The sequence below is a fragment of the Pistacia vera genome, unplaced genomic scaffold (assembly GCF_008641045.1).
Source record: "Pistacia vera cultivar Batoury unplaced genomic scaffold, PisVer_v2 Contig539, whole genome shotgun sequence".
In the NCBI taxonomy this organism is placed as follows: domain Eukaryota; kingdom Viridiplantae; phylum Streptophyta; class Magnoliopsida; order Sapindales; family Anacardiaceae; genus Pistacia; species Pistacia vera.
In genome coordinates, this window is record NW_022196378.1 from 329197 (window position 1) to 401285 (window position 72089).

Below are 72089 nucleotides of genomic sequence, written 5' to 3' on the forward strand. Positions count from 1 at the left end.
TTTCAACAGAGACCATGAAGCTATTGACAAAGACTACATGTGAGTTTCATTCTAGAGGGAGCGTCTCCCATCAGAAAGTTGAAAAGAATTGATTTGATCCACCCATTAATTAACTTGTCAGCTTCTGTTGACAAAACTCACATCTATAGTCGCTAGCACTTATCACGGAGCAAATTATTAACTCTACAGTTATCTAAATTAGTTAATCTTTGAAGTAGAAGTGCATACAGAGCTCATAATTCTGGTTAGCCATGTCTGTAAAGCAAGGTATTCAGCCATAATAATTCTTCCATTGAAGAATAATAGAGTTCCTGTAATTACTCCTATAATTGAGGTGTACGTAAAGGGTAAATATATTAAAAAAGTTATAGGTATATCATTGACTTCACAACAATGTGGGTCTCCACTGAAATAAACTTTATCCATAGTAATTATTCTGGAGATAACATTTGGGAAAACAACGGAACGAAAGAGTATTTGAATTCCTGGTTTCTTTCGCTGATAGTGGCTTTTGCGGATTTGCAATAAGTATAAAGTCGTTTTCTTGGTCCCAGTTCTGCCATCTGGTATTGGCTCATAGTGCGCTTTTAAAATATCACTGGATTATGTCGTTTGATACTGAGTCAAGGCTGCCATCTTTCCTATTAATTACTTTTTATTGTTTTCTTTTGAAGACATGAATAAAATCTTGAATATGGAAAAGGATGAATACTAACTTCAGTCGTTTTCTTGGTCCCAGTTTCTCCCAAGTTGCAGTCCTGTTGGTGTTGGTCATCAAAAGGATTACAGGTACTGGTTGTATGAAGAAGCAGAAAATTGCAATGGGCTAGGATGACTGAGCCTGGACCAATTTCTTATCAATTTTGGACTTGACACGTCTACCCCAAATATCGGCCCAATTGGGCTTCCGCCAGTCCAATATCTTTAATTGCCGATGGGAGGTTTTTTTAACCCCTAATCAAATTGATTATTTCCCACTTTTAGATATACTTTTATTTTGATGAGTTTAACCTTGATGATATGATAATTTTTAAATACAATCATTTTCTATTTTGGATATATATTTTTTTAATTTTAACCTTTAATTCTTATGTAAACCCTAAATCTAAATTTTCTAAATCATTGAAGCATTTTTTTATTTAAATAATTCTTTGTTTGATGAATATATATTACTACAGTTATGAAGAAAGTAACCACACAACATGATGAATTAGGTATCTGAAGAAGAAAAAAATAAATTTGAAATTGGGAAAAAGTGGTATAAATAAGAAAAACCTAATTAAGAAATTGGGAAAAGTATTGTAAACAAGAACCTTTAATTAAATTTGAAATTGGGGAAACATGATATAATAAAAACCCTAATTAAGTTTGAAATGATGGGAAATGGGTGCAAATAAAAACCTTGATTAAACCTAATTAAACATGGGTATTTTCGGTATTAAAGAGAAAATTTTGAGATATAACACATAGGGATGGGCACGAGCTAGGGGGGGTCGGGGACCCCTCTCTTTGGCCCCAACCCGAAAGCCCAAGGGGATTCCCCGGTTCTGGCTCTAGCCCGAACGGGGAATCCCCGAATTAGGCCTGACCCCCAAATGGGGAATCCCCGTTTGGGGTTTTGTATTATAATTTTTTCTAAATTTTTATTGATTAAAAAAAATTATAATGAATCAAAATATCATAATTATAACATTATACATAAATGTAAATATATTATATATTAATGGTATAATATTATGTATTATTGTATTAAGTAACAAGTATTAATATGTAAATATATGATATTATTATTATGGATAATAGCATATTATGTATAACGTATAATATATAATATATTATAATAAATCTTGTACTGGCAATTGTTATTTCAGATGAGAATCTTCATAGCATAACTTTGTCATTAGTTCCAATATTTTGCTTTATAACAGTCTCCTTCTTTGGATTGCATCCACTCATTACTTGGATGTTACAGCATACCAAAAACAAACAAGGCAAATTCAGCAATAAATTAAGCGATACCCTTATATATATCATTCTCATGGGCGTGGCTGTTAGTGGATTCATCACGGACGCGTGTGGCTCACATTCATTGGTGGGTGGTTTTGTATTTGGACTTATCATACCAAAAGGAGAGTTTGCCATTGAAGTTATGGAGAATTCTAAATAAATTATACCATATATATTACAATGTCTCATTAATATTCAAAATAATACATAATATTACACATTACATATGATACATTATACATAAATATTATAATAAATTCTAAATAAATAACTACCATAATATAACAAAGACAATTAGGTAATTATAGATGCAAAAAATCTACCGTCATGAAAATAGGGTCTGATCATATGAGGTTGAGGCTACTGACAATCCGCTTGACCTGCACACATGAAAGGGCAAGCGTGAAGCTTCTGAAAAACACCGAGGTAGTGTTTGCCGTAGGCACTTCGACGCTCAAGTCAGCGAAGGCTGAAAGAGATTATTTTATAAGAATTAAGGAGATGAAGAATTACCAAGAGTTTTGTCAGAGGCTAAGACTACATTGGAGGCTAGGACTACAGCGGAGGCGTCGGGTTCTTGGGAGCAAGAACTTAGGAGCAAATAGATGGTTTTGAGTAGTGTAAATTGACTATAGGAGATTGCATCCTTAATGAGAGGGCAAGCCTCTGTTTTTATAGTGAACCCAAAGGGTTGGAATCCTAGTAGGACATTGAGTCCTCTTTTTTGGGAGATAATCCCTATCAAGAAAGAAATATGATTTCTTGACCTTATCAGATTAAGTTTAATAGTTTAAATAAGATTTGGAATCTTAGTAGGACACTAAGTCCTATTTTGGGAGATAATCTCTATTATGAAAGAGATATAATTTCTTAACCTTATTAGATTAGGTTTAATAGTTTAAATAAGATTTGGAATCTTAGTAGGACACTAAGAACTATTTTGGGAAGAGATATGATTTCTTGACCTTATCAGATCAAGTTTGATAGTTTGAGTAAGATTTGGAATCTTAGTATAAGAGGAAATAGAATGGGATTTTGATTTCCTATTTATAGACTGTTGCAAGCTAATGGGTTGAAACCTAGTTTAGCTTAACTTATAAGATAACCCAACTCATAGAGTGGGTAGTTCACAAGGTGATTTTAAGCGTAGGCCCAATCAGGATTGGGTTGAAGCCTTGGGCCGTGACATGTTTATTTCGTTATTGGGCCTCGTCAAGCCCAAGAGGATTTTTGGCCCTAATAGTTAGCCCTCCACTCTCTAAGTTAAAGAGTATTTAGCTTATAGAGTAGATTTAATCGAATGAGTGTATACTGAGCGGATTAGTGATAGCAGCTCGTTAAGTCGGATGGATCGTTGTGTGGATTAGGTTAATGACTTGTCGATTTGAGATGCAAGTCCTTCAATCGGTTTGGGCCGATTGAATGTGTAAATCTATAAATCGGTATGGGCCGATCGAAAGTGTATGCTTGTGAATCGGACTAGGCCAATAGAAGGTGTTAACTTGTGAATCGGTCTGGGTCGATCGAAGATGTAAACTCATGAATCGTTCTGAGCCGATCGAAGGTGTAAACTCGTGATGTGAACTCATGAATCGGGCTGGGCCGATCGAAGGTGTGAACTCATGAATCGGGCTAGGCCGATTGAAGGTGTAAACTCATGAATCAGTTTAAGCCGATCGAAGGTGTAAACTCATGAATCAGTCTGAGCCGATCGAAGGTATAAACTCATGAATCGGTCTGAGCCGATCGAAGGTGTAAACTCATGAATCGGTTTGGGCCGATCGAACGTGTATGCCAAGTGGAAATTGTATAGAGCTTGCGGTTAAGTCAGCGTGACCGACTTGTAATTGAAACTTTTGAGGGCTATGTGACCCAGTCGACATGACCGACTTTATAGTTTAAAACATTTGATTGAAGCTGAAGCAGTGACATGCATGGCATGCATTTTTTAAGCAAAGAGCCGAATGGAGAGTCAATATGCATGATGTGCATGTGTTATAGACTAAATGAAGAGTGAGCTAAATGGAAAAATGGGCTCTATGTATTTAAGTAATAGGCCGAATAGAGAAAGATTTAACCAAATAGAGTGGTAGTTAAAAGGAGATAATGACACATACCTTTCCCCTTCAAGTGTTGCCACCCATGCTTGCTGGACCGAGTGGAGAGAGAGGTGTTACTTTCTATGTTGGAGCTGAACCAGTTGAAGTTGAGTGGGCACGTGATTCACTTTTGGGCTGAACTGAATGGGCACGTTGATATTGTATGCGTAGACCCAAATATCATTGAGTGGACTACTCATGTTGTTTAGTGGTGCTGAGTTGCAGTGGGGAGTGGAAAGTTTGCAAACAGCGGGGAGCGTGAAGGCTTTTGTGACAAGTGTACTGGAGATTGTGATGTGAAGGTGGTTTGAGCTGATATATATTAGTTGGGAAGGGGCGATGGTTCGAGTTTGGAGTTTTGGGGTAAGGAGATTAGGCGAGAGTGGGGTGGCGTCACTTAAGTAGGTTTTGTTTGGGGGCTTTCTCTTCGTGTTTAGTAGATGACTTTGGGTGTTTTGAGAGGATTACTGCTGTGTTTTTAAGATTTAACTGTGTGATTGGAAAAGCTATTAAGGCGATTTTAGGAGAACATGTAGACGAGTTTTGGGTTTCAAAGTGGTGGCAAATCTCCGTGAAGTTGATCATTGGGATTGGATCAAGGTTGGTTGAGTTTGAGTTACCTTCTAATGGAGCGGAGGTCCTAGAGATGCTGGCATATTGCGGCATCTTCTTGAATGAACAAATTGATTGGTTTTATGGCAGGCAATGCATTGCAAAACTCTGATGATGGTGGCGGACCACCTGGTGGTTTGATGATTGAAGTGAAAAGGCGTATGTAGAGAGGTTAGAGACAGAAGCTATTGCCTTATCTGAACAGAGGATTAGAGAAGAGAGATTGTTGAAACAAAGTCAATGAATCAAGTGGTTTAGGAACACCACTTTAAACTCTGACACATTATTATTCTATTATTAATTTAGAACAATAATATGAAGTTGTTATTATATTAGAACAATAATATGAGCTTCAAGGTCTTATACTACCTGCTGATGGATATAATATAAAATAAATTATGATATGCCGAATAGATATAATATGGCATGTAAATAGATAAAACAAACGAATAAAAATAAAGAAAAAAATTCTTATCGTGATGGGATTTTCTGATTAACATTGTCAGTCAAAAAGAGTTCCGTGTCGCCTCCCATGTTGTAAGTCATCGTTGGCAGATGATTGTCAAGGCCCCACGGTGGACGTCAAACTATAGAAGCAAAAAATCTACCGTCATGAAAATAGGATCTGATCCTGTGAGGTTAAGGTCACTGACAATCCGCTAGACCTGCAAACATAAAAAGGCAAGCGTGAAGTTTTCGGAAAACACCGGGGTGGTGTTTGGCATAGGCACTCCGACGCTCAAGTCAACGAGGCTGAAAGAGATTATTTGATAAGAATTAAGGAGATGAAGAATTACCAGGAGTCTTGTCGGAGGTTAGAACTACGACGGAGGCGTCGGGTTTTTGGGAGCAAGAACTTAGGAGCAAATATATGGTTTTGAGTAGTGTAAATTGACTATGGGAGATTGCATTCTTAATGAGAGGGCAAGCCTCTGTTTTTATAGTGAACCTAAGGGGTTGGAATCCTAGTAGGACATTGAGTCCTCTTTTGGGAGATAATCCCTATCATAAAAGAGATATGATTTCTTAACCTTATCAGATTAAGTTTAATAGTTTAAATAAGAGTTGGAATCTTAGTAGGACACTAAGTCCTATTTTGGGAGATAATCTCTATCATGAAAGAGATATGATTTCTTGACCTTATCAGATTAAGTTTAATAGTTTAAATAAGATTTGAAATCTTAGTAGGACACTAAGAACTATTTTGGGAGATAATCCCTATCGTGAAAGAAATATGATTTCTTAACCTTATCAGATTAAGTTTGATAGTTTGAGTAAGATTTGGAATCTTAGTAGAAAAGGAAACAGAATGAGATTCTGATTTCCTATTTATAGACTGTTGCAGGCTAATGGGCCGAAACTCGGTTTAGCTTAACTTATAGGATAGCCCAACTCATAGAGTGGGTAGTTCACAAGGTGATTTTAAGCATAGGCCCAATCAGGATTGGGTTGAGGCCTTGGGCCGTGACATATTTATTTAGTTATTAGGCCTCGTCAAGCCCAAGATAATTTTTTGCCCTAACAGTTAACCCCCCACTCTCTAAGTTAAAGAGTGCTTAGCTTAGAGAGTAGATTTAATTGAATGAGTGCAGACTGAACGGATTAGTGATAGCAGCTCGTTAGGTCGGATGGATCGTTGTGTGGATTGGGTCAATGAGTGCAAATCGAATGGATATATACGGATAATCAAAGAAGACATTAATATCCATTCAATTAGTGTAGTGAAGTTGTCGAATCTGATCATTCAATTCTATAGTGACTATTTTATTCTCTCCATCCACTTCATTTGTAACTTATAATTCATTGACATTACTAGTCCTAATTTTGTAGCGTTTAAAACCATTAACAATTGTTTGTGGTTTCACATCAATTGACCATGCATCAACTGCATTTACAGTTCCATCAATGACACTTATTTTTGTTAGTTCTAAGAAATGATCTTTTATCCGTTTCAAAAGCAAGCAATTGAAGCGCTGAATTGAAATCCTAATATTATTAAAATATGAATTGAAATCCTAATACTGTACTACTAAAACATGAATTATAAAATCAAAAATCAAAACTATAATTTTTGTAACTACACCTTCATTAAGTTATAACCTCTTTATAGTAATAAAATCAGTTAGTCCACCATTATGACTATAGAGAGGTTTTATTATTATTATTATATATATATATATATATATTGTACGGGCTGGGCCAGGCCGAGGCAAGACCAATCTCGTCCTTGGTCCATCCCCGAATTTGGTGATCGATTTTCAACCTAGGCCTGATCCAAATCCTGAAAAATTAGGAGAAACTCCGCCCCATTTGGGCAGGTCGGGACAAGTCCCTACGAGGACGGGTATTATGCCCATCCCTAATAACACATGCCTATTTGGTAATGCTAAAAATCAATTCTCTTTTCCCTTTATTAATGGATGACTGAGCCTCCCATCAATTCTTAATTTGATCGTGGAATGTTCACATTACAGATTCCAAAATTTTACCTCGTAGTTAACTTTCTGATCATCTAATGGAGTTTCCTTCTACTTAACCTACCCATATATTGATCCCAAAGAACTAATCGTGCGCATCCCATCCAAGAATCCAGCCATGCTTCTATACTTACGGACTACATAGTTTATATCGATGGCCGAAGTTTGGGCTAATTGATCTTCGGGATTTTTCTGCATTGTGAAAGATTTTATGATAGTACGATTTGTGTTATCATGGCTGTGTTCAAAATCTGAATTTTCTTTTGTTCTTCTTCTTTACTCAAATACAGAAATATGTCTCTTTATCCGCCTAAGTGAAAGCTATAAATGATCACCATACATATAATATTTGACTGTGAAGCATGCCTTTTGTCAAAACATTACACACAGCTAAAGAAGAAAAGAATGGTTAGGCACCTTGTTAACGTTCTTTCCACTTAGTGAATTTACATTCAATGGATCCCAACGATATTCACAGGCGGATTAGTATAAAGTTAAGAGGGTTTCATCAATATGAAAATATCTCTGAAACCAGAGAACGAGAGAGATATATGCATGTATAACAGTATCAAGTTCAGAAAATACCCAAAAAATACAGTAGACTAAAAACGCATGTTTCTTTTCGTTTTAAACTCATGCTCTGCGAGGATGCATGGATGGAGGTCATATGTATGCCAGAAAGAGATTGAATGCTATATCATTAAATACAAACAGGGTGTTCAAATATATTGTTGCATTATTCTAATATTAACTGATGAATAGGATATTCGCTTCCCTCCCCAACAAAAGAGGAGGAGCATATATATGAATGAAACACAAACCAATAGATATATAGAGAAGTGAAGCTATCAAAAGGTATGGAGCTCCTGATATATGACGAAACTGAACCTGCATATAAAAGGAAGAAAAGAGCACACAAAGACAATAAATAGCTTGTTTCTAACAAAGTCTGCTATTTGACAGTTCTCAGGAGGGAAGAATCAACTGATCATCAGAACTTGCTGTTATAGTTCCCTGGTGAGACAAGTATGGTGTCTATAGCACTTACGGAATTAACAACAGAAGCTAGCTATTACTCAAATTAATGGCACTGCATATTGGCAAAACCATGCATCATACCATTACTAACAGTTAATAATACTCTATCTATTGGAGTGAAGTATTGCTGCAATCTTCAGGTCTACTAATTATATGCAAAAAAANTTTTTTTTTTAAGGGGTGGTTTTGTGTCTGTTTGGTGGGTTTTTGTGTGACGAAGGCTAAACATGTTCTGTGGGTTCTTCCCTTTTCTCTGGTAAGGTTTATTTTCATGTTTCGCGGATGACTTTGGATGTTTTGAGAAGATTACTACTGTATTTTAGGATTAAAACTGTGTGATTGGAGAAGCTATTGGGGTGATTTTAGGAGAAGAGGTAGACGAGTTTTGGGTTTCAAAGTGGTGGCAAATCTCTTGAAGTTGAATTGGGATTGGGATTAAGACTGGTTGAGTTTTAGTTACCTCCTAAAAAGAAATTAAACATATACAAAAGTAAGCAGTATTCCAACTAATGCATAAACAAATTATGAACACAGGAGATGTGTTTTGATGCTTCAAGTTATCACATTTCATGTTTAATAGACATAATATGATATGTGAATGACTCATAAACACTTTCAATGGATTTAAAATGAAGAAAAGTAACGAAAAATTTTCTTATCGTGATGAGATTTTCGGGTTAACGATGCCAGTCGGGGAGAGTTTCGTGTCTCCTCTCAAGTTGCAAGTCGTCGTTGGCAGATGATTGTCAGGGCCCCACGGTGGGTGCCAAACTGTAGATGTAAAAAATCTACCATCTTGAAAATAAGGTCTGATCCTGTGAGGTTAAGGCTACTAACAATCCGCTAGACCTGCATCATGAAAGGGCAAGCGTGAAGCTTCCGAAAAACACCGGGGTGGTGTTTGCCGTAGGCACTCCGATGCTCAAGTCAGTAAGGCTGAAAGAGATTATTTGATAAGAATTAAGGAGACGAAGAATTACCAGGAGTCTTGTCGGAAGCTAGGACTACGGCTGAAGGTGTTGGGTTCTTGGGAGCAAGAACTTTAGGAGCAAAGAGATGGTTTTGAGTAGTGTAGATTGACTATAGGCGATTGCCTCCTTAATGAGAGGGCAAACCTCTGTTTTTATAGTGAACCCAAGGGGTTGGAATCCTAGTAGGACATTGAGTCCTCTTTTTTGGGAGATAATCCCTATCAAGAAAGAAATATGATTTCTTGACCTTATCAGATTAAATTTAATAGTTTAAATAAGATTTAGAATCTTAGTAGGACACTAAGTCCTATTTTTGGAGATAATCCTTATCATGATAAAGATATGATTTTTTGACCTTTTCAGATCAAGTTTAATAGTTTGAGTAAGATTTGAAATCTTAGTAGAAGAGGAAATAGAATGGGATTCTAATTTCTTATTTATGGACTGTTGCAGGCTAATGGACTGAAACCCAGCTTAGCTTAACTTATAGGATAGCCCAAGTCATAGAGTGGGTAGGTCGCAAGGTGATTTTAAGCATAGGTCTAATCGAGATTGGGTTGAGGCCCTAGGCCGTGACATGTTTATTTTATTATTGGGCCTCGTTAAGCCCAAGACGATTTTTGGCCCTAACACTGGTAGTGGCTTGTGATGTTAGAATATGTGTGCATTTTAAATTGATGAGAAATTGAGTTGATTGTGCGTTGAATTGTTGAATTTGGAAGAGTTAATTGTGGGGATGTGACTGTAACAAATGAAAAGTACAGAAATTGTGGGAGTGTAATTGTAAAAAATGAAAACTGATATAAACAGTAATGGATACCCGTGGATCCACTCATACTCACAAAGGATAGTGTACAGGTCTAATATTTTAAGCCTGTTTAGAATCAGTCTTTTTGGGCTCGTATCCATTGGATCTATAACCACACACGGTAGTGTATAGGTCTAATATTTTAGGCCATTTAGAATCAATCATTTCGGTCCATACCCGTTTAGCCAAGTCTAATTCTAAGTAGGATCTATTTCGTTACGAAGACGATGATGAAAAAATATATGTTCCTAAAGTACCGTATCTTAATATTAGTGGTGGATCAATTTCTTTTTTTAATATTAATATGTAAATTTATATATTTTGACCCACTCTAACAAAAATATTAATGGACAAAAATAGTAATGTATAATAAATTTTTATTTTGGTCTACCCTAAAAGAAATTTCTGGATCCGCTACTGCTTAATATAATGGACACTTTGTTATTATTCTTAGCACAGTAGACTAGATAGTAGAAAAACATGCTTTTGCAGTCAATGTGTTGATGCAATAAATCCAAAGGGCAGTAGTATACACGTGGGAGTTTGTTGGCTTTCCACCTTGCTTATAAGTTTAACATCTTTTGTCAAAAACTTCATAATTACTTCATTAATTACTCCAGACACTGGGGACTTGTAATATAGGTAGGTTGTAAAGTGAAAGACAAGTGTCTCTTCGGAGACATCCGATAGAATTGGTATGATACACAGAAGATTAGCATGACCTTGTGCAAGGATGATATGTATAAGTCAAGAAATTGTTCAAATTTTTTAATCACCTTTGAACAGTCGAGTAGTTAAACCAGAATTCTTGATTATAATATTTAAGAAAATTTAAGTTTAAATCACCTCGATTTTTAATAAGAATTACTAGTGAAGTTAAAAAAAAAAAAAAAAAAAAAGTCCTTTGAATTTTGTTAATCTCTTCACTTGTATTGCGGTTTGATAAAAGCCTTGAAGAAGTCATGGAGAAATCGGTACATTTTCTCAAATTGGTTAAGCTTGTACCAAAGTACTATTAATTGAGTCCCATATCCCCCAATTCTCTTACTTTGGCCCTTGTTTCTTTTCTTGATTAATTTATTCTCCTACCCTAAATTAATCATTATATAACATCTTCGTATATAGGACTTACTTAATAATTTAATATAATTTTAGTAACACCACTTATATTTATTGCACGACTTACACAACATTTTTAGACTTTTTAGATGATTAAAACTTGTTTGAGGTGTGCAATATAAAAAATTATCTTTTCATTTATAAATTTTTTTTTTTTTTTTTTTTGGGTGAATCTTGCAATTGCCTCTCCCGCAACTCGAAGACAAGATTTCTTAGGTATAATTAATCCCAATGGCTAAAGGACTTACACATCTGACTAGAGCTAAGGTGGGCCATGTCATGCTTAAAAATTCAAGGTTTATCATGTCGTGAGCCATGCCATGCTAAGACCTACAGAAATTCGTGCCTTGTTGTGTCGTACCGGCCCACAACACAGCCCACTATATAGCGTGTTGTGCTGCGGGCCATGTCGTGGGCCTAGCATGGGGGTCGGCCCCTACAATTTTTTTTAATATTTAATATTTATAAATTATATTAATTTTGATTTATTATTAATAATTATTATAAATATTTTTATGTTATATTAAGTGATATTTTGTATTTGTATTAATTAAGAATATATATAATGACTAGCTATGAAATGCAATAAAGTAACGAGACATTGAGATATTAATTGAATTTCAACACTTTTTATTACTTATAATTATAAATTACAAATACAAACTTACAAATTAGGTTTAAGAATTAATGTTAACAATTATATCTCTATTAGAAATATATGTACAACTATCTCAACTTTGATTCTAATTTATAAATATTTAAAGTGAATGATTGATCAAAAAAATATCATACATCTTCATTTTCATTAAAACGGGCTTGTGGCGCAAGACTTCATCTTCATTTTCCTAAATAAAATATATATAAACTTAAAAATTATGATTAAGAACGACCCATCTATAACTCTATATCGGACGATAAGGGGAGAGGTTAATTTTTTATATCATGAAATAGGTGTCAACAGAAAATTCACTTATAAAAGCATTAGTGCTTTACTTCGATGACCCTTTTTAACAACCCTGGCAGCCTTATTTAATTAGAATAAAATATCAAAGGGAATTACATAAAGGTAGATAATCTTTGGAATAACAACATTGACCTACGTCATCATTGTTGACATTGAGGGCAGTCCACCCTAGTCCAGTGATGGCAAATATGCGGGTATGGTATGGGTTGGCTAAAAACCCAACCCATAGCCACATGAAGTTTAATAGGATGGGTTGGGATGGGTATTGAGTAGGGTTGGGTTGGGTTTTGGGGGTTCTGGGTTCCCATCCCATAAATTTTAATTTGCGTATTTTTAACTTAATTTTTGTATTTTTAATCTAATTTTTGTATTTTCCGTCAGGATGTGTATTTCAAGTTTTGACTATTTCATATTTTGATTTCAAACCTAATTTATTAAAAATAATTAAAATATGAAATTTAAATATCTTTTTTTTTTTTTTTTGTTTTTTTGTTTTTTGGTTTTAACTTTTACCAGCCACTCAATAAATACAATTACCAATGGTAATAGTATTTCACTATAATATAAATTTCATACTAATTAATTGGACTTCTATAGGTAGCGGATCACCATACCCAAAAATTTTAATATGTGTTTGCTGTTCAAGTTTTGTAATTTTAATTCTTTTTTTTTTTTCCCCTATTTTAAAGCCCAATTTATTAATATTTTGAGATATTATTTCGTGATGAAAAGTTTCGTCTAATCATTCATACTTCCTACTATTAATATTATTTTAATACCATAAGTAACTAATAACAAAATATATAAATCAATCTATCAATTTGGCAATATTTCATTTTATTTTCTGAATACAAGATTCGAAATTTATGATATTCTTTTATCAATTTGTTGTATAATTATAGAGTAATACTACAGTCACCGGGAGTAGTACACCAAATTTGTGTACTGAATGACATAGCAAAATCATAACCGTTGATTAATATTAAATTATAATTAATCAACGGTCAGGATTTTGCTACGTCATTCGGTGCACAGATTCAGTGAATTACTCCCGGTGTCTCTATTATTTTCCATAATTATATATACACATGATTACCTTACATAATGTTGTCCTAGGTCTTTTCATATCCACATTTATACTTGTAACTTTAATGTTATTATTATTTTTAAATTTGTTAACAATATAAAAAAAAATCGTTGTAGATTTTGCCTGGCAAAATAATTCAATATTTAATGTCTAAATTATCAACTTCTCTAAGCTCCATTATTTCTTTAAGCCATAGATGACAAAATATAACTGTGGTGGAAATAATTAATCCATATAAGGAAACAATATAATTAAGGTGGAAAGAATTGAGGAAATAATTAAGTAACATATAGTTATAATAGGAAGATTTGAAAATTATTTGAGCAAGATAATTATGATGGAAATAATTAAGAAAATGAATTATTTGGTCAATTAAATTTGATATCTTTTCATTTATGTAATTAGCTCCCATGATTATTTTGTTTTCTTTATTTAACAGAAAATATATGTATATGACCATTGTGGTAACAATTTTCGAAAGAATTAAGAGTATTAATGATTTACTTGAAGTTTTTAGAAACTTACCATAAACATATACATGTATCTACATCAAATATGTTAATATAGACTTAACCATTTATGTTTATTCTTTCATAAAAGTGTATAATTAAAAAAATAAATAAATAAAAAAAGATATATATATATATATATACGGGTAAAACAGAATGGCTATGTGTATACCCCACCCGAGCAATTAATTATTGATAAAACTAGGGGTGGGTGGGTTTGCGTACCTACCCAAAATCAAAGAAACCCAAAATCAAAGGAACACTATAATAAATTGGTTTTCAAAACATGGGCTAAAAGATATTGAGGGCAGTCCAAATAAATTGTTAAATGAAATGGATTTGAACATTTTATTATTTAATAATTTTTACTTATTACAAAATTATCCTTTTACTAATTCTCATTCAAACATATTTGTTCTTTTTCTCTCTCCACTTCCTGCTCACAGTCTCCAACCTTCTTCCTGTCTTTTCTATGGTTAAAAATAATCAAAACTCAATTGTTCATCTTAAATATAATATTAAGGAAATGTAAATGTCCTATAAATTGATTTGAATATGAAAAATGTTACACCTCGACAGAAAACTTGTTGACTTTATTTATAACGCATTAATGGTCCCTGTTTCTAATAAATTGGAAGACTAATAAAATGTTGGCATTTATATCTAAGAAACTTTACAATTTCAATATGAGGGATGTCGGTCCATACAACCAAAACTAATTAAGCCCTAATCTCCTAAAATTAATACCACACTTTCCAACCAAATATGTCTTACTTTTAAAATAGCGATAAGATATATTTTTCTTGTACGGTAAAATTTCTCTTCGAAGAGGGTTTTATTAGATTCTTCAATTTAGCCATTAACCAAAAAAATGAATTACTAATATCCATGAAATCACTTTTGCAAGTCTAAAGAGCATTCATTCATTGAACATGAGATGTAAAAAAAAAAAAAAAAAAAAAGAAAAGTTCTTGATTCATCGTAAATGATTCTTTAATCTGTCTTTCATAGTGCTTCTAATCCTATGTTCTGTGAACGTACAAAATATATTGATATTAATTGTCATATTATTCGTCATAAACTCAAAGAGGGCATGATCAAGACTTCTCATATTTCCACTCATGATCAACTTACAGACTTGTTCACCAAAGTACTTGACAGTAAGCTTCATCACCAACTGGCGGGTATAGTGTACATAGTTATTGACTAAAGAGCTTATTACCCAACCACAAATGGAAAAGTTAATTTTCTACATTATGAAATGGGTTTCAATAGAAAATTCATGTATAAAAGCAGTACTTTGATGAACGTTTTCAACTACCTTGGTAGCCTTATTTAATTAGAATAAAATATCAAAGGGAATTGCGTAAAGGTAGATAGTCATTGGAATAACAACATAGACCTACGTCATCATAGCTGATATTGAGGGCAGTCCACCCTAGGGCCTTGTTCAACTCTCAAGTGGGCTACTTGGGCCAGAGACTGTAATGATATTTGTCGGAACGCTTTAGTAAATGGGTTTTCAAAACATGGGCCTAAAAGATATTGAGGGAATGGATTTGAGTGAAAATAAATTGTTAAATCAGTGGTGCCTTATTTTAAGTGAAAATGGATTTAAACATTTTATTATTTAATAATTTTAACTTATTACAAAAATATCCTTTTACTAGTTCTCATTCACATATTTGTTCTTTTCTCTCTCTACTTCTTTCTCACCATCTCCAACCTTTTTCCTGTCTTTTCTACTGTTTAATATAATTTAATCTCAATTGGTCATCTTAAATATAATATTAAAGGAAATGTAAATGTCTCATATATATATTATTGATACTTGATTTTGACATTAACGATTTCGCACGTGCAAAATATTATAAAGTCACACGTGACCTAATTATAATAAATGGATGAGGTGTTGTAAGCACAGTGTCATGCAAAGATGTAAGTGTAAAGTTGACAAGATAATTTTTATAGTGGTTCAGATGCATAAAGCGAATTTTACATCCACTGTGTTCGTTTATATAAATTTGTTTTTGATCTCTAGATAGGCTTACAAGAGGTCGCGAACTGCGATCTGGTATTACAAGTGTTTGGTGTTCTAAGTATTCTTAGAGAATGTTAAGTCAGTCTCTTTTTAGTAGTGTGTCTTTACTATTTTCCTTGTTGAATGCGTGAGTATTTGATCCCGATTTTGTGAGGGGGAGCTATACTCGTTTTGCTCAAAGTAATGATTACACTTTTGCAAGTGGCCTGATGTCGTAAAGATCCCTCTTGCCTTCCCATTCGTTGAGAACTCAAGGAATATTCTTAAATTAAATGGGACTTGGACAAGTGTGCGAACCAACTTCATTCAAGCACAAATTCTTGAGTCGGTTGGGTTGTTGACAGCTATATTCCTTTTGCCTTTGGAGATGTGGCATGTTCTGGACGGTGGAATACTTTCTCGATTTATGATTAGTGCTTAATGACATTAGTATAGGGTAGCCTTTATTTTAGACATAACAGAAGCTCCCCACTTCTTGAGACTCAAAATGTTGGATTTCGAGAACTTCATAATTATTCCGTGACCTAACTTGGCTGGTCTTGGAGATGTGCACCCAATCTGAGAGTTAGGTTGACCACATTGTCAAAGATGACCTGATGCTAGTTGTTGAGGATCGAAAGCTGGTTTTTCACGCAATCTGTGAGACTTTGTCTTGATCCGTGAGCTGGTGGCTGATCATGAATGGCAATCTGAGAGTTATAGACACGACCTGAAAATGATTGTTTATTGAAACCTGGTGATCTAAGCTTGATCGTATCTTAAGACCTCGGAAAAATGTTTTGAACTCTAGTCGTTATTCACAATTTGGAAAACTTAGATTTTTCTAAGGCTAATTTCTTTAACAATCTTTGTTATTGTTCGCTTTTGGCAATCCACACAGATGCCTCTTTTGAACGACCTTCTCAGATTTTTTTTGTCGCATTGATAGCTGGTATAGCAATAAAATATTCTTTATATGACAAAAGTGATATTGTGCGCATTAAATGTTAGCAATGAACATTAAATGCTATCCATGTTGAAATGACATTCTTTGGGCGCATTTAATGCGGTTAAAATGATTACGCTAGTGATTTCAATTCTCAATGGGAGCTATCATCGGTTGATTTATGACAAAATGTGGGAACTCTTTTCGTGGATCAATGACATGTGGTCGAGATCAATGATTAGAAATTTGTTCCCAACCAAATTTTGCTTATATAAGGCAACTGAAGTGTCACCTTTCCACCTTTAAACCCTAACTTTGCCCTAATTTTTGAAAACTCGGGAATTTTTTCAAAGAAAACTCTATTTCTTGCTCTCAAAAACTTAGCTTTCTTATCTCATTGATGTGAACTCAACGTTACATCAGAATACCTCCCTTCAATTACTGTAAGGTGAAAGGCTCTTTCTCTTTTACTCATTTTTCATACTTTTTACTATTTTTACGAACCATGGTGGTTTGTCGGTATCTGATAGGGTAGATAAGGAGCGTTTTATGGGTGGTGCTCGAGGGAGTTATTGAAAAGTTTTGAAAACATAGGGTAAAGAATCCTGGTAGATCTTTTTAGGAGTTTCTAGGGTTAGTGATAGTATACCGGCCATGGGTGGATCTTTTGAGTCTTCTTCTGAATCATCCTTTGAGGTAGATTATTCAGGGTTTGAATCCCCCTGGTTGTCATCCTTTTACAGACGGTAGAACCAGTGGAGTATCCAGTTGGTTATTGATAAGCATATTTTACACTATGATTTTGCATTGAATTTTGATAGGATTTAGGATACTTTTCATACAATTTGGGCCATAATTGCTACCCAATTCTATTAATTTGTTTTTGTAGGCCTAAACGATGATTTTTAGCATAAATAACAGTTTTGAGCGTAAATTGTGTAACTTGAGCTTGGAAACTCAAAATGACTGAATTTAAAAGCTTTGAAAAGCTAAGAAGAAGAGCTACAACTTTCATGTTTTGGGTTTTTCCTAATTCTAACTGGACAAGGGTGAAAACTTGGCTTGAAGTCGTGAAAAGTACGTTGGGAACTGAAGAAAAACGTCTTTGGACGTGCTTCAGTATTTCTGCCATAACTTGAGCTTTAGACCTCGTATTGTGTTGATTCTTGAACGAACAGAAATATAATTGAAAGGGATACAATTCATATGTTTAACACTTTTCCAGATACAGACTCTATCATGCTCATTTTTTGCCCGAAATTCTTCGCCGCGGCGAAGACAATTCTTCGCCGTGGCGACCTGCGTCAGATCTAAAAATAAAATGACGCGTTTTGGCTTGCTAGGGCTTCGTCCTTAAGTGAGAGAGGTATAAATTAGAGCGAAAAGGAAAAGAAAAGGGTCTTGGTTCGTGATTTGGGAGGCAGCTCATGGAAGGAGAAGATTATTGAAGATTTGGGCTTCAAATTAGAGAAGATTTCTCCATCTTTTGCTTGCTTTTCAATGATGAATCTTGATTCAGTTTGTTTTTGTTGTTTTATTTCGTTTTTGAGTATGAACTGAGTTGTTTAGCTAGGGTTTGATGTAATCTTGATACAATGATTCAAATTTATATGGATTGATTTACTTTGAGTTTCAATTTCATGATTGAGTGTTTATCTCTTTGCTTAATGACTTTTGGATGCTTGATCACCATTCAAATGTGTGTTGTTCATAATGAGACTGAGAAGTGATTTGTGATTGTACCTCTTGGGATAAATACCGTAGATTAACAAACGCTAGAGATAGGTTTAGCGATCTATGAAATCTAAATAGAATTCCATAAAGCTTAAAAGACTTTGAACTATTAATCTTCATTTTTGTTGGGTGCAGAAGCTTAATAGGGATAAGTAAGGAAATGTAGCCTGAGAAGGTATGTTTTACAACTTGGGGAATTCGATTTTCAATCAAGGAATTAGAACTTGGGAAATAGAGTCTATGATTTGAGTTAGCGTATCTAGGTGAAATCAACACCCTAACATTTTTTTAGCATTGTTTAATTAATTAAGTTGTTGGGTTTTTCATTTTTTTTTTTAGTTTTTTAATCGTCCATCAATCCAATTTATTGTTGCTTTAATTAGGACTTTAACTAGAGAAATCGGTACTTAGTAACACTATCCTCGTGGGAACGATACTTACTTATCACTTTATTACTTAGTGCGACTAGTATACTTGCTACATATTGCATGTTGTAGGAAGCACGCATCAGTTACCGGGAGTGAGTGAACACCAAGAGTTGAAGGGGGGAAGCCTGGTGAAGATGACACCTTCAAACTCGACACCTTCAAACCCGACACCTCAGTTGGGAGACCTGGAAACCTGAAGTATGGTAGGTCCGTGATCACTACAAAAGTGCTTCAAAAGATCGTAGATCAATATGTGATCACAGCGAATCTGTATAGAAAAAGAAGTTTCACAACCCAGAAGCCTCCTAAGGGAATGGCTGCTATCTCCGAAGCGATTTTCAAGTATAGGGTCATGGTTTCTTCCCACCCTTTCATCAAGTTGATACTTGACCACTTCGGGATCACATCATATCAATTGATGCCAAACGGGTACATTATGGTAGTGGTGATGTACATCTCGTTTTGCGAGGACAGCCTGGGAGAACCTACGGCGCTGGAGCTCGCATGTGCCTACATGCTAAAGAAGAGCAAGAACAAGGACTCGTACTATCTCTCCAAGCGATCATCGATTGAACGAAGATTATTTGGTTATCCTAGTAATGTGGGACGTTATGAGACTAAGTATTTTTTCTTTGAGTATGATGGGTTTTGTAAATTTCAAGAGCCGAGTAGGTTTCCCTTTTCATTTAGGTCATTTCCTTTTCCTTTTTCTTTGTCTGATTGTTGACTAATGAGCTCTTTCTTATGCTAAAAATAAAGCAACTAAGTTGCGACCAAGGTTTTAAACTTGGCTTGGCCTGGCCCGGCCAGATGAACCGGTTTGATCGAGACCAGGCCACTAAGCTGGGCCAGATTGGCGTAAAACCCAGATAATTAAATTCACCCCGTATGACCCACAGTTGGAGTGGGGTTACTGTAGTGGCCCATTGGTCCAACCGGTTTTGGGAAAAAACTGGGTCAACTCTAACCCCCTCATGAAATGTGATTTTTTTAATGGTTTTCCCCAATTTTTCATTCTTTCAAGCCCTAACCCATATTTGCACTCTTCCATTTGTCTATCTCTTCATTTCTTCGTTGATTTTTTTGTTTCATCTCTTAACTTTTTCATTTCCACTTTAGTGACAACTTTTGTTTCATCTTCATTATTTTCATTTCATCTCATCTTTGGCAACAGTTCCAGTCATCGTCGGTGGTACCAACTATCATTTCATCTTTTTTCAATTGATTAATTATGGGGAGAAGCATCGAGTAGAGAAGGATGGTGCTGGAAGAGTGGAAGTAACTTCCAAGAGTGATTCTCTCTTCCATAAAAGATGACTGATCAAGTCAAACAAACAACACCCATCAAAATAAAAAATACAAGACCAAGAACAAGAAAAAGAACAAATACCTAGACAAGAAAACATGAAAAAGAAGAAGAAAAAGACTTACTTGGCCAATGAAGAGAGTGGCGGGGGGGGGGGGGGGGGGGGGGGGGGGGGGGGGGGGGTGGGGGGGGGGGGGCGGCGGGCGGCATTGAGATGTCTTGTCGTCTCTCTCTCTTCTCTCTTCTCTCTCTCTCTTTGTTCTTTTTATTTGGGTGTGTGGAAGTGTGTAGGAAAGCGTATATTTTTTTTTTTCACCTTAATCTATTCTCTACTTTTGTAATATTTTTGGGTAGGTACAGCCTGTATGTATATTTTATTCTTCCAAGTATGTTTCGAGTCAAATATTATCCAATTTAATTATCCTTTAAAATTATAATTAGATTTTTTTTTTTTTTTTTACTTCATTTTTTCTTTGTGATTTTTCTGGAATTTTCTTATGTCTTCATGCTGATGTCAACATGATGACATCACCAATTGAACCAGTTGATTGAATCGGTCGACCCAGGACCACCATTTTGCCGGGTTGCACCCCGGGTCAGTTTTTAAAACATTGGTAGTAGCTGTTAGAGGATCACAGCGTATTCAAGCTTTTGGTCGCTTCCGAAGGAATTTTGCGACATGAAGATGTCTTGTAATTTCTCTGGTCTCTCTCTCTCTCTCTCTCTCTCTCTTTGTTTCTTTTTTGTTTGGGGTGTTGTGGAAGTGTGTAGAGAAAGCGTATATTTTTTTTACCTTAATCTATTCTCTACTTTTGTAATATTCTGGGTAGGTACAACCTGTATTATTTTATCTTCCAAGTATGTTTCGAGTCTCAATAATATCCAATTTAATTATCCTTAAAATTAATAATTAGATTTTTTCTTTTACTTCATTTTTTTCTTTGTGATTTTTTTGGAATTTTCTTTATGTCTTATGCTGATGTCAGCATGATGACATCACCGATTGAACCAGTCGATTGAACGGTCGACCCAAGACCCAGCCACTTTGCGGTTTGAGATGTCTTGTCGTCTCTCTCTTCTTCTCTCTCTCTCTCTTGTTTCTTTTTCATTTGGGGTGTTGTGGAAGTGTGTAGGGAAAGCGTATATTTTTTTTTTTCACCTTAATCTATTCTCTACTTTTGTAATATTTGGGTAGGTACAGCCTGTATATTTATTCTTCCAAGTATGTTCGAGTCCAAATATATATCCAATTTAATTATCCTTTAAAATTAATAATAGATTTTTTTTTTTTTTACTTCATTTTTTTCTTGTGATTTTTCTGGAATTTTCTTTATGTCTTCATGCTGATGTCAACATGATGACATCACCAATTGAACCAGTTGATTGAATCGGTCGACCAGGACCCGACCATTTTGCCGGGTTGCACCCCGGGTCAGTTTTTAAAACATTGGTAGTAGCTGTTAGAGGATCACTCGTTATTCAAGCTTTTGGTCGCTTCCCGAAGGAATTTTGCGACATGAAGATGTCTTGTAATTTCTCTGGTCTCTCTCTCTCCTCTCTCTCTCTCTTTGTTTCTTTTTATTTGGGGTGTTGTGGAAGTGTGCAGAGAAAGCGTATATTTCTTTTACCTTAATCTATCTTACTTTGTAATATTCGGGTAGGTACAACCTGTATTATTTATTCTTCCAAGTATGTTTCGAGTCTCAATATATATCCAATTTAATTATCCTTTAAATTAATAATTAGATTTTTTCTTTACTTCTTTTTTTCTTTGTGATTTTTTTGGAATTTTCTTTATGTCTTCATGCTGATGTCAGCATGATGACATCACCGATTGAACCAGTCGATTGAACCGGTCGACCCAAGACCCAGCCACTTTGCCGGGTTTGAGATGTCTTGTCGTCTCTCTCTTCTCTCTCTCTCTCTCTCTTTGTTTCTTTTTCATTTGGGGTGTTGTGGAAGTGTGTAGCGAAAGCGTATATTTTTTTTTTTTCACCTTAATCTATTCTCTACTTTTGTAATATTTTGGGTAGGTACAGCCTGTATTATTTTATTCTTCCAAGTATGTTTCGAGTCCAAATATATATCCAATTTAATTATCCTTTAAAATTAATAATTAGATTTTTTTTTTTTTTACTTCATTTTTTTCTTTGTGATTTTTCTGGAATTTTCTTTATGTCTTCATGCTGATGTCAACATGATGACATCACCAATTGAACCAGTTGATTGAATCGGTCGACCCAGGACCCGACCATTTTGCCGGGTTGCACCCCGGGTCAGTTTTTAAAACATTGGTAGTAGCTGTTAGAGGATCACAGTCGTATTCAAGCTTTTGGTCGCTTCCCGAAGGAATTTTGCGACATGAAGATGTCTTGTAATTTCTCTGGTCTCTCTCTCTCTCTCTCTCTCTCTCTCTTTGTTTCTTTTTTATTTGGGGTGTTGTGGAAGTGTGTAGAGAAAGCGTATATTTTTTTTTACCTTAATCTATTCTCTACTTTTGTAATATTCTGGGTAGGTACAACCTGTATTATTTTATTCTTCCAAGTATGTTTCGAGTCTCAATATATATCCAATTTAATTATCCTTTAAAATTAATAATTAGATTTTTTCTTTTACTTCATTTTTTTTCTTTGTGATTTTTTTCGAATTTTCTTTATGTCTTCATGCTGATGTCAGCATGATGACATCACCGATTGAACCAGTCGATTGAACCGGTCGACCCAAGACCCAGCCACTTTGCCAGATTGCACCCCGGGTCAGTTTTTAAAACATTAGTTGCAGCTGTTAGAGAATCACAGTCGTATTCAAGCTTTTGGTCGCTTCTCGAAGGAATTTCACGACGTGAAGATGCTTGTTACGATCGACAACCTTAGGAAGCATAGGTTCTTTTCCGGTGAGGCATATCTTGACTCTTCAACTTGTAAATACTTAATTTTTTGTTTCTTTTCTTGCTGTTCGCTGATCGTATTACTTTCTTTTTTTTTTTTCTTTTTTTTTTTTATGTAGCAATGCAACCAAAGAGAATCAATAGAATAGTGGGGATTACATTCCCTAGACTATTGAGGGAGTCTAAGATAGAAGAGACTTCCAGGAAAGTCCCTGTAGCGGGGACTTGGACTAGTGTTGAGAAGCACCCGAAAGAAAAGTGACCCGCAGAAGCTTCTTAACCTAGGGTTGAACCCCCAAAGAAGAATTCAGTAGCTTCAAAGAAGAGGAAGAAGATGGGATTAGAAAAGTTTGAGTCTTCTTCTAACAAACTCGAGCAGTGACCAGCTAAGGATCCCAAAGGTGGATCCGTGGTAGTTGTTAAAGTTGTCTCTTCATTGAAGCCTTGGCTGATGGATAAGCCAATGGCTACTCAAGAAAAGGTCAATGAGGTCATTTAGGAAAAGTTGGGGAGACTTTTGAGGAACGGTTCACGATGACTCCATTCTGGACCTCATAGGGAAGCTCCTTGAGGACTTGTGGCCTCTGCTTTTTAACATGCTTGAGAGCTAACTGGAGATGACCTTTTAAAGGTAATAGAAGGCCAAGCCTTCTGACCTACTGGTGACAGTACTCTGGATGCAGAATCAGGAACGAAACATTCTTCTTTGTGATCTCTATCAAGATCAGTCAAAAACTTCATGTTTTGTGACTAACTCGTATTCGTTCTCCTTTGTAGGCTGCTCTTGCCTTGAACATCACCCACAACAAAACTAAACTCTCTGTTGGTGATAGAACTCAAGAACTAAAGGAGGAGGTTGTTAAGTTGAGAAAAACCCTCTTAGAGACCAATGTGACTGCGAGGGATGTTCAACTTTTGGTAGACAAGTGCCCAGAGGAGAAAGAAGTTCTTTTGAAAATGGTCAATTTTCCTCAGAAAGAGCTACAAAGGAAAGAGGATCTGACTAAAGAGCTTCAGCTAATAGTGGTGAGGCTTACTAGAGAATTAAGCTCAAGGGAAATGAAGCTTCAAGAGAGGGAAAGAGAACTTCAAGAGAGCAGAAACCGTGAGAATGAGACTGTGGTATCTCAGGCCAAATTGTGGGCTGTCATTGAGAAAGCCATATGAGAGAAGAATAAAGAGCTCGAGCTTGCTCACAAGCTAATTTCTTCCTTGAACGAGTAGTTATAGCGAACTGAGCTCAAGGTAGAGAAGAAGTCTGGGGAGTGGTCATTGGATGTTATCAAAAAGTTAATTAAAGAAAACATTGACATGGTCTTCTCTTGCCTTCCGAAGACTATCAAGAAGCTCTTAAAGCCTTCTTAGATGAAGACATATTATTCCAAGGAAGAAATACAGTCGTTCATTCATTCCAAGGATGAAATGGATGAAAGGCATGCTCAAGAGGAGGGTGATCATGAAGAGCAAGAGAATCCTGAAGGTAGAGCTACCGGTTTGGAGGTCAGAGTAATTGAGGCCAAGGATCATGAAGACAAGGAAAAATGATCGTCCTTCCTTTTGCTCGCTTTGGAGAAGCTTTTATCTCTGTAGTTCTCTAGGTTTTCCCTTTGTACATATTTTTTTAATTAAATATACAAGTTTTTGTCATTTATGATCGTACTTTTATATTCTATTGGGATCATTGCCTCATAGTTATAAACTAGAGAGAATGGTGTTTCCACTATAGAGGTCCTCGGAGTGGTTCTACTTCTATATGCCCATAAAAACATTGGGAGATTGTTGGTTGAATTTCCTTTCGCTGTGCCAAGCCTGGCCTTCAAAGTGTGCTTAATGGTCTTGTTGAAAGCTTCAACTTGCCCATTAGCTTACGGTCTTGCTACTGAAGCGAATTTTTTTTGAATCCCCAAGTCTTTGTAAAACTATTTGAATTACTCATTGTCAAACTATTTTTCATTATCTGAGATAAGGGTATTAGGAATCCCATAGCGATACACTATATTCTTAAAGAAGAAGTCTTTGGGCTTCTTTGTAGTGATCACAGCCAAGGGTTTTACTTCGACCCATTTTGTGAAATAATCCACTACAACCACGACATACTTGACGCCACCCTTGCTGGTTGGCATGGGTCTAGTGAGTTCAATTCTCTACATAGCGAATATTCATGAATCTTTGGCAATTGTCACACTTCTTCACAAAGGTGTAGGTATCTTCATGAAGTAAGGGCCAATAATATCCTTGCCGAATAATTTTATTGGCGAGAGATCATGTAACAGTGTGATTACCACAAATTCCTTCATGGATCTCTCTCATGATGTAGTCTACTCCTTCATCTGTCACATATCAAAGTAGAGGGGTGTTAAATCCTTGCTGTACAATTGGTCTTTGATTAGATTGTAATGAGTAGCTCGAGTTTGTAAGAGTCTTGCCTCAGTTTTGCTATTAGGAAGAACTCCTTTTTCGAGATACTAAATAATAGGAGTCATCCAGGTCACTGACTCTGTAGTAGCCATTGTTGGGTCAGGTGAGTTGATGCTAGGAGCTTTGATGTATTTGACTAGAATGTTATCCGACACATCGGAATCCAATGATGAACCTATCTTAGCCAAAGCATCCGTAACAGAGATACTATCTCTAGGGATTTGCTTGATCGTACAGTGCTTGAAAGACTCAAGTGTGGTCTTAGCTTTCTTCAAGTAACTGATCATATTTTATTCTTTGGCTTTATACTTTCCCAATAACTGATTGATAACAAGTTGGGAGTCACTATTGATGTCGATCACTTCTGACCCTATCTCATTTGCTAATCATAGATCAGCAAATAACACTTCGTACTCAGCCTCATTGTTGGTGGCTTTAAATCCAAACATAAGGGCTTCATATATGTGAGCACCCTCAAGACCTACAAGCAGGAGACCAACTCCATCTCTTTTTCTATTGGAGGATCTGTCAACATAAAGACTCCATGTTGACAGATTTTGGATAGTTTCTTGGACTGTGTCATTAGCTAGCTGATTAGGTTCTCGATAGCTGCTTTAGCCTTGAAGTGTAGATCGAACTGACTTAATTCCATTGTCCACTTAAGCAATTTACCCAAGGCCTCTGGTTTTTGAAGGACCTATCTGAGCGGGTAATTAGTTAAGACATGGATGGTGTGGGCATGTAAGTAAGATCACAACTTTTTGGAGGTGATTACCAAGGCAAAGGCTAATTGCTCCATTTTTGGATACCTTGTTTTAGCGTCTACTAGCTTTTTGTTGGTGTAATACATAGGCCATTGAATTTAGTTTTCTTCCCGAATAAGAGTTGCATTGGCCGCATGTTGAGAGACAGACAGGTAGAGAAATATGATTTCTTTGGGAAGTGGCTTAGATAGAGAGGTGGCTTTCCAAGATTCTCTTTTATGCTTTGGAAAGCTCGGTCACACTCTAGAGTCCATTCAAATTTCTTATTGGCTCTAAATACATTGAAAAATGGAAAACAGTGATATGTAGCTCTCAATATGAAACGAATAAGAGCTAATATCCTTCCATTCAAACTTTGAACTTGCTTGGGTTTTATAGGACTACTCATATCTAAGAGAGTTTGGATTTTTTCAGGTCGACTTAATTCCCCGATGGTTAACCATGTATCCCAAGAATTTTCTCGAGGCTACCCCAAATGAATACTTAAATGGATTAAGTTTCATTTTGTATTTTCGGAATATGTTGAACATTTCTGAAAGTTGGGCTATGTGATCTTAGGTGACATGCAACTTAACCAACATGTCATTAACATAGACATTCATTGTTTTCCCAATCTGCTTGAAAAACATTTGGTTAATCAGGCGCTAGTAAGTTGCTCTAGCAGGCTGAAGGGCATGTTAGAGTTGGTGCACTAGAGCCAACATTTTGACTCTTGTAAATACTCTTTGTATGAATAAAAAACATTACTTATTTAAAGCTTATATACTATAGCATCTATTTACTGCATAGAAAGAAAATAGTATATGTCCTTAGAAAGGTTGGAACCAATGACGAGGGATAAATCTTAATTGTGAGAACCCTATGAGCACAAATGGTGGCTATTCTAAAACTGTCCATAGTCATAGTATAAATCTGACCTAGGACACAGATTATACGAAGAGATTATCATCGTATTGAATGATCCTATCGAAAAGTAGTGACAGATCTCACATGTCAAGATTATAGGCATCAACCTGGTGCAACGCATGGGTGTTTGCTTATGCTTGCTTGTGCAAGTCCATTAGACTAACCCATCAGAGGACTCCATACAAGATGGTAAACCTAGTGTCTATGGTATACATCCTCTTACAGATGGTGGTGCATGTGATCCTTTGACTTAAGATCACCAGAGCACCATGTGTAAATATCGATGTGATTTGACACTAGCCTAACATCGTCTCTTTTAAGGATTACCAGAACAGTGGTGATTGGTTACAGGAGATCATTATGGCTATGGTGTACCAACAAAGGATTCATCACTCCTGGTTACAGGAGATCTTATCTCGGCGAGATATTTGACTAAGAACTATGACCTCAAAACCATGGCCACGATGGAATCGAGTTGGTGCTCGAATCCGAGTTTATATAGTCGTGGATTCGACAACCAAATAAAAACATGTCAAGGTCAATATATTAAGTAGACACTATTTCCGTACTTCAAACCTTGATGAGATATAAGATGATAAAATGGATCGAATTGCACGATAACCATACTGTAGAAAAGGTAAGCCTAAATAACTGATTCTTTATTTACCAGGGAATCATGATGTCTTGCTAGAGGTCAATCTTGATTGGTGTATGAAAACACTAATTGGTTGATGTTTAATTAGTTATTGGGACAATGTCAGCAAAATAAAGAGTCTTCGAGTCACACACATAGAAAGAAGTTAAGTGAGAATCAGAAATGGAAGGACAATTTTGTCCTTGGGTCGAAAAGGGTATTTAGGTAATTTGGGAGTCCAATGGCATTTTCATCATTTTGGGCAAAAAAGGCACTTTGGTAATTTTGCTAGGGTTGACGCCATTAACCAACATTTATATTGGAGGAATTTTAGCAAAATTGGATTCATATTAATTTTAATTAATATGAAGGAATATATTTAATTTAAATTAAATATATTAAATATGAAAAATTTATATAAATATATGTGGATTAAGTAAATAGTGATATTTATTTAAATAGAATATGTATTTATATAGGAATTAAATAAATAGGGGTATTTATTTAATTAGGATTCATATTAAGGAGAATATCTTTAAGAGATATTCTAATTCCTTTTGTTAAGGATTGCAATCCAATCTAAATAAGAATTAAAGGATTCACAATCCTAATTGAATTCTTATTTGGGATTGCACTATATAAAGGGCTATCGGGTTTTTGATTTGCAAGACTATTGAAGCGCAATTTTCATAAGTTGTTTTTGCAAAGTTGAGAGCAAAAATAACTCTCCCAAATAAGCCCTAGCCGCCAACCCTAGAGAGAGAAATTCTCTCTATTTCTACCACCTCCCTTAAGCACTTGAGCTGATCTAGCAATTAATCCAAGTGTGATCCCGACCCTACTTTCATGTGGATACAGTTGTGCTCGACTCTATTTTGGGTCGATAGCAAAGTTACGAAGACATCCAGTGAAGAAGCCGCTAACAAGAGGTAAAAACTAAACCTTGTATGGTTTATTTATATGTAGGTTAGGAATATTGTATCGTGATCTTGGGTAAAGGGTAATGGTGTAGCAAGAAAATTTTTTGTTATTCCGAGCTTGCTATGGCATTATTTCCTACAGAGCATGACCTTGTAGCAATACAACTCTCAATCTGTGATGAACGAGGTATGTTTCTCGTCAGGCGTAAACATTGGGATCTGGTTGTATCTCGAATATGCATCTATGAAGCTTAACAGCTCGTGCTCGAAAGTAGCATTAACAAACCGGTGAATTTTGGGCAAAGGGAAACTATCCTTAGGGTAAGCCTTGTTGAGATCTGTGAAATCAATGTAAGTCTGCCATTTACCATTGGGCTTTTTCACCAAAACAGGATTGATGACCCAACTAGGGTAATGAGATTCTCGGATGAAATGAACCCAATTGAGAGGATCTTATCCAGCTTATCCACCTCACTTTTTAGGGCTACATAGCACTCTAGGTCCATGACTCTTCTTTTTGGCGAACTGGCCTAATCTCATGATCGATGTTAAGTGCATGACATATGACTCTGGGGCTGATCCTAATCATGTCGGAATGTGTCCATGCAAAAACGTCGATGTTATGTTTGAGGAAGCTTGTTAAATCAGTAGCGAGCTGAGAGTGAGATTACTCCCGATTCTCAGTGTATGAGCTAGCTCATGCTTGTTGATAGGTACCTTAGACAGTGTCTCTACTGGCCACTGTGGGAATTCTCCTTCTGAATACGAGGATCAATGTTATCCTTGTTAGAGTAGGTGCTCTAAAGCCAATAATTATTGTAGAATTGACTGTTTTTAATTATGTTTATATATCAATAGAAGACATATTCTTCTATATCATTTAAATAATAATTATGTGTATTGATATATGTCCTTAGGATAGTAGAACTGTAACGAGGGTATTTAGCGTTTCAAATCTGGATAGTGAGAACCCTATGATCACATATGGTAACCATTCTAGAAATGTCTGTAGCCCTAGTGTTATTTTGACCAAGGAAACATACAATACGGTAAGGCTATCATAGTGTTGAACGACCCTAGTGAAAGACAATGACTAATCTCACTCTTCAAGGTTGTTTGCCTATAACCTGGTGCAACACATAGATACTTGTTGTAGGCAAGTTCACTAGACAGACTCACCGGAGATTCCATATGGATAGTAATCCTAGTGTTTATGGAATAAATCTTCTAACGAATGGTGGTGCATGTGATCCTTAGACTTGAGATCACTGGAGTGCCTTGTGCATCGATTGGTGTAGTTTGACACTAGTGTAACGTAGTTCTATTTAGAGTTATCAATACGGTAGTGATTGGTTGCATCGAGGAGTGTATCATGACTATGGTGGATTGACAAATGATTCATCACTCCCGGGTACGGGAAAAGTTATCTCACTATGCAATTCAGTAAATGGCAATGACGCCAAATCTGTGGCCACAGTAGGATTGAGTTGTTGCTCAATCCAATTTATTGATCTGATCATTGGTCCAGTAACTAAATACAAAGATATCAAGAATAACCGAGGTTTACACTATTGTTGTACCTCAGCCTTAATGACATAACGTATGATGAAAGAATTTGATTGCACAATAACTATATCATTGATAGGTAGCTATTTCGCTAAATCTGAATCTATCTAGTGACCATGATGCCTTGCTAGGGGCCAATCTTGATATGTGTGTAGTGAGATGATTAATTGGTATTAATCGCGATACTACTCACTGTCGATATAATAAGGAGCTTATGGGTCACACACTTAAAAGATAATTTAAGAATCGGTTTGTGAAAGGGGTATTTCGTCTTTTAGGATGAAAATGTATTTTAATAATCTTACAGTACAATTAAATTTGCTGAGGTTGTTGCCTATATTTAATTTTAATATTAAAATTAAAATTAGTGAGATTATATTTAAATATATGTGCACATATATTTAAATGGATTGTTATTATTAATTAAATGTTAATATATTTTTATATATTAATTGATTTTAATTATAATAATAATTAATTACATTTAAAATGCCATTAATGGGGTGTTTGGTTGCAAAGGCGGATTAGGGTTGAAGTCCATGGCTATTCCTAAGTAGATTAGGGTTTTTAATTGTTGCACTATATAAGTGCAAGTTATAATTAAAGCATATAACGTTATTCAATAAAATAAAAACCCTAGCCACCTACCCTACTGTCCCTCTCATGTTCTTCTTCATTGAATGGAGAAGAAAAATTCTTTCTTCTTGATTCTTGAAGCCGTCTTGTTGTTCTAGCAAAACAATGATTGGTTCTTTGGATTGTCTTCATGTGGATCAACGTTTGTGCGGTTCTAAGTTGAATTGGAAGTGAAATCGAATTAGAGACATTGAAGGAGCCTCCAAACGTATGTAAGTGAATCTGAATCCTTGTATGGATTTCCTGTTAATTTGATATTATACAGATTTTATAATATATGTAAACAATATAATTGATACCCAGATTTTTTGGGATTGAGTAATTGATCGATTTGTTTTTAATCTACGATTTTTCTGTCGCGCAAATCCAATCATTTACTTACAATCCTCCACTAGGCTAGACTGTGGCTTGATTTAGCTGATCGTCATTGACTGCTTTAGCTTGTCTCGGGCTTTCCTTTCCTCTTGTATGCAATCTTGATGCTTGATTGTAGTAGTCGCGAGATTTAAGCTGTGATCCCCTCACTTGCCCACACCTTGACAGAGTAGGGCATTTCATCTTCTGATGGTAGATGGAAGTGACGACTTTGAAGTTCCACAGTAGTGGTCGTCCAATGATACCATTGAATGTGGAGGGACAATCCACTACCAGGAATTCTGTCATCTTGGTGGCTTCAGGTATGTGTCTTCGAGCTTCATCTCCTCAAAAGCTCTCTAAAATAGGATATTCATGGCACTCCCATTGTCCACTAACATTCTGTAGACTTCGCACTTTCCTATCTCAACAACGATGACTAATGCAACAACATGAGGGTGATGCACTTGTCTCCCATCTTTTTTAGAAAAGGTTATTTCCTCTTCTCTGCGTTGTTTATGTGGTTGCTGTTCCAGATTGAGAACATTGTAGGGCTTATATCGGGCTTCTCGGGCATACCAATCTTGTATATGCTAAGAGGTCTATGCGATGTGAGTTCCCCCAATGATGGACCCAACTAAGTAGAGACCTTTACGACCTTTGCATCTTTCCCCATCATCACGGTCTTTTTTCCTCACGGGAATTGGACCGTCAACATACTCCTTGAAATGAACTTTATGGATGAGGTCTTCAACTGCTTGCTTAAGAGTTTGGCACTCATCGGTATGATGTCTGATGTCCCTATGGAAGCGATAATATTTTTTGTCACTCCTCTTTGACTAGGGTGCCTTCATAGGCTCTAAATCTGTTAGCAGGCTGGCTTCTTTTGAAACAGCCATTAGGTAGTAGGGCATAAGCCTTATTAGGCTCAAAACATTGTTTCTTTCCTTTCCTCTGATTTTCATTTGCCTATTTGCAATCATTCCTTCTACTCTTTCCCCGGAATTCATCCCTTCGATTGGGAATGCTGGTCGAAGGCCCAAGGTCGTAGCGACTTAGAGTTGCCACAGAGTTTTCAATTCACAGATACTTTTCTACGAGATTTTAGAAGCGAGTAAGGAAAATATTGTCTTCCAATTACAATTTATTCCACAAATCAGTTTGGGGACGAACTCCTGCTATAATCAGAGTTCAAATTGAATCTTTGGGTGTGTTAGCCACCTTATTCAGTTCCTTGTAGAATTTGTTATGTAAGACTTGAGAGACTCATTCTTCTCTTGCCGTATGTTGCTCAAATAGCTAAGCAGCATTGAGAACTTCCGATTTGCTTGGAAGTGTCTTAGGAATAATGAGCTCATCTGTTGCCATGTGTTGATAGACCTTGGTGGAAGTGATCTGAACCAATGTTTTGCATTGGGAGTCAAGGTCATGCCCAGCAGCGACATTTCGCCAAGTTTGAGACTTGGTGAAACTCCATGAGGTGGTTAAACTCATAAAGATGATCCGGAGGGTCAGCATTCCCGTCAAATGTCTTCATGTCTAGCATTCTGAATCTTGGCGATAGAGTTGTTATCAAAACCTCTGGAGATAAGGGAGAACCCTCAACAATCACTCCATGCTCATTTTATTAAGCTTGAAGCTGCTCATTTTATTAAGCTTGAAGCTGCTCATTTTGTACATGTCTTTGCTGTTTTCCTTGTTGAATGCGTGAGTGTTTGATCTCGATTTTATAAGGGGGAGTTGTCTATTTATACTCGTTTTGCTCAAGGTAATAATTACACTTTTGCAAGTCGCCTGATGCTGTGAAGATCCCTCCTACCTTCCCATTCGTTGAGAACTCAAAGAATATCCTTAAATTGAATGGGACTTGGACAATTATGCAAACCAACTTCATTCAGACGCAAATTCTTGAGTCGATTGGGTTGTTGACAGCTATATTCTTTTTGCCTGATGTGACACGTTTTAGACGTGGAATGCTTTCTCGAGTTCTGATTTATATATATATATAATAAATGAAAGAGTGAATATGGACACATTTAGTTGAGAAAGACAAATCTTGCTTTTCTTTCAATAGGTTAATGTCTATTTTAGTAATTTTAAATTTAAGATATTATTTTTTAATTATCAAAATAATAAATGAAGCTTAAAAGGAAATCTAAGTGGTGCGGATTTAGGAGTTTAAATTTGTTTATAGAGATTTGAATATGAAAAATGTTACACGTCGATAGAAAACTTGTTGACTTAATTTGTAACGCATTAATGGTCCCTGTTTCTAATAAATTCGAAGACTAATAAAAATGTTGGCATTTATATTTTAGAAACTTTATAGTTTCAATGTGAAGGATGTTGGTCCATACAACCAATACTAATTAAGACCTAATCTCCAAAAATTAATACCACACTTTCCAACCAAATGTCTTACTTTTAAAATAGCGATAAGATGATATTTTTCTCGTACTATAAAATTTTTCTTTAAAGGAGGGTTTTATTAGATTCAATTTAGCCATTAACCAAAAATAAATAAATAAATTTCTTAATTCATTGTAAATGATTCTAAAGCTTAGGTGGCATTTGGTAACTTATCTATTGACGATATAGTGTTGAAGTTGAATAACTCTGAGTGAATAAGACTGAACAAAATATTTATGATATATATTTTTTTTTTGTAATTTTTAAATATCTAATTACAAGTATTAAATGTTTATTTTTACAAATCTAAAATATCTTAAAACTAGTATTTTTACATAAATAACCTTGTCAATATTAAATATAATATATATTTAGAGTAATACTACACTTACAAAGAAATTTTACAAAGATCTCCAGTGATATGACAAAAAATGAATAGAAAAGTGAATTTAATGAGTTTGACTTTTTGTTTCACTCTTTCATTCATTTTTACTTGATTCTCAGATTTAAGTGGTAAAACCAAACAACTAATAAATATCATAATATAAAACATTCACTTTTTTTAAAGTCTTCACAGATAAAAACAAACTAATCTTAGTTTGGGATAGTTGTAACTTGTCCTTAATCGCTTATGAACAAACTTTAGAAATAATCAACTTTACATAAAAATCTATCAAGATGCTTGTTTTACTTGATTCCAAATTTAAAAAGAGCAAATTAAAGATTTTGTAAATACCAAAACAAGAACCGTATAGTATCGGTTCCAATTTTTGAGAGCTGGAACCGACTCTATCAATGCCGATTTCGAATAAAAACCGAAACCTCGGCTTTTTTTTTCCTTTTATTAAAACATATTTAAATTTTATTTTTTAAACCAAAATTTAAAAAACTAAAAACTGGTTAAGACCTGTGGGTCAAACATATTTGCCCCTTCTTTCATGTAATAGCTTAAAGCATGTAATTGCTGCTAGCTCTAAGGGATAATTGTTACTTATAGAAAGGTTTTTAATATGCAGTATCACTTGTTAATATCAGTGGGTCAAACTTATTTTCCCTAAATTTGAAGGGTGAACATGCACTTAACCCCTCCTAAAAATAAACATGTAAGGATGATTTTCAAGATTGCGTTTTGAATGAAGATGACATAAAAGTCCAATTCAAGCAAGAGAAAATATAACACCTCGAAAGAAAAGTTGTAGACTTTATAACTGAGTAATGATCCCTGGTTCCAACAAATTGGAAGACTCATACATCACTATTAACAAAAATGTTTGCATTTCTATCTATGAAACATGTAATTAATTTCAATGTCAAGGATGTTGGTCCGTACATCCTAGAAGACACCAAAACAAATTAAAGCCTAAGCTGCAAAATTTAACTTTCATTTAGAGGCTCGCACACTGACCACACCTTTCATGGAAATATGTCTACTTTTTAAATATTATCAAGTTTCGACTAAATATAATTTGTTAATGATTTGAACGCCATTGGTATTAGTTACAATATGGGAAGTTTTTGTTTGTTTGTGTGGGTTTGACATGGCTATTGTTGTAGAAAACTAGGAATATATACATTGATTAATGGAACTCCATTAACTGGGGCTCTAAAATTAACATTGGTGCCGTGTAATGAGCCCCGCAATATTGCGCGTGCTCTCAGCCGCATAGCTCGCTGAAGCAGTCGGCGGTCAGTAGACTGGACACTCGCCGCGAATATTCTTTAGAAACATCTTAACGCCTATTTAATGTTCTCGGTTTGTGCAATAAGGACTTAGATGCCCACAATACAATGTCTCGATTTGCCCTTTAAGTTGATTATTTATGTAACCACCATTAACCTTGAAAATAGCCCCATGCATATTCTTAGGATATATTTATATCACCTTCTTCGTCACCTTTGCAATGAAAATATGTTGCCTTCCAATGAAAGCATATATGATATATCGTTTATGAAAAACAATTGAGCGTTTGCTTCACCTACTTCTTTTAAACAGTGTTCAATTAGCAGAAATTTTGTCCGTCTATTGATAAAGAATAATTTATAAGTTTTCATTTAATTCTCATTAATTCACTTTACATATTATACACAACTCACTTTTAGATACAATGCAGAGAAAGAACCATAGAATTTTGGGTCAAGAACAAAGTTTTGGTAAATATCTAGCGTTCTTTGAAGTAGACAATCTTGTTCTTGTTATATTTCCCAGTTCCGTCTGCATTATCCTGCATACCTTCTCCAATTCCTTCATCTTCCAGTTCATTCCTTGAAACTGTGCTTCAAACTTCTCAGTTTCTGTTGAAAGATTATGCTGTTTTGAGCATATAAAAATATGCCGGGCATCAGCTTTCTCACCCATATATTCCTTCACGTCCAGATGATTAATAGTGAGAACACTTTTTGTTTTGGGAACTAAAGTTCTGAGTTTGTAGTGCTGATTAATGAAAGACTTGACTGCTATTTCTGATGGAAACCTTGAGTTTAGAGCTATGTGTTTCAAAGCATCCGTTGAAAGCTTCTCATAGTTCAATGTGCTGCAGACTCTCAACTTTTCTTCTTTACATAATCCAGAATGAACCTGCTGGGAAACTCAAAGTTAGCACACATGTTTCATGTTTGAAACAAAAATATATACACAAAAATACAAACCATTAAAGAATTATTTATACACGCATTAAATTTAATACAAAACAATTGAATCCATCAGCCAACGAAGAAACTTTCAAGTTCTTTGTACTTAATTTACCTGAAGATACATGTCCATGGCGCAGTAGAGTCCATCATGAGATTGTCTTGTGGAATCAGGCAGCACTCTCAGTAATGCTGCAAATTTGGAAGGCTTTAAACAGGAATCTGGAGATACTTCTGCAAGGTATGAGTCTATTAAGCTGGCAACTTTGTTCAATCGACTAATGGATAACCAGTTGTCATTTTCAGAGAGAAAAGCTTTAACAAGCCTCAAAACTAAATTTACATCATAAGCATAATCCTTCCCACGCGGCGATCGAATTATCAGATGATCAAGTGTTGCTTGATCTAGCTGTGAACCTATTAGATTCTCTAACTTGCTTTTGTAGTTTTTGCTTATGCTCAAGCTTGAAGCCCCTCGAAAAATTTCAAACAAGCCCTTGAAAGAATGAGATCTCTTATCAAGTAGAGATAGTAGACTAATCACAACCGCTGTAATATGGCGCTTCTCAGCTGGCGAGGCACCAAGAAATCTTGATCTCTGATAATAGAAGAGGAACTTAGAAATTAAACCGTGGTCGAAATTCTGGGAAATCATCATCTTAATAACCTTGTCTAATAAATCCACATTCAGAAACAAAAGATCTTCAAACCACCAAGTTTTTTGAGAGTGTTTGTAGTTAGTGCTAACGCTATTCCTGAAATCACGTGAAAACTGAAGAGTAGAATTGTCCGAGAAAGATGCACATGGGCTTGAAACACTAGGCAAACCGAGCCTTTCTATTAGACAATGTAAGACTTTGTCAAGTATAAACGAAGAGGAATCTGCTGTGGAATGTAAACCTTGGCACTGCTTTAAAGCTTCCAGGAGCCCTGGCCAAGTCCAGTAATTAATTTCCTCTAGAGGTATTTCAATTTGGTCAATCAAATTGGGTTTTCTAGAGCCATCATCGCAACCCATCTCCATGAAAATGGCAGCCGAACTTAGAAGGAATATGTTCCTGGAAGTTATCTTTGTTTTGCCACTGTTGTAGCAAAACCTTGTAATGAGTTCAAAACCCTCTGCGCCTCCTGGAAAGTCATTGAATATCACTTTCAGTTTCCTTGTATTTCTGTTCAATTTACTGAACAATTTGCCGAATCTCCCTGAGAAAGATGCAAGAATTCTCTGCCAAAATTCAAAAAATAGTTATGAAATGTTCATACAAACATAAAAGACTCAAAACTTGGGAAATAAAATTTCAAATACACAACAGAAATCTACCAAAGCTTCAAATGCACCAAAGTGATTACTGGAATTTTGAATAAATTTTGCAATCATAGAAAATTATGGTGAGATGTTGCAATCAACAATAAATTCTGGAAGCTGTACATGCAGTACACTCTTGTCGGTTGGAGCAGAAAAAACTAGAGGAAATAATATTTAACGGAAAACAAGAAATTTAACAAATATATAGCACTAAATTTCCATTAGTCCTAGTATAAGATTTTTCTAAGTTAAATGCTTGACAGAGTAGGTATTGATTGAGCACAAGAAAAAGAAAAAGAAAATGTTACTGGATGATTGAAATTTAATGCAAAATATTACGATGGCCAAACAAGAAAAACAAGAAAAATGTAACTGGAAAGATAATATTGAGAACTAACGAAGTTTGAGGATTCTTGTGTATATATAATTAAGATCAGCCCAGTTTGATAGCTGAAACTACTGAAAAAGCTAAACTATGAAAGAGAAACAAACTATAACAGACGCTACCTTGTCCACCATGAAAGTCTCTTCGCCATTAACGTCGACCTCAAGATCACAACAGACTTCCATTGATAATCCGAAGAAATGTTAAGAAACCAGCTTGCCTTTTGCAGCCAAACAGGTTGAGTGGAGCTCAAAAAGTTGCGTGTCTGAAACCGATGAAAAACTCTTCGGAAGAGCTCAAGAAGGAGAATAAAAATGTTAATTGATATATTATGAGAGTGGAGAAGATGATGTGTTTGGATGTGTTATTGTTAGGTCAATAGAGCATATATAGGGACAGTTGTTTGTTAGTAGTGAGACAACGGAGGGAATAAGAAGAGAGAAAGCATTTTTAAAACAAGTAAAATACGATAAAGACATTGGAGGAGCCTTCCTCGAACACGAAGCTGCCAAATTTTCGCAATGAGGAGGACTATTATTTGTATTGCGCACTGAAGATCAATTGCGTAAGTTTTTGTAATGTGATGTGATGTGATGTGATGCTGGGATGTTTTGCTTAATACAAATCATTTAGTGCGTGCGCTCAAATAATTTCTTAATCATAGGGTAATTTTACTTGACCAAATCTCCTTTGCTTTTTCCGTTACTTATGGCGCCAATTTATGCAATAGCTAGCTTGACTTCAGAAGTGCTTCTTATAGTGGATGCTGGATCCCACAAAGAGATTAAGAGAAACGGACCAAGATGCCTTTCATGGCACAAGATAAATAAGCCATTTTGTGGTCTCTTCACCAAACAAGCAAGGATTAACTGGCGCCTTTTTGACTCTGAATGAATCATAACTTCAATGCTTTCACTTGTACCCACTACCAAAAGCTGACTTTTAAACTCGGTTCTTCGAGAACCCGCCTCCAAACTATCTACCAACTTCATCTAATTTCCCCAGTAATTGCAGTTTCAGGTTGACATCCCACAATAGGAGATCAAATCAAGTTCAAATTAGTTTTAACCATTATGAACACAAAGAATGCAGGACATCAGTTAAATACCACTCCATTGTATCAAGAAAGCATAACAGTATGCTACACTGGTCTTGATTTTCAATTTCAGGCACACTTTCTCCTTGTAAAGATTAGAAACTTGAAAAGTTATTAATAATTAAAATGGAAAAATAAAAGAGAAAATGGGGCTCTAAAGAGATGACATTGTTCTCCTTAGACGATAGAAATGATCTCATTGGAACTTATCTTCCAAGAAACTAGGAAAATTTTGGTGTAAACACTCTCGTCTGTTGAACTCATCTGTTGAAGTGCAGCAAGACATAATCACAGCTTCAACTTAGCAGACATCTATTCATGCTCAGAGAATATGGCCACTCGAAACCTATCTTCCTATCACCAAGTGGTTGCCCAATTAACCATCAAACCACTTAGAATTAGTAGCCATTAATTTGAGCCCTTTGGGTTGGACCCATCAGTCGAGAAAAAGGCATTTGAGTCCGGCCAGTAAGGCCCCTTTGCCCAGAATATCGATCATCTAATTTTGGATCTGAGAACGATCTCGAAAATGCTTGAGCAAGCTCTACAGCTGACGCTACTTTTCCATAGCGCACACCAACTGCATCAGTAGACGATGGTCTGGGCTGCTCCACTGGCTTGCGCCACGTTTCTGGTGAAGAATGTCTCTCATGTTGTTGCTCCCTTTCAACCCCCCTTTTGTTCCTTCGATTCTCATTTCGCCAATTACGCCTCTGCATATCAACTCTGTCAACATCTATCTGAGGATCCTTTCGCTCAAGTTTCCTACCCATCCTCTGATCAAGAAGAGTATTTTCAGCTTTTTCACTTTGGCGAGTAGGATTAGCATGCTCAGGAGCCCGTTCAAACTTGGCAACATTATGTTTGACCCTAAAACATAACAATTAAATAACTTTGTAAGAAATGATGCAATTTTTCAACAGAAGTAATTCAAAATCTTCAATAGTCATTTTAGATATAAAATATGGAAATATAACTGTCCTAAAACATCATCTGTAGAGGAAGTAAATACCTATCAGAATGTTGACCCAAATCATGATTGTTGATGGCAACATTATCAAAACCTCGCTCCTTCAAAACCTGAGAAAGAAATTAGCAAAGCCATCAGACTTCATATATTAAGTAACCAAAAACAGTTGCAGAAAAGAATTAAAGGTGGTAATATTCACAAATGGCTCACACTTGTGCATTTTCTCTCTTTTTCCCTTATTGGAGGGCGGGTGAGGGCTAAAATCTTTAATGTTGCATTATGACATTGGCACAAAGACAACAACATTGTGAAGACATAATGAACACTTTATAAATTATTTTCTCCCCAACATGTGAAGGGATAAAGAGAGGGTGTGTTCTTTTATGAATTCGTTTCATGTTTTTCAAAATTATTAAAAAGGATTGATTCACAAAAAAGAAAAAGAAAAAGAAAAAGAAAAGAAAAATGCGTTCATTTTGTCTTTTATTTCATTTCATCTGGAACAATCACAAACAATTTTTTATTATGGAGCTACTACCAAAAATTCAAAGCAAAATCTTAGCATCACATGTGTTTAATGCAAAAATAATTAGGCTTATTTTCGAAAAGTTTAGGAAATTCAAATTTAGTCAAAATTTGTCTTGATTATGTTTATCTTAGAATTTATATTTGTTATAATCATGATTATCCTAAGAATTAGGAAGCATATCCCTAGACTTTTATGTTAATGATAGAAGCTTATTCGATGAATAAAATTTATACCATTATTTTCTACTAATCTCTCAACTTTTTTGTTCTTTAATCTCTACTTTGATGCCCTATTTCTTTATCTTCTCCCCATTCTTTTAAACCCAATTTCTATTAGATATTATTAATAATGAAAATACAAGAAGTGTTACTTTAAGTATCTTCACAACTATTTAATTAGATATTATTAAGTTGGGGTTAAAATTTGTTTTCCTCACTTGATAAGATTTATCTAGATTACTTTTTAGCAAATGTAAAAAAGGGCTTCATGTATTCTTATCAAGCAAAGAATACAAATGAACAAAATAATTTATTCTTGGTCTTAATCATCTCTTTCTTCTTTCTTCTTTCTCTACCCCCTGCCCTCTCTCTATTTTTCCTATGTCTTCTTTCTTCTCTATTTCTTACTTCTAAATCTATATCCAACATCCACTCCTTTCACTTTTACTTCTGTATGCTGGTTTCTAACCTCTACCTTTCTCTCATCTTTTTTATCTCTATTCTTCGAGACAACCCAACAAAAATGACAACCATTTCTATCTCTATTCTTCTATTCCATTCTCTCTAATATCTATTCTTTTGTCTGATTCTCTTTATTTTCTTCTAAATTCCGTCCTTTCTATTTATTGCCACACGTCAAATTTAATTACGTTTATGTTATCTTAGGATTTTGGTTTTTCATGATTGGGCTGATTTTTAAAGTTAATTTTCTGTTGATTATTTTCATATTTGAGCTTAAGATTTTTATTCTTCAAACAAGCTACTTCCATTATTAACATAAAGTCTATAGAGAAGATCAATAAGAAATCATCCAATAGAAATCCTTAGCTCTAAGGTAAACATAATAAAGATACATAATTCTAAGGTAAGCCTAATCATAACATATAAAATCTTCGGATAAACATAATCTAGATAAGCTTTATCCTAAAATATATTTTCCTAAGCTTTTTCGAAATACACCATTTCTACGACATTTACGAAAAATAACAAAATTTAGAAGAGAAAAAAATAAAGAGAGAAGTGAAAATAATAGATATTATAGAGATAGACACAAGAATAGAGAATATAAAAAAAAAAAAAAAAAGTCAAGAGGGGCAGAGGGTAGAAACTAAAGGGGAAAAGAATTAGAAGTACAGAGAAAGTTAGAAATAGATGAGAGAAGACATAGAGAAAGATATAAAAGGAGTGGAAAGAAGAGAAAAGAATCAAGATGAAGGTTCAATTGTTTTTATTCATTCATACTCGTTGATTAAAAAGAATAAAACAAGCCCTACTTATGTTGGCCAAAGTAAGCCCCAATGCCCCATCTAAATAAATCTTATGAAATAAGATAAATAAACCTAACGTAAATTTATGATGACTAAACAAAAACTAAAGAATTAACTTGTTCAAATCTAATTAAATATTTCTTAAGATATTTAAAAAAGACTTCTTTGTTGTGCATAATTCTCATGAACTGCAGAAGACTTGACTACTCGATTTAACAAGTGAATTTCTTCTCCATCCGTACTTTTTGATTTCAACATTGTTCCAAATAATGCAAATGATGATCGAAATTGTTAGTGTCAGACCCACATCACAAGCAAATGAGTTAATTAGTTTAATTATAATCATTGCGGCCTCTCACTTAAGTACGTGCAACTTGAGAAAATGATGATTACATAAAGCCCAAAAACAAATATGTATATACTTAGGGTTTTCCTCATCTAATATAACTTCTAATTATATATATCGCCTAATAGAATAAGAAAATATATATTTATATTGTAACAGCTTGAGTCCAACTAAGTAAATATTGTCAATTTTGGGTCTAGTCCACATGTAATTGCTTTTGGGCTTCACAGAAGAATCCCTCACCCAAAATACATCTACCTAGTCAGAGAGAACCCAAGGCTAATAAACTAATCTGGGCATCTCATCCTCTAACAATGCGACATGTGATAAACTCACCACCTTAATGAGCTTGCATACTCATGAGGTCGTGTCACATCGCACCGTTGGGTTGCAAGCCTCCTCTAATACAAATTGTTACAAACTTGGGTCAATTGAGTATATATTGTTTGCTTCAAGCCTAAACGTGTCTACTAAATTGAGAGGACCTAAGGTTTAGGATTTTTATTAGGTTATTCCATACAATGTTTTAAAAACCAACCCTGGGTGCAACCCGACAAAGTGGCCGAGTCCCGGGTCAACCGGTTCAACCAGTGATGACATCAGCATGATGATATCCAAAAAAAATTCCAGAAAAATCAACAAGAAAAAAGAAGTTAAAAAAAATTAAGGGAAAATTTTTTTTTAAAAAAAAAAAAAAAAAAGAAAATTCCAGAAAAATCAACAAGAAAAAAGAAGTTAAAAAAAAAAAAGAAATCTAATTATTGATTTTAAAGAATAATTAAATAGGATATATATTGGGACTTGAAACATACTAGGAAGAATAAAATAGCACAGGCTGTACCCACCCAAAATCTTTCGAAAGTAGAGGATAGATTAAGGTAAAAAAAAAATATATATGTATATGCCTTCTCTACACGCTTCCACCAAATAAAAATTAAAAAAGAGACAAAGAGAGAGGGCCAGAGAGACAAAGAGACATCTACCTGCGCGCCCCCCACCCCCACCCTTCTTTTTCTTCATCGCCCAAGTAAGTCTTTTCCTTCTTTTTTTCATGGTTTCTTATCTGGGTAATGGGTATTGCTCTTTTTCTTCTTCTTGTTCTTGTGTTTTTTATTTTGATTTTGATGGGTGCTATTTGTTTGACTTGAACAGTCATCTTCTATGGGAGAAAGAATCACTTTTGGAAGTTACTTCCACTCTTCCAGTAGTCTCCTTCTCTACTCCATGCTTCTCCTCATAAGTAATCAATCGAAAAAAGATGAAATGACAGTACCTCCGACGGTGATTGGAACTGCTACCGAAGATGAGAAGAAATGAAGATGAAACAAAAGCTGTCGCTGAAGTGGAAATGAAAAAGCTAAGAGATGAAACGAAAAAATCGACGAAGAAATGAAGAAATAGATAAATGGAAGAGTGCAAATATGGGTTAGGGCTTGAAAGAATGAAAAATTGGCAAAACCGTTTAAAAAATCGCATTTAAGAAGGGAGTTAGAGTGACCTGGTTCTTTCCCAAAACCGATTGGACCAGCGGGTTGATACAGTAACCCGGTCCAACCGCGGGTCATACCGGGCGAATTCAATTATCCGGGTTTTATGTCAAATCAGCCCGGCCTAGTGGCCGAGTCCTGGTTGAACCAGTTCAACCTGCCGGGCCGGACCGGGTTTTAAACCTTGATTCCATATATCTTCTCGGGTTAATATTACATAAAACTCCTATGATTTGATGAAATAACTTGCAGATACAAAACATTGGGAAATAAACACTTCCAATTAATGGAACTTATTAACAACCAAGTGCTATTTTTGTATATATTCAACCATTGCATAGCTTTCCACCATGTGACTACATATATTTATGATTTCTTGTAACATTAAAACCTTCACCTTTTGGTTTTACGCTTATGGAGACTCAAGGGAAGTACAATATTGGTGCCAAGTGCCATAAGTTTAATTGGGCCAAGAAGTTCAAGGAAGATAGCATGCTTAAGACACCTTTGATCCCCACAATATTTATGGCTACGCAAAGGAGCTTAAGGAGGAAGTGTGCCAAAATTCTTAATCTTGTTTATTTTATTAGACATAAGAAGAATTTTTTTTGCAAAAACATAGTGAATAAAAACTTGCTAAAATCTGGAATTCGCAACTCACATGTAGTTCATGCCAGCTACATTTACTATGGAGCTATAGTTTATAACTACATCACCCTAGCATCCCAGTGGATCTAGCAACCACTTGTTGATTTTCTCCAAAACAAGAAGCTTTTAATCATGCTGAAACATCTAAAAACAAAAATGTATCAAGGTTCTATGAGTTTAAGGTAAGCAGGTTGACTGGGTTTTGGGCATGACAATCATAGGGAAAGAAGAATTTTAATGATAGTAATGAAGTGGTGAAGAAGGATGAGATGATGGCAGTTTGAGTTTGGAGATGAAATAAGTTTGATCTAAAGAAAAGAAAGAAAGCAGTTGAATGGTTTTGAGAAGAAGACAGGGAATATAATCATCCAAACAAGATTACTTTATGTCCGCATGTTATTTCATCAAATCTAAATAAGTGTATGTTTTGTGTTATTAACTCTTATCATCTCATGATAAACCTATTTAGTCTTTACCTTAGCGATGGAAGTAGCTTGTTTGATAAATAAAATTCTATGATTATTTCTTCTATCCCCATCTTTATTTCTCTACCTCATTTTAAATTGATGAAGGATAGTAAGCAGCAAAGCGCAAATAAAGAGCGAAAGGGAAAGAAAAGAGACAATAAACAATATATTTAGAAGGAAATATGCCAGAATAGAATTGAAAAGAATTAGAACCGAAGAACATAAGTACAATAGAGCATAAAATAATTTTAAAGGAAAAATGAGAAAAAGTGAATAATAGAAATAAGGGAAACAAAATATATATTATATAGAGATAAAAGAGGAGTAAAGATAGAAAAGCAATACAACAAGCTGAATGGAAAGAGGGAAGAGAAATGAGAGAAATAAGCAAGTCCCAACTTTATACAAGCATATTCATTGATTTTTAAAGGTAAAGTACATCAAACTCTATTTATAATGGCCAAAAAAACTTCTAATGATATAACTAAACTAAAAAACCTACTTATTATCCTAATTAGACATTTACTAAAATATTAAAAGACAAGGTTCCGGTTTAGCCTCCTTTCCAGTAAAGTTGTCATAAGGAAGAGATTGGTACTTCCTAGTTTGATTTGACACCTATACGTAATTCCAAAGCTTAACTAATGAGAAATCATTTTTTCCTCAGTAGAGGAGAATGAAGCAAATATAATGAGGCTTATCTAGTAAAAAGTTTAGGAACTAATATTTTAGGAATAAGGTTTATCTTGATTAAGCTTACCTTAGGATTTCAAATTGTATAGATTAAGGTCCTCTTAGAATAAGATTATCTTGTTTATCATAGAGCTTAATATTTCATTGGATTATTTCATAATTATCATCTCATGCTAAGCATATTAATAGGCTCTATGTTAATGATGAAGTAGCTAGTTTCAAGAATAAAAATTATATCTCTATTTTTGCCCAATCACTATTATGTTCTCTAATCTCTACTTTTTCTGCTCTATTTCATATTTTCTTCTCTTTGTTCTTTCCCTTTCTCACTTTCTCTCTTTCTCCTTCCTATCCTACATCAAGATCAATGAAGGAAATTCAAACGGTACAAAGAATCAACCATAGATTTTCCAATTAGTACACAAATATATCCACTCACCAGTTCACGAGGGCGAGCACCACCAAACAATGCATTTCTGCACCAAAAACAGATTTATAAGCAGTTGTTCCCAAATATCATAAGTAAGGCCAAATATCCAATAAAATAAGACAACATTAAGAAACCATTCAAGGGCATATTTTAGCAACAAGCAAATAGGAAGCATCATAAAAAAATTTTCAAGACAAACATAGATAAAAGAAATTAGAAACAAAACCAAAACAGGGTAAAATATACCGAAAGGAAATTGAAGTCCATCCTAATGATAGATATTATCCAAAAGAATTTGGCAGATAAAAAAAATAGTTGATGAAACTGTACACAATTTTTATACATTCTAAGCTAAAAATATTATTATCCACAGCACTGTTGCCCATCGCTTCAATAAAATAAATGAGTTTCAAACATTTACTCTGACATTTCAGAATATTTTCTTTAAAAAGTTTAATAAATTTCTATCCTCAACAGTAAACAATTTGTTTACTAAAAAATATCCACCTCAATAATGGCAAAATCAATCATAGCAAGATAACTGCAGCTGAGCCTGCTGAAATAAGGACCAGACTTGAAGCACAGATTAAAACCTATTAAACAGTATACAAAGAATCATCTCATCCAAAACAGTAGCATTCTCCTTAATAATTAGGCATTCCCAAATTTTTTCTCTAAAGTATGTTTGCTCTATTGGCATAATTTTCACCCTACAACCTTCATTAAGAAACAAAACATCAACTATTTACATTATTAACCAAGACCATGGGAGGGAAAGAGAGAACCACATGTATCTATTTGATTCCTATAAGGTTTAAGGACCATTGAAAACGTTTCCAAAATAATCTTTTTATTTGATCTATGAAAAGTTTTAAACCCTAAACATCAAGAGCACCATAAATGATTTGAATATAAATGAAAAATATCCAAAAGTGCATCAATTTTTCTGCCCACCAGGTTGCTAAAATGCACATAGCAGTAAGAAATGCAAGCAGAAAATAGACAATTCTCCCAAGAAGCTAAAGAGAAGAATGAAAATCCAAGTCTACTGATTTTGAGGGATAAAGACCATATATATATATATAGCAAGTCCATTCAAAAATTCTTGGTAGGTATATAAAACGATGGGAATCATATGTGCATGACTGGTAAGCAAATTATCCATAGTACATTATTATACAATATTTACATCCATAAATGGAAAAAATAAGAAGGCATTAAAAACAAGAAACAATCACCATCATTTTTTATATTAATGGCACAACTAAGTATTTTCTACTAAACAATACAAAATTTAAATAAGTACATTCTACTTAAAAATACAAAATTTAAAAGTTCAGATAATGCAAAGGAGAAACTGTAATACCCACTGCTAAAGTATAATACAGCAAAGCGAATACAAGTTTAACAAAAAAATGCCAAATAAAAGGGAAAAAACTAGATATAAGGTCTTAGCCCTAGATAAAAGCAAATATTCCACAACGAAATAAAAGATAATTATTGCAAAAGCAGCACAAGTTATCCATACTAACAAAACCAATAGTTCAGGAAAGTAAAAGACATAATTAGCGTTCTGTTTGTGGTACAGTAACCATTCTCAGCCATCAACTATATGAAGCACACCCATCTAACTGAAGTGGGGAGGGAGGGGAATTAGAATCAAGTTAATGTCTACATCAGTCAATTCCAAGCACAAATCCTCATTCAAAATTATTATACTGGCAAAAATTTAAACATATATTTTTAAGATATTCTCTCTATTCATCATCTTGTAACAAAAAATAGATAATACAAGTACAACTAAAAAAATTTCAAAAAACATAACTGACCTTCCCCTTTCAATGTTCTCTTCTAATTGCTCAGGAGGTTGCGACCGTGGCTTTAAACTTAACTTTGGGCGCTCTATTGCATGGCTCCCAACATCAGTGCCAGCGAAATCAGGTTTTGTAGGATTCAGGTTGCCATGCAAACTGTTAACGGTTTCAACATGACCATGATCAGATTCACTCGAACGAGGATGCACCTGTGTTCAACAAGACAATATATGTCAAGTGAAGTGAACGCAATACAAACTTCATACAAATAAGAAAGGATCCTCATATGACATTTAAATTGAGACCTGCATAGGATTGGTTACATATGGTTCCAAATTCTCCAATGGCCTTGTTCTTGGAAGTAACTTCAGCTTAGGCCGTTCCGATGCTTCTGAATGCAGCACAGGAAGTGATTCAGACCCAACAAATTTGCTATCAGAAAGATTAGATTGAACCCAGTCAGTATAATGTTTATATTTCCTCTCTTTTACTTCCACATAAGTAGAAGCAGCAATCCTCTCATAATCCCATTCTTCCTTTCTAGCACCCTCTACAGATTCTTCAATATTCAAACCTCTTTCCACATGCCCGGCCAATGTTGCATCTGACAATTCCCTCCCACCCACAACATGCATCCTGTTGTAGGCATTATCATCATGACCCTTTGGATGTAATCCATTATCTGCTTCTGAAAATTTAATAACCTGAACATCTGCTTGATACTGAACCGACTGCTTAGATTGCCATCTACCTGAAGAAACCTTTTCAAGCGCACTTGCATGAGCCAACTTTGAAACTGCACTTTGCCCAGACCATCCAGATTGCACAGGCTCCGTAACACCCACTGCCACCTCCTTCCTTGCAGTCCAAGCATTTGGATACGACCCAGAAACCACCTGCCTACTATTGCCTCTTGAATTTGGTGAATTCACACCAACATAAGTGTGCTCAACTACTCGACCGGCATAAGAATTCACTGCGCCATTCGAAACCTGTGACTCCAATCCCAGTCCGGTCCAACCTGACGCCTTTCCAGTAGACACAGACTCTGGCTTAAGCTCCACACGACTAGGTGGAACGCAAAAACTCTCATCACTAACAGTTCTACGTGGAGCCGAAACCCCATCTAAGGGTTTTCTCTCATCCTCATCGAAATTTCGACCAATGTGCACGGCATTAGCAAGAAAGGGGGTTTTATCATCAAAATGCCTAGTTGCCGGAGAAGAATTGGGGCGGGGGCGATGATCAGGCCTGGCCATAGGGTTAGCCCATGATGTGGGTCGATCATAACCAGAACGATCCATAGGCCTAACAATACTGTGTAATAAAACAAACAAAAAACAACAAAACAAAAAAAAAAAAAAAGAAGAAATAGGGTTTTCTAAGTAAGCAGGAGCAGATCTAGAATTAAACTAATTATGAATACAATATAGATAGAATCTAAAGGTAGTAAAATGAAATAAGAAAAGGGAATTGGGACTTACACACCAGGAGCCGAAGGGAGCGGAAGATCAGAGGGAATAGAGCCTCCATGAAAGTCTTTGAGAGTCATAGTGTTGCCAGTGAATGCCTTCTTCTTCGACATATTTTTTTATTTTTATTTTTCTTTTGGCTTTTCTTTTGTTCCTCTTAAGTACAAATTATGTTATGTATGTATGTAAAGATGCGTTGCAGAGATTAATTTATTATCAAGAATTTAAAAACAATTTGAATAAAGAGCGGAGAGAGCGATTGAAAGAAAGAGATGAGCAACCCCGAATGAAAATGAAAGGAAAAAAAAAAAAAAAAAAAAGAAGAAGAAGAAAGGGGTGAGATTGAAGAGTTGAGTTGGGAAAGATGGGGTTGCCGCTTCGCCGTCGCCCAGGAACTTTCTTCTATACTACTATTACCATAACTCTAACTCACCTATTATAGTTATAAATCCAAGTTTTTTAAGTTTATAATTTATTTTTTTTCTTGTTTTAAGATATATTTATTAAAAACATTTAAGAAATTTATTTATTCTTTAAAGGAAATATCTTTTAAAATCTAACTTTTTATTTTTAGTTAAAAAAAAATCTTTAGTAGGTTAAGATTGAGAGTTTTCTTTTCTTAAGTACCAATTATGATATAATTTAATGATATTTATATAAAATTTGTATCATAATATAATGAAGATGTTAGTAGATAGATTTACTTAACAAAATTGAAAATTCTATTTAGAGTGGTTCTATTGGCCCTATTCATGAACTAGAAAGTCTTTTTTTTTAATTACAAATTTATCCTTAAAAATTATATTACTAAATTTATATTTAATTTCTTCTTTATAAAATTCTATTTAGACTTGATTTCTATAATGGTGTAAATTATTTATGAAGATTGTTTCTATTATTTTAAGTTCTTGTCACTTCTCAAATTGAACATCTAAAATTGTGTTTCAAGAAGAAAAAAACAATTGAAGGCAATTTATTAAGAAGTTTTAAACTAATAAAACCGCATTTCAAAATACTCCCCATTTAAGAATTTTGAATTACCTTTGTTCTAATAATACATCACAAATTCCATAACTGTGCTTCATTTTTTTTTTTTTTTTTCACTCAATTTATTTTGTACTTGAGTCACAATTATAGTTATTCAAACTGAGAACTATAAACAACTTAAAAAGGAAAAAATCTTCACAAATATTTACACACACTAGCATAAGCAATTGTAGTTCTACGAAAATGTATATTGAAAATATATGTTTCAGAAAAGAGATTGTTTTGGTGATCGATAGAAATTAAGGATACAATTTAAACTTTAAAAAAAAAAAAAAAATCCCTTTTAATTCTCAAATTTGATTGAACTCTATCTTCCTCCATAAATAATAATAATAATAATAATAAATAAATAAATATTATAAAATAAACTAAAAGAAGAGAGAAGTTAATTGAGGGGAGATAGAACCAGTGCTTTTCAATTCCAAATTTGAGTGTACATCATCTTTCACAGTACATCAATTTATAGTCCCAAGATTATGAAATTAAAAGCTAATAAAATGCTTTGAAGTTGTAGAACTTGAAATGTTCAATAGTTAGAGAAGATAAAAGATTGGGAAGTTATAGAATTGCAAAGGACAACCACATTTATTCATAACACTCCCCCTTAGATGTCTATTACACAAAGAATATGCCTCGTTAAAACATTACTAGGAAAAAATCCAATATACCTAGTGAAGGAAAAAGAGTACAATATTCTTGTGCATTATACGCATTTAGAAACCATCTCATTAAAAACATTACCAGGAAAACCCAGTAAGATAAAACCTTGGTCAAGGGAAAAAGAGTACAGTGCGTATTTACTCCCCCTCATGATGATATCACTTAAGATTTTTGTACCGACGCATTCCAATATTGTATACCAACTTTTCAAATGTTGCAGTTGGTAAAGTTTTAGTGAATAAGTCCACAAATTATCACATGACTGAATCTGTTTAACTTCAATATCGCCATTCTTTTGAAGATCATGAGTGAAGAAGAATTTTGGTGATATATGTTTCATCCTATCACCTTTGATATAACCTCCCTTTAACTAAACTATGCATGCAATATTATCTTCATATAATGTTATAGGAACTTCTTTGTTGTGATCAATGCCACATGATTCTTGAATATGTTGGGTTCTTGATCTGAGCCAAACACATTCCCAGCTTGCTTCATGGATAGCTATTATCTTGGCATGGTTTAAAGAAGTAGCTATAGTTTGTTTCGTAAAACGCCATGAAATAGTCGTACCTCCATATGTGAACAAATGGCCTGTTTGAGATCTAGCTTTATGTGGGTTAGATCAATATCTTGCATCTACATAACCAATTAATTGAGGTGTAGATTCATTTGAATAAAATAAACCCATCTATATTGCTCCTTGAAGATATCAGAATATATGCTTAATTCCATTCCAATGTCTTCGTGTCGGAAGAAAACTATATTGATGCAGGGAATATATTATTAAAATTCTTTACGAAAGAAATTTTATTATTTCCTTATATTTATGTTTTCTTATTTTATTATAATAGTCCTAATTAAATTAAATTTCTTGTTTTAGGTATTTTCCATATTAGAATAAGGTTTGTTTCCAATTTAGGTTTATTCCTTTCTTAGTTAGTTAAGGATAATTATAGTATAAATAAGAGTCTTTGTAACCTTGGAAAGGGAGTTGAATATATTTTTGAATGAATGATTGAGAACCTTTTGTGGTTATCTTAAACAATCCAGCCTTTTGTGGTTGTTTTATCCAATCCAGTATTCGGACTTGATACATTCGGTGGTGGTTTAGTGTATCCTTATTTTCTTACGTTCAGTCATCTCTCTCTTTATTGTTTCGGCATCATATATCTTGCTAACAAATTTACTGAAAATGCTATTTCTGGTCATGTATTGTTAACAAGATACATTAATGCACCTATTGCACTTAGGTATGACACTTCAGGACCAAGTACCTCTTCTTTATCTTCTAATGGCCGAAAAGGATCTTTGTTCACATAAAGTGATTTTGCAACCATTGGGGTAGTCAATGGATGTGATTTATCCATATAAAATTGTTTTAAGATTTTCTCGGTATAATTTGATTGGTGCACAAAAATTCCACTCATTAAGTGCTCAATTTGCAAACTGAGACAAAATTTTGTTTTTCCAAGGTCTTTCATCTCAAGTTCCATTTTTAGTTAATCTACTGCCCTTTGAATCTCTTCAGGAGTTCCAATAATATTCAAGTTATCAATATATATAGTAATTATAACAAATTCATATCCAAATTTTTTTATGAAAACACATGGGCAAATAGAGTTATTTTTATAACCTTCTTTCAACAAATATTCACTAAAACAATTATACCACATACGACCTGATTGCTTTAATCCATATAATGATTTATGCAATTTAATTGAATAAAATTCTCAAGAATTTGAGTTACATGCTTCAGGCATTTTATAAATCCTTAAGGGATTTTCATATATATGTCATTATCAAGTGATTCATATAAATAGGCTATAACTACATCCATTAGACGCATATCAAGGGTTTTATTTATTGCCAAACTAATAAGAAATCAAAATGTTGTTGCATCTATCACATAAGAATATGTTTCTTCATAATCAATGCTAGGTCTTTGCGAAAACCTTTTGACTATAAGTCATGCTTTTATATCTTACGATTGCATTTTTCTCATTTCGTTTTCACACAAATACCCATTTGTAGCCCATTGGCATTACATCTTTAGGTGTTTGGACTACAAGTCCAAAAACTCCACCTTTTTCTATTGAATTCAGTTCCACCTTGATTGCGTCTTTCCATTTTGGCCAATCTTCTCTCTACCTACATTCCTCAACAAATTATGTCTCTACAAGAAAAATATGGAATTGAAAAGAAATAATTGTCGACAATATTTTCATACAATATAGCGCTTGATATTGTAAATAATAATGATGATCTTTCTTTTTCCCTTGACAAGTTGATATGGTTAGAGACTCATGCTGATAACGTATTATAAAATAAACTAAAAGAAGAGAGAAGATAATTGAGGGGAAATAAAACCATGTTGAGTGTTGGAAATACAAATTTATTAAGTGATTTGGAGGTGAAACTGTAAGGAATTTAAGGTTTAATGTATGATTTATGATGACATTTCTTGCAAGTTTCGTTATCTTCCAGAATCACGGGCGTTGTATGTGTTTTCAGGTATTCAGGTGCAAAAGAATGGATTATTTGTGCTTGTGCTTGTGCTGGTGCTCGGACATCCTGAACTCGTTTGAGTGCTGATGAATCAAGGCGAGAAGAAGAGTGTGAAATTCCGACTTTGCACCGTAGCACAATTTTCTGAGCTGCAGCACAATGTCGACGAACTGCGCCATGGCTCAATTAAACTGAGTCGCAGCATAAACGAGCCGGGGTGCAATTAAAATGAGGCGGGGCGCAGGTCAAATGAGCCGTGACGCAAATCAGTGCAAATTGTGCAGAATGTAAAAATGTCTTATTTCCAACCCTAATTTTAGCGACCAGTATTTACATGTTTTTCATTTTGTCTAAAAACTATATAAAGGCAACTTTAGTCCGTTTTTAGAGAGTTTTAGGTTTTACATACAAATTTTAGGGAGAGAATACATTTGGGGCTTCTTGGAAAGGTAGAGCTTGGAGAGGAGAAAAGGTTCTCTTCCTCTCCTCCTCCTTTGTTCTTCATGATTATGGTTCCAGGTGTTGTTGTATATTTTCCTTTATGTTGTATTTTTTTTTTTAGGGATTTGATGTAATCTAATTGAATGCTTGTGTTTTATTGTTATTCTATTTGTTTGATCAATTCTATTATGTTCTAGATTCATTCATTGCATTTAATTCAATCTTTAGTTGATGTTAGGGCCTAATCAACTTTGATGTTAGTTGATTGATTGTATGAGACAAGATTGGGTATGGAATAATTGATTTGTAGCCTTGTCCGGGTATAGATTGGTTATTGTCTTTAAGATCGTCTTGCTGGGTTTTCGTTACTAGACTAGGCTATACGCCACTAGCTAGTTTAGTTGATGAAAACACTAGGTTATTTCGAATGGCCGCAGTAACACCTTAGAAACGAGAGATGATGAACAATTTTACTTCCTCACAAGTGCACGAATAGCTATCGTAGTATAGTGTGCAAAAGCAAGGGTCGATCCCACAGAAATTTGTAAGTTATCATGTAATCCTAATAACTATGCCTTAATTAAACAAATAAATTCAAGCAAATTAAAGAACTAGTGATTAAAACTAAATGTAAAATGAAAATAAAAATTAACTACTACTAACTAAGCCAAAATAACACCAATAAAAACTAATTTAAGAACCAATGAACTACAACCTAGGTATCCAATATCACCATAATGATCCAATTTTATGCCAACTATCAAACTATTGTTATCACAATCCAATTTCTAGGGTTCGCGCTCACATAATTAAGGTATTACCGCAAGGCGTTTGTGTAACACCCTAGCCTACTACCGACCCAACACAGTCAAAATATTGTCCGCTTTGGCATTCTGGGTGGTCCAACTCCGAAGCTCAGCCCCTCACGGTTTTGTTTTCAGGCCCAAGAACCCTTACTCAAACCTAAAATACGTCTTGACTATTGGGGGTTCCCCTGGTATTTAACTAGCTCAGGCCCCTCCTTCCTAAGCGATGTGGGATGTCCCAATCTCCCTCCCTCAAGATCCAGCGTCCTCGCTACAATCCCTCTTGGGCCAGGCGAAATCTCTTGACTATCCACACACTTCTGGTTGGGATTGGCTCTGATACTAATTGTAACACCCCGACCCACTGTCGGCCCAAACCAGTCAAGATATTGTCTGCTTTGGCAGCCTGGGTGGTCCAACTCTGAACCACAGCCCCTCACGGTTTTGTTTGTAAGCCCAAAAACATTTGCTCAAGCCCAAAACGCGTCTTGACTATTAGGGGGTTCCCCTAGTATTTGACTAGCTCAAGCCCCTCCTTCCCAAGCGATGTGGGATGTCTCAGTTCAGGATTAACCTAGTATCTTTAACACGAGACTAGCTAGGGCGTATAGTCTAGCCTAATGATTAAGAACCCATTAAACACAAGAGCACTCGAAATCATGAATAAAGGCGCATCTGTCAGGGCGTATGCACAAATACTAATCATTTAAGAAATCATGAACCAATTAGCATTCTATCAAGGCGAATGTACAAAATACTAATGATTCATTCACACGAGCTATTCAAGATTAGCTAGGGTGTGTAGTCTAACCTTGTCTCACACAATCAATTAATTAACATTAAAGGTGATCAAGCAATAACATCAATTAAAGATTGAATAAAGGATAATGAATAAAACTAGAATTTAAATGGATTGATAAGACAAATAGATTTAACAAAGACATAAAACCTTCTTATTAGGCTACATTGGATCCCTAGAAAAGTATTTAGTTACACATGATCATAAGGAAATCAAACCTCAAAATCTTGAAAACCATGAAGTACAAGAAGAAGAAAATGAAACCCTAGGTAAGATCTCCTCTCCTTGCCTCTTCCTAATTATATTTGATATTATAAACCCTAGCCCCCTAAAATATTGCCAAGGACATCTATTTATAATATTAAATTCGTGAGGGTATTATGGTAAAAAGTTATACTTCAATTAAAAACGCATAATAACAAATCTGCACATCTCCAAGCACTAATGTAACTTTCGTCTCCATTTTTAACCATCTTCCAGGTCGAGTTGGGCCATTATCAAAACATAAAAGTTGTAGCTCTATCTCTTAGCTTAAAAACGCCTCCAAAACCAAGTCAACGGAGTTGTGTAGCTCAAGTTATGATCATTTTCGTGCAGCATGTTCTGGTAGAAAAATTTTCAAACATAAATTTCCCGCATTGCGCTGCGACATGATTTTGTGGCACTACAGCATGAAGTTTCTGTCCATTTTGCAATTTTATGTTGTGGCGTGGGAATAGTTCCACTGGGGCATGGGAATAGTTCTGCTACGGCGAACAATCTTAAAAAATCCATAACTTTTTCGTTTGAACTCCAATTCTCGAACCGTTTGATCCTACACGCTTATGATTCTTTCATCTTCAATGTCCATGTTTGAAATCCTCATTTTTCAGCACCTAAACACCTGAAAATTCACAAAACATACCCGTGATTCTAGAAAATAAAAGAGATACAAAAATTAAGTAAAATTAATCAATTAAACCTAATTCCCTCACAAAATGCCCTTAAAATCACTAAGTATGAGTGCATTTCCAAGCACTCATCAAGAGACATCATGCCTATCTTGATTAGCTCTGTGAATTGATGATTTGTGTCTATGCAAATTGGTTCCTTCGTTGTTTAAACTAGGTTATACACTACTAGCTAGTTTGAATGATGAAAGTATTAGGTTGAACCCGATGATATACGAACCCTAGAATGGAGTGGGGAGAATGATAGTTTGATGATGAACATGTAGCCTGATGATTATGATAGAGTTAGAGCCCTAGGATCCTTTGTAGATAGTTAAATTTAGACTTACTTTAGTGTTGTTTATGTGTTTTTCTTTATTTCAATTCTTGTTGTTTTTATCAAGGCATAGTTACTAGGATCGCGAAGTAGCTCTGGTCTCTATGGGATTGACTCTTACTCATACACTATGCTGCGATTGCGACTCGTGCACTTGCGAAGAATTAAACTTTGTATATCTATCAAACCAACACTTTTCTATTCCAAAGTTGAGTGTACATCATCTTTCACAATACATCTATTTTTAGTCTCAAGATTATGAAATATTATAAATGAAATTAAGAGCTAATAAAATGCTTTGAAGTTGTAGAACTTAAACGGTCCAAGAGTTAGAGAAGATGAAAGATTGGGAAGTTATAGAATTGCAAGGGACATCCACAATTATTCATGACAATAAAAAACTAGTAGTTCAAAATTGTTTCAAATCTACCAAAGTAGAGTTTGAATAAGAAATATGAAAAATTAAGGTTTATATACAAATGAGTGGGGTGTTAAAAGTGTTTATAAAGAGAATAAATTAAATGCAAATTTAGTAGTTACTTTAAAGATAAATTTGTAACTATAAAAAAATTTAAAAGTTGGGTTTCTTTAATTCATCAGTGGGATCAATAGATCCACTTTTCATAAAGAGTGGTTCTATTAGCCCCCCATTAATAGACTAAAGAAGCTTCATTCTTAAAGCATCCAATTTATAAGTTTTAAATTTTTTTTTTTCTTATGGCATCCCATAAATTCTATCAATGCCATTCATTTCATTTTTTTTTTTTTATATATATATATATGAGAGCAAACACATTTCATTCCCTTCTTTTGTGCTATATACCCTTTACCATATTATTTCTAGAACAAAATCTTAGGTATTCAAATTGAAAGTTTAAAAAATAAAAAATCCTTACAAATAATAAAATCGAGCACATAGTACATGTATATAAATGATTAACAAATTTGGTAACATTATATATGCATAAGATACAATAAGAAGGGAAAAAAAAAATTCTTACCCTCGTTATGTTAATAGAAAGATAATAAACAATTCTATTACAAAATTTATTAACATAAAACTATATTCAACATAACAAGAAATCTTCTTCAAAATGGAACGCTCGTTCAGTCCAGCCCGTTCCTACCTTGTTTAATTTCTTAAAAGGCCATTCAATATGGAACGACATCGTTCCTCATGCCCATTCACGGTTCTGCCAAGTTTTCGCCAAAGATGTTCAAGTAGTTCCAAATGGAACAACCAAATAGAACGCTCATTCCAAGCATACTTGAAGACTTAAGCAAAAAGGCTAAAGCACACATCTAGAGATAAAACAATAAGAGTGAATGATCATCCATCGATCAAGGCCATTCCATATGAACGACATCATTCCATTCATTGTTCACACTTTTGGAATCTTGACACAAATTTGTGATTAAAGAATCAACGCCCATTCCATATTTTGGAATGTCCGTTCTAGTCAAAGTCAAAATTTAGGTTTAGAAGTTTCAAGCTCAAATGAAGTTTTGAATTTCAAGTGTTAGAGTCGAACGACCTCGACGAACGCCCATTCCAATAGGTCTAGTCATCTTGCATTAAAACCAAAATTTGGATTTTTCTTGATAAAATTTGGATTACTGAAATAGTAATAGGATAGTTTATTTTGGTAATTGATAGTAGTAATTCCCTTGGGTTCAACATCCGTATACTTACACTTTATTACTTGCACGATTTCGTACACTTGTGAAAATCACAACAATTTTCATAGTAGTAACAATATTATAGTATCATTATTAGCTACTAGTTTAAATATATAGCTAGTATGTGTGTATTAGCTATAAATTATTTGAATTTGTAGTAAATAAAGAATGTGAAAATTAATTTACTATAATCCTTATAGTATGCAACTATAGATATTATAATCTATCCCATGAGTAATTATATTTTTATTACTTATGAATTAAATAGTTATAGTCAAACATAATATTAATCACACCACTAAAATCAATAGTAAATTGGAACTTTCAACTAATAATTTACTTAAAAGAATTCTTCAATCGAGCTAAGAGTATGGGCTTTTGTAAAATAAAATTTTATTTTAAAGGATCTATGAGATTTTTGTCTTTTTTATGATGATTTAAAACTAACACTTTATGAAATATAGATAATTTTAGGTATGAGATATGAGATATTATAAAAATTAGTAACGTTACATATTTGTATACATAATATGCAATGATTACATTAATCTATATGATTAATTTTTTTATTTTTTCAAATTTGATATTGTAGGTTGATGGAAATTCTTAAATGGTCAGAAAAGGTTGATATGATATTGAAGCATTCATATTTTGTAAACAAATTAATTGATAACATTTTAAATTATTAGGATGAAGGATTTTATGAGTAGACAATTATTTGATTGAAAATTACTTTATTAATGTTTTATTTTTTATATTAGAATTGTTCTTATGACGTCATATTATCTATTTAATATAAAATATTGCTATAAATTTGTAATTATTATTAAATTTTGTAATTATAGCAATATTTGTTACAATTAATTTTAATCAAAGAATAAATTATAAATTCTTGATATAAATTATTTATTCCATTGCAAATAATTATAATATTTACCCACAAATTAAAAGTATTCATGGCAAGTATTTTCAATTAGCTATTAACACCCTATGTCCATAGCAAATAAATTTCATATATAGATATGACTTCAATATGTCCATAGCAAAGAATTATAATAGTTAGCTACAAATCAAAAGTATTCATAGCAAGTAATTTCAATGTTTAACTATTAACACACTATGTCCATAGCAATATCTTTTCATATATAGATATGACTTCTATATGTCCGTAGCAAATAATTTAAAATTTATCTATGAATTCACTATATGTGTGGCAAATAAGCTTTTTATTTAGTTACGAATTTAGTGGTCACATAGCTAAAATGTTAATATATTTGCCATTGATATTATTTTTGTAGCAAGAATGTTCAAGTTTTAGTGATATTTGTGTAGCTAAAATGCAAACATAGCCATACGGATTATTCTTCATGGCTATAAAGACAAAGCGTTTACTACAAGCTTATTATTGTTATGGCAAAAACATTTAAGTTTTTAGTTACATATTAATCTCATCCATAACAAAAAATATAAACTGTTAGCTACGTAAGCAGAAAGTTACATGGCTAACTTTTAGCTGCGCCACTTTTAGCTACGATAAGCTAGAAAAAATTGGATTTGTAGCTAAACCATTTAGCTACACAAATTCATATTTTTGGATAAAATGAACACCATTGTTAGAAATGCATAATGTTGTAGTGATTGCTCCGTTAAATACAGTAAGCGGACAACTTTGTGGTTTGTTTGTTGATTTCTGATCGCCGGCACTCCCCAACACCCGCGGCAATGGAAGAGGCTAGAAGAGAAGAGGAGGAAAAGAGAGAAGGGTAATTTCATCTTCACAATAAAAATTGTTGTATTTAACAGAAATTATTAACGAAATATAAGATTGGGATAGTAAAATAGTATTTTAAAAATCCATGAGTGAGAAAATGTCATTAGGCTATTATCTAGGTGAGAAAAAGTCGTTTACTCATTTGTAAACAAGGATAAGGAAACTATTCTGGCCAATTAAACATGCAGAACAAAATGAAAGCACTTTCAATTGAAGAAAAAGATTAAAGCATAGCGTTTTTGGATTATTTTTTTATTTATTGGATTATGGAATCAAATGAAAATTGAAGAAGAACATTCTCTGTTCTCCTGAGATTTGTCATAGTTTTTCCCTTTTGCAGGGGGTAAATATTGGTGGATTAATAAGTTGTACTCTGAAGGGAAGGATGTTATAGTGAAAATGTTAAAAGGCTGGAAAGATAGTTAGTCGGGGCTATTTAGCACCACTCATTTAGTACTCATTTATGCATTTGGGAGGCCACTTTTTTCTGCAACTCATGAAACCTTCCTTGCATTCTCAGGGTTGCAAAATTATTGCACTTAATTTCTGAGTCCGATTATTACATTAAATAAAGTAACAGATTAAATTAGACAGCATATATAATTCGAATTTGGAAGCAGGAGAGGATTTCATGACTATCGTAAATTCTTCAACAGTACATTATTATGTACTGGAATCTCAACGTACATAACTTACACTATCATACATACTTATTAATTGAAAGCTTGGAAACCTTATAATTAAACTTGAAACTCATGTATAGTTTTAAATAGGTTTGATGAGTAAAGAGAGGATTTGCTCCTTAGTATCACGGTCTTGAACTCCAAAACCATCTCCATTCTGGTAAAGACAGTGCGCCACACGTGCAAAGTTTGTGGTAATATTCACAAATGGTTTCAGCAAAGACGATTGGGTGAAACAGTGTCCATTAATACTTGTCCAACTATTATTTATCATTTCTTTAATATGACTCCGAGCTATCTCCTCTGATACATCCAATTCTCTCATATAACACAAGATTGATGAAGCTACATCACCTCTCTCCAGTTCCACCTGTCATAAATTAAATACGTACACTTAATTAGTTATGTTTATTATTACACAAGAAATTAACAGACTTTTAATTGATTTGTATGAAAGGAATATTTAATTATACCGCTGAAGTGCCTAGATCATTGCATAGCCGGATTACTAGAGATGAATTGTACACGAGTTCCTGATTTTTCCTGAGAAATTCTATCATTTCCACTGTGGCCTCATTCATTATTGAGAAAAATGAATGGACAGAAAGCACTGTACCGGATGATGAAATCCATGCATTACTCAAATACTCTTGCAGGGATGGGGTATGTCCATCGTGGTACCACTTCGCTTCCACAAATAATGATTTACAAAATTCTGCCCACTAAATAACATAAACACATAACATTTTTATTAATTGCTTCATAAATAAATATAGTGATATTGACAGGCCAGTGACCAGAAAATTAATTAATTATATAACAATTTGTGTTGGGATCATTTTATGATGTCTATATCATGTGTGTCATACCAGAAAATTAATTAAGAATAAAATTAATAGAATTTTCCCAAATTCATGGACGAGATGTAATACCACTTTCTTCAGTTGAGGTAAGACGGAATCGTTCCAACCCTTCTTCTGAATTTCATAAGCGACTTCGTTAGTAGTGTCATACAGTGCCTGAAAAGATATCTTCATACACTCTGGCAGATGTTCAATTTCCTTGGAATCCCATCTGAATTTTGAGTAATAAATTAGATATTTTGAAAGAATTAAAGATCCATTTCAAATTGTATGGCCGGTTATTCGAGTATTTCCTGATTAAAAAAAAAGATACAAACCTATCAACAGCATTGGTGAAGTGTTTTAGTTGTTGCAATGAACCATAAATGTCATAAATATCATCGATCACTAGTATGAAGATAACGACTTTAGTGAGCCATATTCTAAAACAGCTGAACTCAGTCTCATAAACAAGTCCCACTGCACACATGAAGCTTTCAACCAGTCGATCTCTGGTAAATTTTAATTTCTCAATTAGGCCAAGATTCCTCCACCACCTAATGTCACAAAACAACAAAACATTACTTTCCAATATATATATATATATATATATATTGTAAGGATTATGCTTAAATTTATATAAGATATGTACAACGTACCTGGAAACCTCCCTAAGATCATTTTGGAGTGTGGCTTGAACCCTATTAAAGTTGAGTTTTGCTAACTCCAATAAACTTGCGTTCATTTGTTTTTCCTTCTCGTAAGCGTTCATGTGCCATCTGACTTCAAACCACGGCACTCTTCTGTGCAAAGGAAGTTCCAAAGCATGGGCAACTTTCTCCGCAAGTTCACTATCCAAATTACAACAATGGATATCTTTCAGGGTTCCAATTGAGAAAACTTTAGCCTTGTCCAAAATGTTTTCACCCTCTAAAGCCAGATTTGAGGCTTCAAATAGTTCGATCAATCCTTTCGCATCTCTACATTTTGTCGTTGAAAATGAACCATCTTCATCCATGAAGCCACTAAAGATATCTGAATTACAAACCATCCATGCATTTTAAAGTGAGATTATATGCCACTTAAAAAAAAAACAAAAAAAATCTGTCTAAATTTACAATGTGTAAGAAATTTATACCTTGTGAAATTTCATAGCCATGCTGCCTGAAGAGCCTAAAGCTTAAAGCAGTGGCATAAAGGTCCTCTTCTACACAAGATTTATCATTCTGAATTGAAGCTATGTCATCTAAAGCTTCCTGAATTTCGTCCTCAAAGAAGGTGGACAGACCTAATATCCTGATGTTGTCAATTAGTTCTAGCTTAGCTAAAACGTCTATGACTTCAACAAACATACGTTTCACGTCCTCTTTCAATGTATCAGCCCGGAGTCTATATCCCTCTTCCTGCTAAAACACACCACACAGTTAACCCCGACGTCTAAAAATTGCACATATCTAATTTAGTTAATAAGTTTTCAAATAAAAAATAAGGTCCTGGGGATAAATCAGACCTCATATTTGGTATGAAGGGACTGTATGAAATCATATTTCCAAATGCTTGGCTTATAAGTGGCAGAGTTATGTCTTGGTGGTATAATATCAGAGGCTTCGGACTTCATCTGGCAATACAGATATTGTTGTTGAGATTGAAGCTGCTTCGTTTGATCCAGGATGATAGTTCAAGAAAGTAATATGGAAATTGGATATGTTCAGAGAGTAATATGGAAATCGGAAAGCTGTTGGTTGTTCTTTGGTTTGCATGCTTCGCTATGTTATATACATGTATAGGCAATTGGACAGAAGTTTCGGAAAATTAATTGCGGTAAAGAATGAACATTGACTTGCAAATTACAGTCACATGAAACACGGGGGGGTAAAACTTAATGGTTTTTTTTTTTTTTTTTTTCGCTGGACAGAATGAACAGAACAGATAAAATTTCAATTATGGCTCTTGTCCTACCAGCAAGCTGAAACATTCAAGATGAAAAGGATGGCAATATCGAGTTTCATGGGGCTGGCAGATTATGAAATTAATGCAGGGAGGAAGACAGGTAACCAATATGGAAGCGTATTGGGAGGTCCGGGGTTGGCAGATTATGAAATTAATGCAGGGAAGGAGACAGGTAACCAATATGGAAGCGTATTGGGAGATCTTGGGTTTATAAACGTAGGAGTCCCTTTACCTAATAGGCTAATATTTTGCGTGTAAAACTCTCAATTCGTGATAAGTGGTATCAGAGCATCGTTAAATACCCACATAAGGGTATCCACGTGTGATTGTAGGTTCATATGAGAGTGAGGTAATGGATAGACAGGAGGCTCCACCTGTGATGAGAGCGTCAAAGGATTGGGTGAGAGATAATGTAATGAATCTCATATCAAAAGTATATTGAGGAGGTAGGTAGAGTTTCTCCCCATAATAGGTTCGTTCGTGGTTTAGATGTGAAACTCTCAGCGTGTGACACAAGGTTAGCTAAATATGTGGAGATTATTTTCTCTTCACTGTTCCTTCAAAATAAAAAGATATTTCATCAGCTAAATATGCGGAGACTGGAGAGTATTTTCTCTTCACTGTTTCCACGTCACTGTTGTCAGTCGTCACCATGACTATGATACCTCGTGTTTTATGCTAAATTAACATTAGGTTTACGTATTCAAATTCTCTGTGGCTTAGAGGCCTTGTGCTCGTCCGTTGACGAGCTGTGACGCGTCTTGAAAATTGAAAGTCATTATCCATTTAACTCATACTTCAGCCACGGACAAAATTAAATTGTCATTAGACTGTAAACACCGAGTTTACGTATTCAAATTCTCTGTGGCTTAGAGGCCTTGTGCTCGTCCGTTGACGAGCTGTGACGCGTCTTGAAATTGAAGTCATTATCCATTTAACTCATACTTCAGCCACGGACAAAATTAAATTGTCATTAGACTGGAAACCGAGTTTACGTATTCAAAGTCTCTGTGGCTTAGAGGCCTTGTGCTCGTCCTTGACGAGCTGTGACGCGTCTTGAAAATTGAAAGTCATTATCCATTTACTCATCTTCAGCCACGGACAAAATTAAATTGTCATTAGACTGGAAATACCGTATACTAATTAAAAAAAAATGTCCTAAATTCAAGTTTGCATTTTAATATTGTATTCTAAGTGACATTATTAAATTAGATAATTTTAAAGAATACTATATCCACAACTTTTTTTCACAAACCTTCTCTTACAATCTCGATATGGTAGCTCGTATTGGTCAGCTTATAATAAGTCTTATATAAGTCCTAACTAATAAATTATGGCTGATCAATCACGACTATCATATCGGTTTGTGAGAGAAAGCGTGTGAGAAGAAGTTGTAGGTATAACATTACTCAATGTATAATTATGTAGTTTTCACATGAACCTTTAAATAATAATACGTCACATCAAATACAAAACTTAAAATATAACTTAGGCAATAATGTTGAATTATTGGCGCTTTTTTTTTTTGTTTTTTTTTCCGGGGGTAAATATTGAAAAGAAAAAAGGGGGATTTTTCTCAGAAGAATTCTCCTTTTTTTAAATTTTTTTTTTTTTTTTTTTTTTTTTTTTTTTTTTTTTTTGTAGTGTTTCATTTCCTTATGAATTTTTTATTTATGAAAAGTTTTATTATAAGAATGACTATAAATTGTGTTGTGCGGGAAATGTGAGCAGATAAATCGCCAGTTATCTCGCGATATGAATCTCATAATCAAAGCCGATGATCACGCAACTTGCATGCTTAAAGGAATTTGAGTTTATCTCCAGTTTAACCTTGTAATAAGCACTATATAAATCCAATTATAATTTGTTTTGAGGGGATTCGAAAGAGAGAACTAAGAAAAAAGAAAATGAATCAGATAACTCTTTGTAAATCAGATTGTTGATATCATACATGCTATAACATAACAATGGATGTAGGCCTTGCATTACAACCAGTCAAATTACATTAAAAAATCTCTTCTTGTTTTTTAATTTCTAGATTAACCCTTGCGTATTCATTATTATTTCATTACTGATCCACCAAGATCACACACACATCTTACGTGATTTCAACGATGTCAATCATGCATCTCCAGTTGGTGTAAATCTCTACATCAACATTTTGGCAATAGAATGAGAACCCCCGCAAAAGCTCTTCGTGTTTTTCCAGTAGGTCCAGTTCTAATCCCTGAGAATATGGAAATATAAATCATGGCTCGCACAACCAGATCAAAGGGTAGGACTGAAATCAGTCGCGTCGATAATGTCAACATCAATAATTTAGAAGCCGTCAATGAGAAAGTTCAAATTCAATCTGTAACAAATCTGATAGTTTCATTACATCCAAACATGGCGGGAACTTCCACCACTCCCCCAGCCAATCCAAGTGGTGGATATGATTGGAACATTGGCGACAACGGTCTAGGCCTTGCAATAGCAGATAGCCACCTTACAAGAGACAATGTCAGGGCATCAAAACTCTAAACCAACAGAACATCACTCAGGGGGTGAGAGATGACCTACCCTGGTCAACTCGCATCGCAACTCCAACTGAGAGTTTTGGCTCGATTAGTGACCAAAACCCAAGGCGGAAGAAAGAGCAAAATCCTTTAATGTGCCATGGCAAGTTGCCGATTGAAAAGTGATTGGGAGATGCCTATAACCGGCGTGACAATCATACCTCATGCCATGAAAGGGTTAATTCTCAAAGAGACACCAAGACGCCACAACCAGCACAACGGTTGTACCTCGCACCAAGAAAGGGTAAACTCTCCATCCTCGGCCCACACACAACTCGAGCTACCATAGTACAATAAGCTGGCGCAACGATGGCCACGCAAATCTGTTTGACAAGATAGGAAAATTGGGTCAACATGAACCTAGCAAAGATCTCCTTTCTCGATTAAATGTATCACGGGGACATCTCAGGTCTGTAATAGAGGCCAAACACAATGTCCCAGTAGGTAATTAGCTAGATCAGTTACAACAAATCCTATACGACCTCCAAGCTCACCAAGATGAGCAATATGAGGGGCACTCTTTTACAAGTGGTGCTTCGAGCACCCCTCCCTCCAAACTTCAAGATGTCAAGCATGCCAGCCTTTGATGGGAGAGGTGATCCTAGATGCATTCAACGATCTGATGGAGCTATATCAGGTCTCAAGTCTATCCAAGTGTCATTTCTTGGTTGTCACATTGACTGAAGAATCAAAAAGATGGTTCGGAGGTCTCCCGACAGGCTCAATAAATCCTAGAAGCAACTCGTCATACTATTCTTTCAGAACTTCCAGGCAAACAAGTGGTTCTCAATGCCACTAAATTACATCAGCAATATTTGGTAAGAGAAAGGTGAAATGTTGAGATCCTACCTAGGGAGGTTCAACCAAGAAGGGGGTAAGGTCACTAATGCCTCACAGGAGTTGATCCAAACACTCCTCATCACCGAAGTTTGTCCATAGAACCTACATGTGGAAAGAATTGCAAGTTTAGAACAACGTGTCACTACCTCGCTTCTACGAAATGGTAGAGAAGCATTTACAAGTCTAGGACTCACTAGCTGCCATAAAGCATGGCGATGCCAGAATTTGAGCAGAGCCCTTGCTCGGGATAAAGACGAAAGAAATGAGAAAAGAAGGGATGATCGAGACCAAGGTGATAAGGATAGGTGCCAATCCCCAAAAAGGCAATGCATAGAGTGCAGGGGAGAGCATAAGAGAGAGCCCAGAAAAAATCTTGCATTACTCCCTAGTCATGGTGAATATACTTCCTTGGTTGCACCTCTCGACCATGTCCTAATAGTATTAGAGAGTGCTAGGCTATTCCCAAAGCCCGAGCCGATGACTGAACCATGCAAAAAGCGTGACCCCATGAAATACTACAAATATCATAGAGACATTGGCCACAACACCAACGAGTGTCAAGCTTTGGAAGACGCAGTGGAAAACCTCATTAGAAAGGGTGACTTGAATGATTATATGGATAGATCGTGAGCTTGACAAGAGCAACATGATTGAAGAGAGCAACGAGAAAGGTCTAATGATGTGATTAACATTGTCAAGACAATCTTTTGAGAGTGAAGTTGGGGTAGTCAAAGGGTCGTAGCAAAACTCCAAAGAATGTTATAACCGAGGGATCAAAATCGCCTTGAAGGAGAAACGACTCCAGATCATAGTGGTTTAGAGAACAGAGCCATAACTCGGACCAATTAAGCATAATTACGAATAGCCTCATACTAGCAACAAACTAAATTTATTTGTGTAAAAATGGAATTTATGTTAAGCTTAGCAAAGCTTGTAATTTTATATTCAATTCTAGAAATCTTTTTTTTTTTAAGTTACTTTATAATGTTTGCAAATTGAGTGTTGGTCTAGTTTAAGGTTCCATAACTCAGCGATGACGCTTTAAGAAAGAATCACATTGATGCCTCTACAACTCAAAGTCTAATGGTTCAAATAGGCGATCTAGTTATAACGCGAGGCTCATTCCTTGAGAAAATCACATTTATATAGCTCGATTGATCTCTAAGGGACAACCTCATAACTTGATGATAGGTAGCACAAATGAGCTTTTAGTGAGCCATAACTCAATCGTAGTTCGAGAAGAGCTCCAAACCTAACTCGGTGACTAAGTCTCGAGAAAGATGCACCCCTGAAACTTGAGGACATCTTGAGGGGAGCTTCAAGCCCTAACTCAAAGTGAGGCTACTTGAGAGATGGACATCATCATAACTCAAGAGCTAGGCAGTTGTAAGAAAGACAACCTAGTCGAATCATATTCGGATACGAGAAAGCAAAAAAAAAAAAAAAAAAAAAAAAAAACTAGAGAAAACATAACTCAAGATCAACATAACTATGTCATCACCCACACAAGCAACATCAACAAAATTTACAAAGAAGATAGAAGCAAAATAGAAAGCTACTCATTCATTGCAAATTAAGTCATTCATTCATTGCGAAGAGAGTATAGGCAAAATAAATATTATTTATTCATTGTAAAAGTGAAGTCATTTACATCGTCAAAAAAATATATATATACAAAAAGGGAATCATTAGCAAGTTCAATCAACTCCCAATGATAGAATATTCGGTGCTTGAACATTGGTAGGTAGGCTTAACATTGGGCTTCTTAGTGTTCGAGGGTTAGGAAGCAAGGATTAGTAGTGGGCTTCTCAATGCTCACAGGCTGGGGAGCAGGATCAACAGCTTGCATGCTGGGGAGCAGGATCAATAGCGGGCTTCTCATTGCTTGCATGCTGGGGAGCAGGATCAACAGCGGGCTTCTCAGTGCTCACATGCTGGGGAGCAAGATTAGCAGTAACCTCAACAGAGACGAACTTCATAGGGACTAAGACTGAAGGGATGAAGCTAGCAGCAAATTTTCTCTTCCACTTCTCTATTTCCTCCAAGTAGTCCTTAGAAAGGAAAGAGTAATGAAGATTGGGATACCAAGTCCATAAGGCATTTACAGCCTTCAATGTCCTCTCGTAAGTCTCAAGCTCATTGTCATAGGCAGCCTTCTCAAGCCTTGCCTTCAACTCAGCCTTCTCGAACTTGAGTTTTTTCTTTGTATCCTTGTGCACCACCCAAGGCTAATATAGAGAGGCCTCTGACCTTGCCAACTCATCTTCGGTATTTTCAACCTCACCTCAAGCTTTTCCACACTTTGTTGTTTGAAAATTCGGCTCTCATTAAGATCTTTTCGCTACTTGTCAGACTTCTACCTCGCCAACTCCTTTTCCTTCCACTTCTTGGTAATGCTAGAGAGCAATCAATCCTTCACCAAGTGAGCCTCCCATGACTTAGTTGCCTCACCAAACTTTTCCTTCAGATTGAGAAGTCCTTCCTTGCCCCCATCAAGCTCTTTCTTAAGCTGCGCAATCTGTTCTTCATTTTTGTTCGCCTTTAAAAGAATTGGATTTCCATCGTGGTAGAGCATGGAAAGACCAGCAAGCACTGCATTAAAAAGGAAAGAATTGTTAGACCTGTATTATGGCAATCAATAGGGATAGAGAAATTATGCTTACCCGAGAATGCAAGTTAGTGACTTGTTAAAGAAATAGTCGCACTAGGCATTGACTTGAGTTTCTCGAAATCCTCATCTGAGATGCACTCATTCAGCATTTTCACCCTAGTAGAAACTCTATCAGGGAGCCCCAAGATTTTGTCCTTAAAAGCCTTCTAATATCCTCTTGCCTTGGAGGGGAGCTCTTTAAGGCAACCTCTTTCCTAGTTAAAGGATCTTGCTATTTCTGCTTCTTTGAATAAGTCAAGCAAGGCTCCCTTGCAATCCATAAGGGTCTCTTCACCACCGCATGCTATTAGGATGGCTATTCGGGAGGAATGGGAGAGGCAATAGTGGTTGCAACACTCTTAGATGTCACGACAATAGTCTTCTTAGCTACCAGGGGCATGACCTTCTTGACTACTAGCCCTAACAACCTAGTCTCCCTGGGAGCCTTCCTCAATCTTGTTGCGAAGTTAGACATTCTTGCAAAATTCCACACGACCTCTGATTAGAAAAAGATAAGCCTACAACGAGCTGAAAACAAAGTGCGAGCAATCCTTATTAGCAGAAGACACGAAGAATTTATACTTCTACAAGTTCTTGGTTGAAATCAACTCAATTGTGTCACGAAAATGCTCGGGAAGCAAGCTGAAGTCAAATATGCACTCCTGTGATGGCAGGGGAACAAAGGGTTGATCTTTATTAATTACAAAAGGAAAAGCAGCTCGTCAGATGGACTATTCAAACAACCCAGGCAATACTAGGCAGTTGTAAAGAAAATGAAAAGCAAACCCTATTAGCTTCACGAAAGGAAGCATCTCCTTCGTACTTGTAATAGCCACTACTACTCAAAAACTTATAATGAAATATGTATAAAATAACATAAAGAAATTGGGCCCAAATTTTTCTTTTATTAAACATATATACATACTCTTTACAAACATATACATTTTTACACAAAATGTATAACATATACAAAAGTCATCAAAAACATAAGGGACAGTGTAACCACTCCTTCTCGAACGCTGACGTCCATCCGACTGTGTCCTCACCTAGGTCCTACAAAACATAGGAAAACAACGGGGTGAGCACTAAAATAATGCTCAGTAAGTAAATCCTCTACTCATGCTAGCCCCGTAACTCTCTCTCTCTAATTCTTTCCTTACAACTCCTCATTCAATTTCTCTTTGGGTACTTCTCTATTTTTCTCTTTCTCTTAGAACTCTTTTCTCATAACTCTTTCATAAATCACGGCCCCATCTTACCGGGGGCACGGCCGGGACTCACTCCCACTCTACGTGACCTCTACTCATTCTAGCCGATCGGACTCGGTTATGCATGGATTCGGAACCCTTGGCCATGTGAGTATATAATCTCTCTCTCTCGGGTACTCGGGTATAGCCCTCATCCGCATGCACTCTCACGGGCTACACCACTTCTCTATCTGATACTCATGCCGCTCTCTCAATGCGGCGTACATGCGGGAATACTCTACCCATTACTCACGGGTTCCCCATCGCACAACCTACTCTATTCTCTTTCTCTTAACTCTTAAAGTAGCTTATACTCACATTCTCCACTATATCTCAAGCTATTTCTTACTACTTAAGTGCATAAACAATTGTGTAGAACTAGCTCATGCTCACTAATGCACTAATGAAATGCCAACTACAAGATTTCCTCAAAACCGTTATTCTGCATAGGTCACACTAAAAAGACCACAACTTTCGTTATACACCTCTGATTGCTACGGTTCTGGTCTCGTTTCAAAGCTTAGAAACAGGGCTACAACTTCACTGTTTTTGTCTCAGCCCAGTTCAAACGGTAAGATACCCAAAAATCACTTAGAAAGTTACGGCAGTGACAGGGCAGATTTCACTTAGGCATTTCATCAAACAACTCATGTGCATATAAACACTCTACTTAAATTTCTACTATCCTTCATTCTCTAGCCATCCAAAATGGGGAAAAACTCCCTCAATTACTCATAAACCCTGTCAAGGTTTACACACATCTCTCAAACTTCATCTCAAACTCCATTTCTCAATACACATCAAAACACTTCTCTTACATGGAATCTATCCAACAACTACAAAATAACTACTCATCTCAAATCAATTTCTCATCAAGCATACTATATACTGATATATGCATACATCTCTACTCAAAAACTTATTTAAAACTCAAGTTGGTTGGATTTACTTACCTTGTGCAAAAA

At 35.0% G+C, this 72089-nt stretch overlaps 3 protein-coding genes and 1 non-coding gene across 5 annotated transcripts; 1 reads left to right on the forward strand and 3 right to left on the reverse strand.

Annotated features, from left to right (window-relative positions):
* Nucleotides 1–10679: 10679 nt before the first annotated feature.
* Nucleotides 10680–10781, forward strand: LOC116107547. The gene has a single exon (XR_004124479.1). It is a non-coding gene; the product is annotated as a U6 spliceosomal RNA (small nuclear RNA).
* A 24902-nt stretch (nt 10782–35683) lies between these two features.
* LOC116107527 (BTB/POZ domain-containing protein At3g22104-like) lies at nt 35684–38184 on the reverse strand. The gene is made up of 3 exons (XM_031393800.1): nt 38061–38184; nt 36363–37472; nt 35684–36194 (listed from the first exon to the last, which is right to left on the reverse strand). Exons 1-3 carry the CDS (start codon nt 38121–38123, stop codon nt 35754–35756), a joined length of 1614 nt encoding a protein of 537 aa, XP_031249660.1. The 5' UTR covers nt 38124–38184; the 3' UTR covers nt 35684–35753.
* Nucleotides 38185–39034: 850 nt separating this feature from the next.
* On the reverse strand, nt 39035–49753 carry LOC116107499. The gene is made up of 6 exons (XM_031393767.1): nt 49389–49753; nt 48210–49221; nt 47920–48113; nt 46100–46136; nt 40047–40114; nt 39035–39904 (listed from the first exon to the last, which is right to left on the reverse strand). The coding sequence occupies exons 1-6, from the start codon at nt 49487–49489 to the stop codon at nt 39433–39435; spliced, it is 1884 nt and encodes a 627-aa protein (XP_031249627.1). The 5' UTR covers nt 49490–49753; the 3' UTR covers nt 39035–39432.
* An 11131-nt stretch (nt 49754–60884) lies between these two features.
* On the reverse strand, nt 60885–63754 carry LOC116107515 (alpha-farnesene synthase-like). Of its 2 annotated transcripts, none has more exons than XM_031393786.1 (7): nt 63390–63754; nt 63018–63285; nt 62539–62914; nt 62218–62436; nt 61970–62111; nt 61511–61759; nt 60885–61407 (listed from the first exon to the last, which is right to left on the reverse strand). In XM_031393786.1, the coding sequence occupies exons 1-7, from the start codon at nt 63495–63497 to the stop codon at nt 61120–61122; spliced, it is 1650 nt and encodes a 549-aa protein (XP_031249646.1). In that variant the 5' UTR covers nt 63498–63754; the 3' UTR covers nt 60885–61119. The 2 variants fall into 2 exon arrangements, with proteins under 2 accessions (XP_031249646.1, XP_031249647.1); XM_031393787.1 differs by having other exon boundaries at nt 60886–61407; nt 63018–63282; nt 63390–63752.
* Between the last annotated feature and the right edge of the window lie 8335 nt (nt 63755–72089).

Excerpts from the sequence above, each read along its gene's own strand:
- LOC116107527 (XM_031393800.1), bottom strand. The coding sequence starts at position 38,123 with ATGGAAGTCTGTTGTGATCTTGAGGTCGACGTTAATGGCGAAGAGACT. Across the intron at positions 37,473-38,060 it reads AGACTTTCATGGTGGACAAG|AGAATTCTTGCATCTTTCTC; the intron begins GTAGCGTCTGTT and ends GAATTTTGGCAG. Across the intron at positions 36,195-36,362 it reads CCATGGACATGTATCTTCAG|GTTCATTCTGGATTATGTAA; the intron begins GTAAATTAAGTA and ends GTTTCCCAGCAG.
- LOC116107515 (XM_031393786.1), bottom strand. The coding sequence starts at position 63,497 with ATGAAGTCCGAAGCCTCTGATATTATACCACCAAGACATAACTCTGCC. Across the intron at positions 62,112-62,217 it reads TTCACCAATGCTGTTGATAG|ATGGGATTCCAAGGAAATTG; the intron begins GTTTGTATCTTT and ends CTCAAAATTCAG. Across the intron at positions 61,408-61,510 it reads ATGATCTAGGCACTTCAGCG|GTGGAACTGGAGAGAGGTGA; the intron begins GTATAATTAAAT and ends AATTTATGACAG.
- LOC116107499 (XM_031393767.1), bottom strand. The coding sequence starts at position 49,489 with ATGTCGAAGAAGAAGGCATTCACTGGCAACACTATGACTCTCAAAGAC. Across the intron at positions 49,222-49,388 it reads CTCCCTTCGGCTCCTGGTGT|TATTGTTAGGCCTATGGATC; the intron begins GTAAGTCCCAAT and ends TTTATTACACAG. Across the intron at positions 40,115-46,099 it reads GTGCTCGCCCTCGTGAACTG|GTTTTGAAGGAGCGAGGTTT; the intron begins GTGAGTGGATAT and ends TTTCTTTCTCAG.